Source organism: Rosa chinensis, chromosome 3 (genome assembly GCF_002994745.2).
Source record: "Rosa chinensis cultivar Old Blush chromosome 3, RchiOBHm-V2, whole genome shotgun sequence".
NCBI classification, from domain to species: domain Eukaryota; kingdom Viridiplantae; phylum Streptophyta; class Magnoliopsida; order Rosales; family Rosaceae; genus Rosa; species Rosa chinensis.
The window spans coordinates 21737676-21809764 of NC_037090.1; the positions used below are offsets into that span (position 1 = coordinate 21737676).

Consider the following 72089-nt stretch of genomic DNA (forward strand, 5'->3'; position numbering starts at 1 on the left):
TTTCAATTCTGGCCACATTCCCAAAACTTTTTTCTTTCCCTGCATTCCCATCAATCAACTTATACAATAATCTAATCTTCATCCCGCAACAATTTCTTCGGGTTGACAAGGGTCATCTCTCTTTTGGTCTCTTTAACAGTCTCTGTTACGTTGTTTATTCACAAGAAATACTAATTAATTTTGAGGGAAAATGAGGAAGATGATGATTCGGAGAGAAAATTGGCAAGATTGGTGATTTTGAAGGGACAATAGAAGGGAAAGGGGGAAAGTGTTTTAGAAATAGTACGGATCTCACAACATAGCGACGACAGAGTATGGATCACAATCTCCCTAGTATGGCTCGTTAGTTATCTTACCAAGGGAGGATCATAGTTGCGACATTGCATTAGATTGATCAATTTGTCAAATTCAATTATCGGTTTGGTTCTGATCTTGAGCATGTATTCGATGTTGAAGATGACGACATGGATTGCTACAAGAAGAATGGTGGTGGTAGTGATATTGTGGTAGCTTTGACAGTGATAGCGACTGCTGGTTGATGGCTATGGTCACTATGATTTCTTCTTGTGCCCTAAGGTTTAGTTCAGATACAGGACTTGGGCCTGAGAGCCCACTAGTTTATTTTATGTTAGTTTTTTTTTTTTACTTTATAATAAGAAGCAACTCCAACAACTTCTTCATATTTGATTTTTCTCTACTTTAGGAAAAAAATGAGATTCTTTAGCTCCAACAGATTCTTTATAACTATCTCCATTTTAGGGATAATGAGGAAAAAGAAAATAAAATTTCCTAAATTTACAGCAATCTCTAAAATTTTAAGGAATAATTATGGATATTTTAAAGATTGCTATAAAATAGAGAATTTGTTGGAGTTTGAAAAGAAAAATATGCTAAAATTTTGACTTTTGCTTCCTTATAATACAGAAATTTTAGAGAAGCTGTTGGAGTTGTATATGGCTCTCTAAAGGCCAGATCCCTATCACTTAACTTGAGGAGTTAAGATGACCACATAGTTAAATTTGTGTACAAGGTTGATTTAATTTTAGTATTGCTTTCTACTATTTATAAGTTTTCTACATTATAACTTTTCAAGCGGTTATAAAGTTAGCATTCACGTCAATGCTCTTTCAACTTTTTGTTGGGATTAGTTTAGTTTCGGCTGCCCTAGAGACTTCTCGTTGTAATTTCTTTTCTTCATAAAAAAAAATTATAAAAAAAAGGACTTTATAAAAGGGGTTAGGTGTATGCATGTCTAATATTATTTTATACAACAGAATTATTTTTGTTGAGGTCGTTACTGACAAGTCTGTGCCCTTGTAATATTACCAAATTATAAATCAATCATCCGTTCTTGAAATTGAGATTGGTCCTGGAATGAGATAGAGATTCCAATAATTTCATTCCCCACACTCAATTTCCCTCAATTTCAACCAAACAAAAGCATATCCTCAATTCCATTCAGTCCCATTCCAAGTATCATTTTCATTCCTATCCATTTCACCAATCAAACAGGCAACTAAAAGAAGAACTAATTACAGATAGATATCTTGTACTTCTCTTGTTGGTGTGTTCAATGCTAGCTTCTCAAATTATTTAGCATCAACCGGCAACGATCTGATTGCACATAAAGGCAGTCTCAAGTTTCAGAATAAGACCAAAACAAAACAAGACACACTTGCCCATCCGTGAGTGCAGCAAAAATCATATCACATAATGCCTCCAGTCCTCCACAGACCTACATTGTCATATCTCTCCTATGCACTAATAATGCTCACCACCCTTTGGCTCAGTGGCCTGCACGTTAGAGTCGAGGGACCCTCAAACAGTCAAACAGGTCATCTTCCTCAAATGTTAGGGACTGATTAACCCCTAAGCTTTTAAAACTGATTGATCCAACAAAAACAGAGTGCAGCATAATTGCATATGCAAATGTCTTGAATGTACCATTGCCTCATAATACACCCGATATGAGCAATCTATAATTAGCACACACAGGTGCCCACAAACATGAAGAACAGCTTAAGGGGGTCCTTCTGTTCTGTCTATGCAAGGTAGAAAGAGTTAAAACTAAGATGGATGAGGCTGTTCCTGGGAAGAAGCTATTTGATCACACGGTAAATGAGTGACATACATGTAATGGAAAGTCAGACTCACGTTCACAACAGAACAGAGAGTGCAGTGGCCAAGACTGCATCCCCATATTTCAAGTAACCAGCACAATCCTCCAAAGCTGAGACCGTAGGATCTAGATTTATCATCTTCTCAATAATTCAAGTAAACGTTAACAATCCTCAACTCACACAAAAGAAGAAAAAGAAGATATTTACTTGCCAAATAATGTGATAGATAAATGGGGTTCAACAGTTAGGGGATAGGTTCAGATATAAACAGAATCGAAGACTACGATATCACTTATCATCTAGGTTGGTGCATGTGGTGATTAATTTGTTTGTGTACGTTATTATCATTAATCAAATAAGTAGCTGTTGAGTGTCCATTACTCTATTTAAAAGCAGATTCCACAAACCAAACTCAAAAGTTTAATTTTGTTTAAGCTAGGTACCTCTATATGTACGGATTATCTGACTACAGACCCTCAAATTCAATTGAATCTTGAAACCCAACTCAGCTAGGTGGACCTTAATTACTTGGTTTTACCTTCTAAACTTAATTAGCCAACTGGGTGTCCTTATTGCTTCGATCTACCTAACCTTTCCTACTGAAATCTGAATGAAATCAGCATTATATTCCATGGTTGCTTTTGTATGACTGAACTTATATCATAAGAATAGTAGAATACCTCCTGAACCAAGTAGATTTAGGTGAGTTAATTGGTCCAAGAATACCCTTTTTCATCAACCATAAATCAATTTTGTTTTAAAACTTAACGAGATAGCAGTTGGGTTTCTCTTGGTATTATTTATTTCATGTCCTAAACTAGACTTGAGGAGACTAATCAGACTATAGTGCCTCACTGCCTCGTTGATATTGTACTAGACTGCCTGGTTTATGTGTGCTTCCCCGGGTACTGCCGCCTTACGTCTTGATTCAAACTCATAATCTGGGATCCACATGTGCCATCATATATCATTTGAAATCACATGTGTCATCCTCAGCCAAGTGCCGGCACACGTCCAAATAAAATATTACCGGAAGTACTGACTAGCCTCAAGTAGGTGTATGGTTGAAGCTTCTGGTATAGTCAATGAATAAATTCCTCAAGCCTAAGAGTGTTTCTCTAGACCTTGATGATTTTGCTAATTCTGGGCATGTTCGGCAGAAACAGAAACACGGATGAATACTAGTCGACCCACGATTTACTTTATCATGACCAGAATAAAGAAAAAAATCTGATGAAATTCAGATATGGGACTTGAAAGCACAAATTAAGAAATAAGTAGGAACAAGTTCTCATTCATAATTCCTCTCTATCTACATCACTACTAGAACGTCTTAAAGCATAAATTTCATGGCTTGCACTTGAGATCTCTACTGAAATCTGCAACCCAACCACAACACACCAACACCAGAAAAAATATTGACATTTAATTCCCAGACAGAAAGAAAACACATACTATCTACACCTACCAGAAGTAGGAAATCAACCTCTGGGAAGGAAAGCAACAAAGTACCTCCTTTACCGACCATCAGCCGAAGTAAAAGAGTCTGCAAACCCAGTTGGCCGTGCTGGTATACTGCTCTTGCTGTCTTCTAGGTCCATGTAACTGGAATCCTTTCCTTCTGCTTCCTGCCAACCTTTCACCATCTGGTTAAGCGGGAGGCTGTAGTCTATGCCAGAATATTCATCATCCTCATCATTAAATGGTTTCCATTTTTCAACCAGTGGGGACAATACATTCACAGCATGACCCATATCTGGTCTTTGGCTGGGTTCCCTTGCAGTGCAGTGGCCAGCTAGTTCCGCAATTGTGGCGATGCTCTCAAATGTTTCTTCTTTCATGTCTTTTATATCAAGGGTTGGGTCAATGGCTGCCAACAGTTTCTCCTTATTTGATTTGATGTGCCAGAACCATGCAGCCAAGTACTGGCTTTCTTCAGGCCTATCATCATCCAGCGCCATCATTCCAGTTAATAGCTCCATTAGCACAACCCCAAAACTGAATACATCTACTTTGGTTGTAATTTTTCCTGTCACTGAATCACAGGTGAGAAACTTGAGAGTTAGTGGGACTATACACAACCTCCAAAGGAACATAACATAAATCAAAGATGTGTATATAGAAAACTATATTCATATTGCCATCTTTTTTATCAAGTAGGCAACTTCTTATCTTGGGGTTAAAACAAAACTAAAGACCTTTCAAAACCCTCCCTGAAATTATCAATTTATCAAATTGTTTTGCACTTGATAAAATGGACCGATATTAATCCACTAGTAGGTCACATTAATTCCTGTTGCATACTTATGTATGCTGCTAAACAAAAATTAATCACAACTTGGTTGGTAGTTCACGCTATCCTTATGCAAGAAGTTGGTAGTTCAACTTCAAACCCCATTAGCTACTACAGAGTATTTCTTCTTTTTTTCCTTAAAAAATGCAGGTTAACTGGATGCTGTGTGACCTTATATTTTCATTCTGAAAGATGGACATATACTATGTGCATGAAATTTTAATAATCAGTACTACGTTGCTAAAACAAAATGTCTTAGAAGGCTTACCAGCATACTCTGGTGCTAAGTAACCAAATGTTCCAGCAAGCCTGGTCACAACAGATTTTTCACCATCAGGAGCCAGTTTCACCAATCCAAAATCTGATATTTTTGCTTTAAAATCATCACCAAGTAAGATGTTTGATGACTTGAGGTCTCTGTGTATGAAGCTTTGGTGTGCAAGATTATGAAGATACTCCAGCCCCCTAGCAACGTCCAAGGCAATATTTAGCCTCCTCATCCAAGAGAGAGGTTCTAGTTTAAAGGTTTTCCAATGAAAAAGATGCCTGCTCAGAGCCCCTTGAGGCATATATTCATACACAAGCATTCTCTCATTCCCTGCAACAGAATAACCCAACAGTGATACCAAATGACGGTGTCGGACCTTTGAAAGAACTGCAATTTCGGACTGGAATTCATCCAAGGCTTTGTTGCTTATCACACCTGCCTCCATTCTTTTCACTGCTATTTTTGTCCCATCATCCAATTCTCCCTTATAAACAACCCCAAAACCACCACGACCAAGCTCATTTTCAGAAGCAAAATTCTTTGTCACATTCCGAAGAACTTGAACTGATATGACGAGATTTCCAGCTTCAATGACATGAGACTCACCTATCCCACTGCTGTTTCTGCTTGCAGAACCGCTCCCCGTGAGGGTAGAAGTGCTTCCAGCGGTATTAGCGGCAACGACAATCTTAACCGTGTTATCTGAATCAGATGGATCTCTTGGATGAATTACAAGGGAACTTGGAGCCTGGAAGCGAGTTCTTCTCTTCTTACAATAGTAGATGGATAAAGGAATTACAAGCAAAGCAACAACAGCAACACTTGTAACAGGAGCAACAATTGAAACTATGTTGGTTCCTTTTGATCCTTTTGATTGAGAAGTACCATTCCCATTAGAACTTGTGTCTGTTGGGGAAGATGGGTTGGTCGTTGATGAAGAATCATTCTCTGGTGCTGGGCCTTGCTCAGATGGATTACCGTGAAACAAAGGATTCCCATCAATGACCACTTTAACGGTGTTGGCAAATTTTGGCAATGGAGGGCTAATATCATTCCCAGTTAGATCCAGCATTATCAGGGCTTTCAAGCGAGTCCAGTTGGGAGGAATCTTACCCGTCAAATGGTTATTCTGAAGCTTAATCTGAACAAGAGAACCTAACTTAGCAACTGAAGGACTCAACGTACCATTGAGATTATACTTGGGCAAATTTATAACAGACACCTTCCCATTGTTGCCACAACTCACTCCCAACCATGACTCTTTGCAAGGATCATTACCAGACCACTTAGAAGCAAGTGTTGTAGGGAAATCCAACCCCTCAAGGAACCCTATAAGCGCCATAACCTCCGGCGCACAAGGACGCCCCGGAGTTTGTGAACAGAATGCATTTGAATCATAACTCACATTCTTTGCCTTAAACTCTGGTACTGGACCCATGAAATGGTTATTGTTCAAATTCAATGTATCAAGTTCCAGATTAGCCAAACTATCAGGAATCACACCACCAAGTTGGTTTTGATTCAGATTAAGATCCTTCAAAGAAACCAAATTACCAATGCTGTCCGGGATAGTACCTGTGAACTGATTCCCATGAAGCCAAGCCAAGTTGAGCTGCGCCATTGTTGTGATCACATCAATAGGACCACTCATTCCCCCGCCTTTCGGATTGTTCAACTGCAGCCTCTGCAAGTTAAGGCCAGTAAATCTCTTCGGAATTTCGCCGGTCAAACCATTCCCTGAAAGCTCTAACACAGTTAGCGACGAAAGGTTGCCGAGAAAATCCGGCAACGGACCAGCCAGATTGCAACTCCCACAGGTCAGATTCTGCAGCTGCGCCGAATTCAGCAACTGTGGAGGGAATGTCCACCCTGTAGTGGCATTCAAATCCAAGCCATCCAATGCCAGAACCTCCAGAGCATCAAGGCCTTCGAAAAAGTCACCGGGAATAGAACTGAAATCGTTGTAATCAAGAAAAGCATACTTCAATTTAGACAAGCCTTTGAGAGTAGGCAAAGGCCCACTGAACTGGTTCCTCTGGAGGCCTATGTTGGAGAGCTCAGAGAGCTGGTTGAGGTTCTGGGGCAGAGGACCCTTCAAGCCCAGCTTCTGAACCTGAATCTGGGAAACCCTATCACCAGAACAGAACACATGGTCCCACATTGGAGGGCCACAAGGGTCGTCGCCATTATCAGGCCAGTTCAAGAGCTCGGAATTCTCCATGTTCTTCTTGAACTGGTTGAGAATGGCCAGGTCATTGGGGTCTGTGGCGCTGAACGCCACTGAAAGGAGGGAAAGGAGAAGAAGGAAGGGTATAACAAGGTTAGGGTGTTCCATGGCGGATCTGTGAAGCATTGAAAAGCCAAAAACGGTGGCAGAGAAGCTTCATGCGGCCATCAATGGCGGTTTCTTGGAGTACCCTTTTTGAAAATCTTGGGAGAGAAGTGGAGAATTTAGGGGGGTGGTGAAATGAAGGGAGGAGGGTGAAGAGAGTGTGTTGCAGTGTGACGAGTAGTTATGAGGATCGAGTAGTGATAAAAAGGCATTGAAAATTTTTCAGCTTTTTTTCCTTTTTCTTTTCTTTTCTGATCTCGAACGAAAACAAAACTAGCTTTAAGACCAAGTTTCAAGCCAGGCTGGCCTGCGAGGCATCTTTATTATGAGAATTTTTCAACACGCAGCAAGAAAATATGGAAATGAAAATGTGGAATACACATTGTCTTCGTGCAAATTAATTAGTGTAAGACCCTAATACAATTGCTTGAAAACTCGTTTGACATGGGACACTTTTGTTTTCTGAACGTTCAAAGAGATGTTGATGTGTAAGGATTTTGGTTCTGAATTCATATTTGAAGTAATTAATGACTCGAATCTGATGTTCTCGTAACTCAGAAGAAGCAAGTGGTCATGCTGATATAGCATTGAGCCTATGACCACTTTCGTTTTCTTAACGTTTAAAGTGCTGTTGATATGTGAATTTATTGGTTCTGAATTCAAATTCAAAGTAATTGATGACTCGAATCTGATGTTCTGTTAATTTGACAAAACGAGCATATAACTTATTTCATTTAATAACAAACTATTATGGTATACTCGCAAATAAAATGTTTTTCTTTTCAAAATAAACCTCATAGGGTTGTGGCATTACACTCGTAACCTAGAAGAAGCAAGTGGTCGTAATGACAAAGCCTTGAGCCTATGACCACTTTCTCTGTGTCAGTTTTTCGCATACTAATATCCGAGGCTTCCGAGCTTTGAGTTTTCTGAAGTTTTAGTTCGAGTTTGTAGTTGATTTTTCTGAAGAAACTTAATGAGCAAGAAATGGATGAAATTACTAAAGTAACGGCTCTGTTGTCGTGCCCTAAAGTTGGATCATTATATGTAACTTGTCTAAGTATTAATGGAATTTGAATCTTCCTATATAATAAAAAAAATGATATATTAATTTACGTCTATCCAGTGCAATCAACTAGTTTTCAGCTCTTCATTGACGTACAAACCACTAATAAAAAGACAAATGTCTAACGTTATTTTGAAACTTAGAGGGCTCGAGACACACCAAAAAATGGCCAACCCATCTCCATTCTATACTTCTTCTTTCGCAAATAGCCTGACAAAGATTCTTAAAAGAATAATTTTGGAAAAAAATATATATATATACAAAATAATAATATAGTACTCTTTTCTTCTAAGAAACAGACAAATTTCATCCAGAAAAGAAGCACTAATTACATAGACCAATCGACAACTGTATCACACGAAAAAACTTAACTTTGTTGTGATACGTAAAATAATTGCATCTAAAATAGCTTGTAATACAACCATCAAAAAACTAAAGCTCACTTATTTAAACACAACATAAATGACACAAGAAATCATACTAACGAACACATTAAATAGAAATAATATGCGCAATTGTGTGACAAGAAAAGAAACAATATTTTGTAAACCTATTATAACGAAACCAGAAATGTGGAACAACCGAATTAACACATCAATTCTTTTCCAAATCCTCTAATTAGAAATGTTTTTTGCACGAGATTTGCTTCTAATCGATCTAATTGGAGAGTGCATGACGACAACGTCCAGATGCTCATCTCAACATAACAACTCCTAGTTTGACATGATACAACACAAATGCTGAAATTAGAAACTCAATCAATTAATCTCGAATTGAGAACTTAATAACATAATATGTCAAATCATCTAACAATATATATTTTTCTACCATAAATAGGGAGAAAGTCGCAATTAATTGTTTTTTATTTTTATAATTCTAAGATTTTGGTGCCAGTAGATTCTGGGTGGGAGTTAGTGTTCTTGGCTAACAAGAGGTGAAATGTTATGGTTTCTCTGCTCAAACACGTTTTGTTGTTTTTGCCATTTTAGTTTTTTCTCTAGTGCGTTTTGGAGTCGGGGCCTAGTTTGGCTTCAACAGTGTGTCAGTATAGACGTTCACCGTGACGTCTCAAGTGGGAAAAGTTTTCAGCTGAAGTTTTTATTTCCCATTCTCATTGTAATCTTCGTTTTATTAATGAAGTTCTTATTTGATAAAAAAATAATAATAATAATTGGTGCCGGTGGATATGGTGACTAATAAATAGTAACCAACACTAGGGGAATTGCAGGGGATGGTTGAGACCGTCGGAGCATCATGACACTTTAATATATGAATTAATAATCTACCCTATCAAACTAAATACTCATAAATATTGTTGTTGTTATTTATTGGTCAATTAATTTTTTTTAATCGAATTTTTTGGTGCACCGGATCCATCCTTGGTTGCTTATGAATTCTGTGACCTGGATTTTTGTCTGATAGGATGCTTGAAATCGATCAAAAGCTACGTACTCTTTAAATTTCTGTCCGATAGAAGCTACCTTTTTGGTTTTCAATTTTGGTCTTCTTTCATAATTTCCATATTATTATAATTTCATTTTTGTGGATGCTGTTACTGTTATTGTTATTGTCATTGTAGTGTGACGGTCAAATTTAGAAGTAAGGAGCATGAAAATGGTAAATGGATAAGAACTTACCTGCGTGTTGTCCGCAAATGTTGCAAGAAAATTTTAGTGATTGAGTAGCCATCTTAACCGTAATCTTAGTTTATTTCGCAAGGCTAAGTTTTGCTATTGGAACCTCTAAATTTACTCACTTAACCTCTATGCTTTTTGCACCTTTTATTAAATTTTCAAATACTAAATTTACTCACTAAACCTCGGTAAAGTTCCTCAAATAACATCACTCATATAATTTGCAAACAAATTATTATCTTTAAAATAAAATATTTAGTCTTTTCAATTATTTAAGTACTCTATAAATCTTAATTACATATACATTTCTTAATCAAACAACATGCATAAATCTCTTTTCCAATAAAATAAAAAAAACCAAACACAAGATATTGAGTTTCAAGAATTAATTTCTAATCAATAAGAAAATAATATGAACTATTTTTTTTTTTTAAATTTCTATTTAAGCTGTGCAAAAAAGATATATGAAGAAATCATTTTTTAATGTTTATTTTTTTCTCTATTTTTTGTACCTCATGATTAATTATTTAAATATTTTTTTAGTTTTTTTTTATTGCTAGCTAGCCCTCTTTTTTTTCCCTTTTATTTTGCAAATATAATAGATATACTTAGATTTAGGTCGTAAATCATAATAGGATTTATTTTGTTTTTCCTCACCAATATGCGTTTAACATATATATCATACATTTTTATGTCACATGATCTTACTCATATTTTTTATTCTTATTGAATATATATATATATATATATATATATATGAAAGCTTTAATGAGTATCTAGTGAAATTGGAAAATGAAAATAGATAAGGAAAATAATAAAGAATACAATCTAATATTATTAAATTGGAAAGTTTACATAAAATAAATATAATATTTGTTTGGTATCATTATTGTCCTTAATAGTCATTTTATAGTAGGTTATATATGTCATTTAATAATTAATAATAGAGTGAGGTCAAGTGAGTAAATCTAGAGGTCTCAATAGAAACACTCCTAGCTTTAATCCATCATGGATTATCATTATTATGGCTACAACTTCCTCTAAATTGACAAGTGTAATACTGTGTGTATTTAAAAATATGTACTAATCGTGTACAATACTGTATCTTTATTATTTTTATAGTAACTGTTCTATAAAGCCTCACATAATCTGAAGGAAAAAAAAATACATAAACATACACAACTCTACAAAAGAAAGAAATATGTACAATTTTTAGATTATCTCGTGTGAAATTAAAAATAAAATGTGTGTAAACCACAGAAGTAAAGGCAAAAAATCAGAGGTGCTCAAGTAAAGGCAAAAAATTAGAGGTGCTCTTTGATTCTTGGTCTGTATACCCATACAGTTGCTTTTACTATTTCTGTGTGATTTCCACAAAACAAGACCTAGAGCCACCACCATCAAAACTAGATTCATGTCTCCATGAAACCAGAAAAAGCCAAACCTAGCTAGAAGTTTGGGCAAAGCTTGTTATTTCAAGGAAAATGTTGACCCAGAAAAGAAAAGAAAAAGAAACAAACTATTGAGTCACTAACCACGCGTCCGTACCAGAAACGAAGAACAGCAGAGGAGAATTGGAAAACAAGGAATATTAAGAAAAGAAAAGAAATATTTAAAAAAGCCAATAATTGTGGCGGCAAAATGCCGACTAATAAGAGAGATGGGGCCACGTGGTAGCGACAATTACGGAGAGATCTCGATCGTCGATTGGGGCTAGGGTGGCACGTTGCGATCATTCCTTACTGTTATGCACGTTTTGTCCCCTCTTTGGCTGCCGCCGGCGAAACCGTGTTGTTCAACTGTTCGCCCACCGCTCCACTTTACCTTACAACCTCAATCTTTGACTTTTCACTTTGACTTTGCCGTGCGTAACCGTGATCGAGCTGATGAATCAAAGCTTCTGATTCTATTTTTGCATCAGGTGAAGCTTCTACAAGGCAAAAGAAGCAATGGTTACTGTAATACCCGAGTAACTGAGACTGAATTAATTTTGAGAAACGAGAGCGACTCTACGTATAAAAAAGCCAAAGCATTTGTAACGGTTTTGCCTGATTTGGTTTAGCTTCTGCAATAATGTATGCATGTGCATGCACGTACTCTTTTCTCGCCTGCCTTTCGTTTTACCAAGCCCTACTACAGGCAGCTCTCTCTCTTCCTCTCCCTCTCTCAACTTAATTTACTACATTTAGTTCTAATTTAGGTCATCAATAATAGTTTTGTAGTATCAATTTGGAGAATAATTTTAGGTTGGATTACTATTAATTCTTTATTTTATGAACCACTTTTTATAGGTTTCTTCGATCATGTCATTTTGGGTGATTTAAGTAATTGTTAGTTTGATATAGTGTGATTAACTCATTATACACTTGCAAAAGGAAATATTTAACAAAATTGTTCTTTAAAGCAGATAACATCAGTAAATTACAAGGTACGTACTATTGCTAAAATTAAAACTATATTGATGACCAAGTTGAAACCCTAGCAAATTACAAGGACCAGTTTGTCACTTGGCCTATATTAAACTTGCTTAATCCAAAAGTGGGAACGGAAAAAGTTGTCAATATAATTAAGAAAGGCTTAAACGTCGGTGTTAAATTTCTGGGCAATTGCTTGACAAATGGGTTCCAGCAACACAAAACACAAGCCTAATCGTAATCAGCGTAGAGAGTCACATCGCGCATTCAAGCCTAACTATATTTAACATAGAAATCGAGTCACATCATAAAAGAGTCTGCACTGAAGATACCCATCCAATGACAAAGAATTCCTATATATGCCAAAGATATATATATGAGAATGACATTTCTCAAAAGAAATTGCATTCCAGTTGTATGATGTTGAAGTGTAGAATCCAGAAATGTTTTGCACTGAAAGATCGATGAATCTGCTTAGTTTCAAATGGTACTTAATTAGAGAAGGGACCAATTGCACCAAACAATTTTGAGAGCGATAAACTTCCCAATAATTTAAGTGTTTTGCGTCGGTTGATCAAATTAGTTGCTTTCAATTTACAATTCGGATTTGACTAATGGAGATTGAAATATAGTACGTAGTCAAAGACAAATCAATGTGAATGTCAGCATTGAAATAAAATTCACCACCTCCGGACATCGAACTTATTATACAACCGTGTAACAAGGAAATGCATGAAAGGATAGCTGAAGAATTGACTACAGTAAAAACCACAATAAGAGAATAAGAGAGATCATTCCCGAATTATGCGATACTCTTCTAATCGATAACTTAACATCTTATGTTATCAAGATATTAGTCGAAATTACGTTATTATAAATACAACTCATTCAATGACGGTTCTTATATTTTTTTTTGTTCTTTTTTCATTTTTTTTTTCATTTGTAACAAGGAATCATTATCTTTAGATCATGTTATTGTATAATGGTGGTTGATCCAACAACTTTAGCAGACACATATTGGAAGCCTTGTGTATAAAATACTATGCATCTAACCTGATAGGACTAATGATTATCCTTCCATAAACATACCAACAAACCTTTGGTCACAAAATGTAGGACCTATCACCCCCTCGTCTCTATTCGATCGAGCCACCCTTTTCCTTTTTCGAATTTTCTAATGCAGTTTTTAAATATTTTTTGTGTTGAAATATTCTTGCTCAATGATTCTGTAAATTTACATGTGTGGCCAGGAGTGATTCTGTAAATTGGTGAGGCTCGACGGTGCAAAGATAACTTTTGATTGTGTACAGACCACAGACCAAGATACAGTGAGAGGAGGGACTTTTTGTCCAAAGAGTCAAAAAGAGAAAGGCCGTCACTTTCAGTATCCCCAATTCTTCAAAGTTTATTGATTAATTAGCATCATCATGAGATATGTTTGCTCTTATATCTCTGATGATAATTTGGTTGGCTCACCCATGTTCTAATAGAGCCCAAATGGATTATGCAAATAATCATCATAATCCATTAATCCTACACACACACACTTTTTATTTTATTTTATTTATTTTTTAACTCAAAAGGCATTAAATAGTAGATCCTAGTGAGGGAAATTTCTATAATATGTTAACGTATGACATGCATACAATTGTCTTAAAAGTGGTAAAATGAGTCCAAAAAATAGTAATATTAGTCCTCAAAGTAGTAACATGAGTCCTTAAAGTGGTAAATTTTCTTAGTTACCACATGAGTCCTCAAAATAATAATATTAGTCCTCAAAGTGGTAACATGAGTCCTTAAAGTGATAAATTTTCTTAGTTTACCATATGAGTTCTGAAAATAGTAATATTAGTCCTCAAAGTGATAACATGAGTCCATAGAGGGGTAAAAATAGTTGATGTATGAGAAATGTTAACATACCATAGTTTTACCCCCTAGTGAGATCTGAAACAGCACTTGAAAAGTTACAAAACCAAATGCAACATGGAACATATTGATACCATAAGCTTGCAAATTTATTGGCTCACATATTCTATTTGCTAAAGGCATGATGAAAAGAAATACTATTGATATAGGAGGACAGCTGATTAATAACTGGAATTAAAGTCGAGATTCTCCAAGGAACTTGACACTTCTTTAAAATGTTGATTAAAACTCTAGAGTCACCCTCAACATTTTATCCAAATTAATTAACCCCATTTTCTCGTTTCAAAAAAAAAAAAAAAAAAAAAAAAAACCATTTTCACGCTTGTGATTCTGCCTCGAGAACTGAAGCATAATATATATATATATATATATATATATATTATCCAGAACGAAACTTCGCTTTAACATTAAAGTGTGCATTTTCGGTCGCATATACATATCTCGACCGTTCAGTTTTTAGGTACTAATGTATAGATCATCTCTACAAATTTTCAGCCAAATTGATGATTGTTAAGGTATCTAACTCCCTTAAACCAATGAACGAACTGAATCTGTCTAACCTGAACCGTACTAGCTTTAAGGCAGTTATCAATGCCTTAACAATCATCAATTTTGTTGAAAATTTGCAGAGATGATCTGTATATTAATTAGTATCTAAAAACTGAACGGTCGAGATATGGATATGCGACCGAAAAATGACCATAAACTCTAAATGCACACTTTAATTTCAAAGTGAACCTTCGCTTTGGATTATATATATGTACACACACACACACACACACACACATATATATATATATATATATATGTATGTATCAAAACCGGAACAAAATTGTCATGAGTGAGTTAGTCTGCTAGAATTTTGCCCTAATCCAAATCCAATCTTGTAAGTAATTACGAGAGGATTCTCTTTCGATCACTGACGTGAATGTTAACCTTCGGGTTTCACACGTCGGGCACTTCGGGCTACGGTGGAGGCATGTGCATTGCCTGGTTAGGGTCTTGCGAGAAGTCAACAATATTTTTGATATCCAAGTTATATCAATTCTTTTTTCAGAGGTGACCTTGTTAGTTTTGTGAGTTAAGAGCGGTTAATTTGGTTCCAATGCCCAATGGTCTGGACGCTTATTCAAGATATTATTTTTTGATTATTGGGGGGCGGGCTAGGGTGACTTTTGGTCGGGTTTCTCTTGGTCTAGAGACCAGAGGTGTTACTTTCGGTTGGTATCGTTTAGGTCGTGGGATTACGATTGTGTTTCTAAAGGACTCTACTTTGTGGGAAGACTAATTTCTCTGCTGATAGGGTTTTGATTTTTCGCGAAGACTAGAGTTTAGTTAGACCCAAGTATGTTCTGATTTATTATTATTTTTTTTTTGAAATGAGTATGTTATGATTTTGGAATCTAGGATGAGTATAACTCCGGAGATGAAATCAGCTGTCCCCAATACACTATCCTTATTATGTCCCCATGCATTATTATTTTTTTAATTGGGTGAGGTTAGCGTTAGATAGTTAGCAACACACACACTCTTCGGGGTATCCCAGCAGAGCTGGACTAATTCCTTCCAAACGCCACGGGGCATTAAGCACTCATTAGCTGGCCACCAAGGCCTCATGGGGATTCGAAAGCCAGACCTGGGGGTTCTAGACTAGAACATTCTACGACCCCACTATCCTTAGTGGTCCACAAAGATTAAGAAAATATTTTCTTAATTTTTTGTTCCATTTTTTATTCTTTGTTGACCAATGAATGCATGAAGATAGTGTAATTGGGGACAACTGATTTCATCTCATAACTCCGAATTTGGAAGCCAAGTTGCTTCTAGAATCCAGATCCGGAACGAATCAATTTTCAAATCCGGACTATATGCCCACATTTTTTTTCCAGCCTAGATGCAAGAGTTTTGTTGGTCTCTCATTTGGATCATGAACGGGGGTTTTTATAGCGCTTGTATCTCAACTTTAGTAAATGAAATTTTTTTAGGTGGAAGCATTACTTCTCTCCTGTGTGGATGATTTTGTATGGTTTTAACTGCTCCGCATAATCACATATTGTCACCTTATCTGTTTTCTTTATATTATTTTTTATGTTGGTCATGCATCATACTGCATTTACACTCTTGTAATTAATTTTTATTAACTAAATTTTGTTGTTTCACTAACGTAAACTAAATCTAAAATTGTTTAAACTTTAATAACTGTCTACCATACTATTTAGAGCAAGTTCACCCGTAGTCAAGAAATGTCAAGGTCGAAAAGTCAAGAATTCGACTAGTCAAGTAACTGTTCACTGTCTGGGTTTCCACCCGTTTTGTTTTCTTGACCTGTCAAGACTGTTAATTTTTCACTGTTCATCTTCCTTATTTTTTCTTGGCTTACAACTTTCTAAGACTTGCACAATTGAACATTTTCCTCATCCGTCCATCTCCTTTTGTCTTGGATATTATCATCTTCACTTTGATCTCCCTCTTGTTCAGCCACTAGACGTGTGTTTCCCATTTGTTCAGCCATATTGGATATAAATAAATTTGGAAGATGAGAGCTATATGAAGAAGAGGAAGCACAAAATTGGGTTACTATGAAAGATAATTTTTTGGGTGCGAGATGTAAAATAAATGGTAGGTATTTATAGAGAAATGTTTAGAATTTTTTAAAATTTTTTTTGTTACCGTTTATTAACGTTACAAACATATATATACATGTTAATTGTAAGCCGTAGGATTGCCCATTTAATTGAAATGAAGGGCTGGGATTAATTGACTGTTAGGCCCAGATTTCAAATAGGACCAACGGCTATCTTCCACGTGGCTGGTAGGCCCCCTCTCTCTGTCGCTACGCGACAAGCGACTGGCTTCACGCCTAGTCTCTTTGTGGCGCCACGCGTCGTCACGCTGTCGTCCAGTTCCCTCCCTCGGCGCGTCGTCGTCTGCTGAGAACCAGCTCACGTCAGCCACGATCAGGGCTGGGCCGAGCTGGCATGTGGGCTTGGTCGGTCATGGACTTGACTATTTTCTTGGCTGTAGTCAAGAGGGGGTGGGTTTTGCCCCGTCAAGCATCCACCGTTGGAGCTGGTTTTCTCCCACAGTCGATCACCACATCAGCTTTGTCTTGCTGGTGACTAGTCAAGACTACACCGGTGGACTTGCTCTTAGAAACAAGATTTCTTCAACCTTGCATATGAGATTTGCAAATATTGTGACCACATGTCTTATCGCTCCAAATGTAAGGCAAAGTTGAAAATCATTGGTGAAAATTAAGAAGGGCGAAATTGGCACATTTTGTTTTACATAACACCCCTGTACATGTCTATATGTAAATTACTAATGAAGAAGAGAGTAACATATTGTATCCAACATAATTAATTAATTATAGTTGTAGGAGAAAAGATAGGAAGCTCCAACAAGTTAGGACTGGACCATATTTCCATTCCCAAATCCCACTTGAACCTTTAGGTTCCCAATGGATCGGATAAACCAGAGGTTTTGGAATATTGGAAAGTGTGGAATTAGAACAGACCTAGAGAATAATTACCATACCATCTTATCACTGTGCAGCAAGTAGTTTATACAGCCAAAACTAAAATGATCTCCTCACTACAGCTAGATTCTTTTACTTTTTTCCTCAGTTCATGCCAAGCTGATTCTTGGGAGAACCGATAGAGACCACCATACTGGGTTATAATTTAAGTGATTAGTCTCATCCAGATAAGAGATAACATCGTTCTGAAGAAGATACCCCGATATATGGTCATCAAAGATTGCCTGTATTGCTGTCAAGGAATATTTTCATATAATTTATTTTTTGGTACTTTCCTAGGGTTTGAACATGGGAACCTTCAAATTGTAATATGCTATATCCACTTGAATTGATAGTTTGACTCTCAGAATGGTTCTCTCAGTCACATGCCTGAACATAAGCTCTGGGTAATCTCTAGTCATCTGTCTCTAGCTCGAAGATCACATATATCCTATCCCCTAATCTTGGAGACTATTCTAGATGCCCAATACCAAATATTCTGGAGCAACGTATAGTCGTATAGATATGAGACATATCTCAAGCTAATACAGCAACTTTCTCATACGAATATGTAGAGTTGGTATATCATACTCATACTCATCTTTCCCTTTAACTTTCCAAGAAGTCTCGGTTAAAGAAGATCAGCCCAGGACCAGACTAAGAATTCGACTCCTAATTCAATTAACGTATAATCGAGTGATCCATATTGTTATTATCAACCAGTTTCAAAAGCATTCAATATACTCGTTAACAACTTAATATCGATACCATCATCTTGGTTGAAATCCATGACCAACTAAATGTGGTTAACAGCAAAAGTCAGACAACTACATGCATAGCCATCCTAGCTTATTGGCAACCATTACTAGACGTCACCAACACCACCGCAAATATCCAGTACCACCATTTTTCTAGGACCACCACAGCACAATACTAGCTACCATCACAATTGTCTAATGCTGGCACCATTATTTATTGGAAACAAATATTGCTACTGCGTACCCGCTACGCAACCTTCAGTAGAAGTCGACCACCATTTTCTCAGCAGAGGATAGTTCCCGAGTCGCTGTGCAATGTCAAAGCTTTAAAGATTATATCATCCTGGCATACTACAAGCTACAATAAGTGATTTCCAAGTTTATCTGTTCATCAGATAATTGATTTGATTACTTGGAAAGAAAAAATTCTGAGTTTGCCCTGCACCCAGCAAGTGCCCCTGCACCCAGCAAATGCCCGTAGAGCAAGTTCACATGTTGGGTCACCAGGTCACTCACTATTCACTGCTTTTTAGTGTTATTTTCACCCTCTGGGTCACGAGTACAGTGTATTTCGTGCTCTGAGTCACCCTGGATCACTTTCTGGGTCACCATGGTAACCTGCACAGTGCATTTCGTGATCCAGAAAATAAAAAAATACACTAAAAAGCAGTGAATAGTAGGTGACCCAGTGACCTAACGGGTGATCTTGCTCTTAACTCCTTGAGACAATTACTGCTTAAACATACATATACAGATGAATGAGAATGCTCATAAGATGAATCAACAAATTCTTTTAGCTTTCAGAGTCTATCACTGTCTCACACACATAGATAGCAAATTAGTAAATCAGATCATATTACAAGTAACACACAACAAACAAGTCCATTAAGTAGATGACATTGCAAAGAAAGTACTCAATCCAACACCATAAATAAACACTTGAATAAACCAACTACCGAGTGACAAGGTTGGAAGGACTTCTTGACCAGAAGAAAAGGTTGGAAGAACCTCTTGTAGGGGGCGCAGAGATTTGGGACTCGGGCGCCTGGAGCAAGGGAGCTGAGATTTGGGACTCGGATGCGTGGAGCAAGGGAGCTGAGATTTCGGCCTCCACCACCTGGAGCGAGCCAGCTGCAAGTCTCCTTGTCAAATCCTCCACAGACACCTTCACAACATCAATCCTCTTGCCAATGTCAGCACCGTACCTACTAGCACAGTATACTCCAATGCCTACAGCTACCATCCCATAAATGTTGGTGGTGACAAGACGCAGCGGTGTTGCTAAAACGGCTGCAAGAGGTCCCCCTATTATAGATGCTGCTTGACCACTTTGCCCTAATGTTCTTTGATCCATAACAAGCAGCCCAGTTTTGCAATAAATAGCGAAGTCTTCACAATTGCTCTTAAATATGCAATAGCAACCAAAGCCATTTTCAAGCAGGTATTTTGCTCGATGGACCACAATATCATCTGAGTCCGACACTGCAAGGGTGCACGTTCCTCCCCGGGCTTTTGCCAGAAATAGGGCAGGGTTGACAGAATATTCAAAACGGTACAAGACACCCCCTGCAAGAAAGCAGTTCAAGCACGAGCAGAGAACCCCACTGTTCTCTTCCCGTGGAGTGCACACTTCGCAGGGCTGTTGAGGTTGGACTGGTCCTGAGCTAACCAAAAGAACATCCAACACTGTCCCAGTTCCTACTTCTTGGCCACGTCTGGTGAAATGAATGACTTTGTCATCCCCAATATAGATGCCTGTAGCACAGGAAGTATATTAATCAACAAATAGATATGAAGAACCAAGTAATTAAGAAATTTTTTAACCCAATTCTAAGTGCAAAATGCAGCTGAGATAGAGGTGATAATAAACTAGAGCCATCTAGCTCCAAGAGAGAGTTTTGGCTACCATAAAAAAAGAATAGATCCATCTATAAGACTTTACTATCTCTATAGCAAGCACAAAGAAGACGAGCAACAAGTATATCATTGTTGAGAACAGAAAACATGGGTGAGTACCCGTCAGCGTACAAATCAATCAATGACAGTTTTAATGATGAAGTGCTGACTTTCAGTCCCACCAAGTCAATGTTATGTGGAATCACTGATGTCATATAGAGTCCGACCAGGAGAAATTGGGGTTAGTCACCACACAAATTGCTGCATCCCTGGTAGTGTTGTAACCGGCTGTCATCTCCACGGGAGCTTAGGTGCTGCCTTTAATTGGGGCAATGACATGGCAATGCTACCGACAACATCTATTGATGGGTGGGTGGAATAAAATGGGTCGAACTTCTTTTGGACAAACAAGCGGATCAGGTGAGCAGTTTTACGATTGGTAATAACACAAGGATGACAGACGGTCAATTAAATATTTGCAAATACAGACATACATATGTAATGAATATATAATTTCAAATGCATTCAGTTGTTCATCAGGAAAAGATCTGGAAGTCACACTGTGCCCTTCTTGTTAAGTGTAGAGAGGTGCCATTAGGGCCACACCACATAATGGCTTTGATAGTACCCAACTCACCTTCAACTTGGACACTAACAAATCCAAAGCTCCCTTGCAAATAATTCTCAATAACTAAATTACTAAATGAGGCATTGCTGAATTGCCCCATTATCTGGCTGTTGAGCAATCAATTACAAGATATGACAGAGCTCTTAGGGACCTTCAATCTAAAGAAGAAGGTGACTACTCCAGGGTGGTCAAAACTGAAAATACTATATTAACACCCCATCCCCCATTCCAGGATTTAACCTATAGCTCATGTACTTCCTCGGATATATCAATACCATTAGTTATACAAGTGCCTAAGATCATCTTAATCACAAAACCACAGAAAATGCTTGAGAAGTTATGACATCCAAACCATTTAATCATTTTTATTTTTTACTAAATAACGGTAAATTGAAACATAAAATAAATGACGATTAATGGGATCAACACTTGTCGTTGCAAGTAACTCAATTACTCAAGTGTGTGCTTCGACCGTAACTCTGATATATAAATATACAACGTGGGATTAATAAATTTCATGGGTTCTTGTTTACACGAAGGACTCTTGTACCCGAAACTTTGCTGTACAACTTCAACCTTAGAAGCCCCATTTATGGTAGTCAAAGCATGCTTGGGAATGGCTACTGTACTATCAATGTCTGGCGTTTGGGTTCTACCTGTCTAAAGTAGATGAATTCCTTCTAATTTTCTAACCCGAGAGGAAGACTGCTTTCCCATATACACCATTTCTTCTTGTTCTTATTTAACCCCATATCTGAATGATAAACAAATCATCAACAACGATCCTTTGAAACAATGATTTCTATCAACCACATTAATTCTACAAAAGCTTCTTCTAATATATACTAAGAGGTCCATATGCATAACCATCATGCATACAAACTACTAAAGCACCAGTCAAAGCACACACTTACAGGAAACTTATTGAGTCACCAGTGGGGATCAGTGTTCATCTCTTTATGCACCTAAGGAGTACTTCCTAAAACTCCAGTGAGGATGGCATTCAGACATGGCAAATGCCACACTTGTGTGATTGACGAGTGTATGAGTAGTATAAGCATCACTCAGAATGTAACACAGTTGCAGTATCATTCTTGTTAGATCAGGTGAAAGTCCTAGTCATCTCCTCTTCATTTTATTATTTCTTTTAATGCTCATATTATCTATATACTATATAGACAAAATAAACGAAGAGCAGTCCTTGTATAAGACGTGGAGATAACATGACTAGTAATGAGATCTGAGGGTGGTAGCTTACTAGGACATCTGTAAGGTGCTGCAGCACTAACCTCTAGCAAGATCTTTTATTCATAATTGTTTTTCAAAGTTTACGATACATTGTAGGTAATATTACTAGCAATCAGGTCAGCTCTAAACTTTAGAGAAGATGTGTTTTCCCCGGGGAAAACAACACAAGAACTGGGTCACCTCACCCTCAAAAGAACCCCAAGCCTCAATCTCCACCCATCTTCTACACCATTGGGCATGACTTACCTTCTGAGTCAATAATCTCTCCTTGTAGAGCAATTGTTAACCAAATAAACTACTACATCAGGCATTCCCCATACCCTTTAGCAGAAAAACCACTAAAAGAAACATATAGCATGGCTCAAAATCATAGAAGCAGGAGATTGCTTGGGCAAAATAAACAATGACGATGCCATTTAAACGTCACATTATCATTCAAAATTTACGTGGATCTTGGCAAATGTCGTAAATAGAGCTGAAAGTTCCAATCTTTCCCATGCTCAACTTAATCCAGTGCTTCAATTCCAACACATAAATCATTGCCTACATCCCATCCCTATCTACTTCCTTAGATCTAAATTAAATTACAGAGAAGCCTCAGATCATCTAGCACACATACAAAGATTGCATTAAAAGCTAAAACATCAAAACCATATAATCATTTCCCCAAACTGAAAAATGGGAAGGTAAGGAAAGAGAGCAAACCATGATGGGCATAGATGTAAGCAGTCCTCCAAGAGTAGATGTGATCCCCTGGTTTGAGGCTTCCCTTAGCCACTCTGCAATACCCATTTCCATTTTTATCAATTTACTTTACCGATCACAACAATATCACCCTCATTCAATCAAACCCAGAATCAAAATATAACCAATCTTTGATTGAAAAGGAAAAAGAAGGATTGATGATGATACCTGTTGGAGAGCAGCCCCATATTGGTGTTGTTTCTTCCCCTTTCTCAGAAAAGCAAGATAGATATGAATTAATTCCTCTGGGAAAGGAGAATTGATTCCTGGAAAGCAGCAAGGAGCGGTTAAGGGTTAAACGGAATAAAGGTGACGAGTTTTGAAACGCGGGACACCGACGCGGACCTTACTCGTTAAGGTAAGATTGGGACACCTGTTGCTGGAGTTCCACGTGTCCGGCAGTCTTCCATGGTGACGAACTTCATTTGGTAAGTTATTGTCTTTTGGCTTTTTTTGGCGGACCATGAAGGAATTCGTAGCACCAACGTGCATTTGCACTAATAGAAATGAATGGTTGGATAATATATCAAGTGTATTTCTTTGTTATTAAAAAAATATTGATAACAAATATCAATAATTGAGATCACCTCTTATATTGCCGGTGCATAGAAGATTTTTCAACAATCATATTGAATATTTCATTATACGCATGCAAAGACTGCCATTACAGATATATGTTTCTGCGGTTTTCGAACTAGACAGATCAAGAAGTTGGAGTAAGAGAACTGCTTTAATACATAGAGATATCTATTCGAACTAATCGCTCACTTAATTCTAGTAAACCTAATAACCTATGAAACATAAACATACGACATAGATTCACTATAGACATAAAGAATATAAGTGTGAATGGCTGGATCAATCCTCCTATATCTCAAATACGAAACTTTAAGAGAGCTTGACCCCATCAGCCTGGTCCACCCTTGGATCAAAATCCAATTCCGTACTTGGGCATCCAAAACAGCCTAGGCGGTCCAACAAAATTGTGCCCTAAACTGATTTTGGCACCCAACAAGCTTTGGGCCTACAAAATGATCTGGGCACGACTTTGGCTCCTTCCCCAGCGTCCGTCCCGGCCGCATCCGACACCACCGCCGCCCACAGTCCACGGCAAGCAGACCCTGACGTTGAACGTCCAGACCGGATCGGCTCTCCCTCAGATCGCTGCTATATCTTCGATTTCAGCGGCAGCAAAATCTCAAACAAGAATTAACATCAAAGCAACTTGGAGAGAAGACAAGAGAACCGTAAATTTTTTTTAACTAGCTCTCTAATGTAAGCAAGGCCCTATTTATACAGAAACACTCAACACCACCATCAGAGATGTGTGTCACCTGTTCATCTTCTAACAACATTATAGATAGTTGACTATCTAGTGACGACCTTTGACTTAACTTCCCCCTCAAACTCAACTACTCAACTAGGGTTTCCTAGTTTTATTTTGACAAAATAATGTTTGAGATCCACGAAGAGGTGAATACTGAATACCAATAGTAGTCGTTTTAGCCAGAGCATACCAACGGCTAACGGCTTCAATCACCATAGCTCGATAGGTTTCTAGGGTGACAGATGAGACACCTTCTTACAATCCAACAATTTGACAGCCGAAGGTATATAAACTAGCTTCAACGTGTCTTTTGCTAGCCATGCGATGAATTCCTGATCAGCATAACTTGTTGTCATTCTAACTCAGAGCAATGTATTTAAGATTGAACTGATTTTGGAGGAAAAGTTATCAGGGAAGTGGAAGCTGCCTCTGACTTAGGTTGAGAAAGATGTTGAAATGAGGTATTAACTAAGTGAACAACAGAAAGAGCAGAGTGAAGTTTCTCTTCTACGTTGACAACTGTTCCCAAGCAGAGACAGTCTTATGCAAATCTGTCATTCAACTTCACTTGAGGATGTCTGAGGACTTCGTTGATTCCTTTGAATGCAATTAGGTGCAATATATCCCGTACTACCTACATTACAGATTGACCTCTATTAGGATAATAATTTTTTCCTCAACCATTATAAGCGTCATATCCTTTGTACTGTCTGCAACTAGTGTTGCCAGCATGGACCTTAGAATGATCATTTCTGACCACAGCAGAGAGCCAGAGATATGAGAAATTTGTGATTTGTATGTAGCTTTGATCAATAAGGACTTCGTTGATTCCTTCCAGTACTACCTACATTACAGATTGACCTCTATTAGGATAATAATTTTTTCCTCAACCATTATAAGCGTCATATCCTTTGTACTGTCTGGCAACTAAAGTTGCCACTTGCCAGCATGGACCTTAGAATGATCATTTCTGACCACAGCAGAGAGCCGGAGATATGCTTCTTCTAATTTAGCACAAACGATTTTATGTCTTAAGAAACGATTGTATGTCTTAAATTCTTAATATTGCTGTATTCAGTGATAAAGTAATCTGGAGTTCACATTTAATATAAACTCATAGGCAATGTCCTATTTTTCTCATGTGGGATGTATATATTCTCAACAATGAAATTTGGAATGAAGAAGATGAAGAAAGAAACAACCATTGAGAAGAGAGGAAAAACGATTTGGTGTACTGAACTACATACATTTGATAAAAAAATTACAGAGTTGCAATACTATTTATATGACTTAATATCTAATACTGGTGAAATTTTCAATCTACCCTTAACATCCCCCCACAACCACTTGGGTATGAAATCATAATGGCTGCAAAAAATAGAAAATTTTGCCCAAAACGCAGTTCACGAAAATGCTAACATCCCTAGCTCTCAAGGTCAAAAATTGCAGTATCAATCAAATGCGCGAGCAGAGAGTCATATCAATTAAAGCTAGAATTAAGCATCACTAAAGAAGACGAAATCGTATCATTTGATACAATAAGTTGCGAAAAAAATCCTTCACATGAAACTTGGAGAGATGATAACTATATATCCATACAAAATCACTCAATACAGATCTAGCTCCTCTAAAGTTACATTGTCTAAAGTTACGTAAATTTCATAAAATCACAATCTTTCATTTAATCTAACAGACAAAAATGCGACCATGTCAACTAATATAGATCCCTATGGGTTTTTATAATCTTCTCTACTAACTGACGTTAACTTAAGCTGTTTATCTCGACTCTTAGCCTCTTAGTTATGTTCTTCAATGGAAGATCTTCCATTGATACGAGAATTAAATTATTCAGAATGTTATAATTGCCTTTTTAATAAGTTTATACTCTATTAATTGAAGATGAAACTAAGACTCCTTCAATTTTATGGGCACTAGGTACTAATTTCCACTACAGATGAATTTTCATCTTTCTTATCAAGAAGAACTTCATTAATAATGAACTGCTTACAACGAGTTTGAGGCAACATCTCTTACACAGAAATGGTCACTAGACTTCACACTAGAACTCTATAATGACTAACACTAAAACCAAATGGCAAAAACAACAAGCGCCAGAGCATTAACATCTCACCTCTCATCTAGCCAAGAAGAACACTGAAACTAGACAACTCACTTGTGTCGACACTAACTCGCCACCCAGAGTCCACCTGACTAGCTTTGATCGACCAAGCCAACACTCGTTGTGACCTAAACCCGACCAAAAGGATTGCCGGACATTTAGACCTGGGACTAAAGTAAACCAACATAGTCACCACCCTATTGTCAACACCGTCAACCCATAACTGCTCCAAACCGCCATCGCCTCCGACCTAAAACCAGATAGGAACGACCCACTAGAAGGCCAATAATACTCGTATGTGCACAACCAGACATTTTCGCTGACCTAAAACCAGATAGGAACGTCCCATTAGAAGGCGGAAGAGAAGATTGTCTTTGCCACAACCTGTAGTGTCTTATTACCAACAAAATAAAAACATTAAAATAAAACCAAACCCTAAAGCACTAGTAACAGCCAAGACCGCCACCATGGCAAACCAGATCCAGTCGCACCGCTGCCCTTGACAAACAATCTCTGTCACCGCACCAGCGGCGCTCCACCCACCACGATCTCCACCTATCAACCCCTCTGTTGCCATCCAAGTAAAACCTGGATCGCGTGCTCAACCATCCACCAAACAAAAGAAACCAGGAATATGACCCTTTCGTCGCTGCACCACCACCCTACGCCTCCCAATCCAACCAGACCCAACCATCATCCATTACCACTCCGATCAGATCAGAATCAGCAACCCCAACAAGATCAACCCGACCCCTCCACCAAACTGACCACCGCCGCTTACCGCTAGTCGCCGTCAACACCCATGCCACCAGAATTCTAACAGCAAACATACTCGCACGACGAAGAGGGACGGCGAGACAAGACCACCCATTCGACGACAACGCTGCAAAGACGTGCCGGCGGACGAGCACGAGACAAAATGGAGAAAACCCTGGCGCGTCTTTTTTAAATGAGATCAAACATGAGTTAAAGATGGTTGGGAGAAAGAAAAGAAAAAAAACCTAAAAGTTGACATGGCCACATTTTTGTCCGTTAGATTATATGAAAAGTTGTGATTTTATGAAATTCACGTAACTTTAGACAATGTAAATTTAGAGGAGCTGGATCCACTTAATACCACCATTAGATGTGTGCCACATGTCCATCTTCTAACAACACCATTGATAGTTGACTTTTCAGTGACGACCGCTGACTCAACATAGCCATGGAAACCATGGATCGTAGAATTTCCCAAACCGTTAAACCTAGTTGAGGCTGTTGAGCTATCAATCTCTAGTCTCACGAAGTAGAAACAGCAGCCAAGCACAGTCGACATAAGGGGACAACTAATACACGACTGCTATGTTGCCTAGTTATTCATGCAGCTATTCAAGGATCATCAAGAGCCATAATGAGCCCACAGTCTGGCACTCTGGCATCACATATGAGGTAACCAAATTCTCAGGTCCACTAGTGATTTGATGGAATATGTATACATATGTATCCCCCCTGTATATTCTCATAAGGAGGGAGTATATTAACATACTCAGATGATGACATGCACGGTGAAAAACACAGGGGGACAAACAATGGTGGGTTCACATTCACAGCAGCCCACAAGTCATAGGAAGACCAGCAAAACCACTCATTCATCATGTGATTTTCAGAGGAGCCTATGTTTGAGAGGAGTCTTCTTCTTGTAGTAGATGATTCGAAACTTTTCTACGTAGAAATTTGCATATAGCCATATCTGGAAGCAGGGTCAATTCAAGCACATGCAGCAAAAGGACGAAGCTGAATTGATGTTGCGTTACTTTCGTTTTCCTTTTGAAATTTCAAGCTAGCCAGATTAGATGATTTCACACGTTAATTATTTGGTATTGAGGGAGCAGTTTTTCTCATTCCTTGCACACTGAAATGCTTCTCATGTACTTTTTAGAGCGCATTCTCGAGTCGTGCAAACTACAACTTAGAAACATATTATGTTCATGATCAAATGTTTGAGCAAGTACATTATCCTACACTTCGATCAATAGATGAAGGTATATTTGTTACGTAACTTCTTTAGAGAGACAAGTTACTAGCTAGCTAGTCTTATAAGGTCCTGCCGGATAAATTATTTTTGAAACAATAAGTATTCTAAAACAAGTTATATTTATTAAATTAGAACACAAAACATTGCACTTATAAAATGTATTTGATTATTGTTTCTTTCAATAAATTAATAGCTTACAAAAGTTTAGAGTTAAGAGAGGAAAGACATTGATCTACTTAAAAATTTTATCTACTCCGACGTACAACCACAACCTCTCTAATGCTATAAAACTGTTAAGAACTAAATTTGTTTGAATTAATAATGATGTCTTCTATCGAACCGTAAGGGGGAGTTGATTTGAGATCAATTTAGAATTACTAATCACACAACATTTAATGTGTTAATTAAAACACAAAAAAGTGTGTAATTTTGTATTTTTTTTTTTTTAAAGAAAAACAAGTGTGAATATCTTTATTCAAGACAATGCATGCACTAATCTCGTCCAATACTCCTCTAATATTTAAATTAATAATTAAAAGTTATTAATGATAAGTTTTTAAAAACCAAAATTATATTTCACTCCATATTTTATAATTTAAGCTATGTATTTTACTTTTCAATATTTTAACGTCGTATTTTTATGATGACACTGTCAGACTAAAATTTAATATATTTATAAATAAAACATAAATCTCATATATATGTTACCAAATTTCCGCGAGAAGCGTGTTCCCGTACCGAGTCCAGGTTAGAAATTTCCACACAACTTTATCGGCGTCCGGCACCACTCATGGGTTCAAAGCACCCAAGACAAAAAATTTAGGCCCCCGAAGCCAATTCCCGCCAACCAATACTCGCCACGTGCACCTCGAAATCCCAAACCTCAGCCCTCCCTCCCTCCCCCCCCCCCCTCCAGCATCATATTCCTTCCTCCAGAATATTCCCCACCCAATATCCGAAATTGCCACGTGGAAGACACGTGTGCGGGCTTTTTTCCGAAAACAGAAAATCCAGCATTTCCAACCGTTAATTTCTGAGCGCCCCGCCTGTTATGTGTGTTTTCTTTCTTCTTTTATGGCTTTGGGGCTTCGCTAATAAGCTTTGAGGTTAGAGGAGAAGATTCACGAATCCCAATCCATATAAGGCTCCCTCTTACCCGCGAAAAAAAACCAAAAGCTTTCTCTCTCTCTCTCTCTCAGAGTCAAAACCCTAGCGCCGAACTCGGCCATGGCCGGAGACGGACAAGCGTCGACGTCGAACGCGTTCTCGTTCATATCGAAGGGGTGGAGGGAAGTGAAGGACTCGGCGGACGCGGATCTCCAATTGATGAAGGACCGAGCCAACTCGTTCAAGAACTTGGCGACTTCCTTCGACCGCGAGCTCGAGAACTTGTTCAACTCGGCGACCGCAATCCGGTCGTCTTCGTCGCTGTCGCGGCCGACGGAGATTGACTTCGTGAAGAAGCTGCAGCCGAAGCTGGTGGAGATTCGGAGGGCGTACTCGTCGCCGGATTTCAGCAAGAAGGTGCTGGAGAAATGGACCCCGAGGTCGACGATTCGGATTGATTTGTCGGCGATAAAGAATGCTATAGTGTCGGAGGTGGAGGGCAGGGAAGGGATGGCGGAGTTTGATAGGATTAGGAGGAGGAGGAGTTTGAAGTTTAGTGAGTTTTGGGGAGAGTGGAAAAGAGACGGTGATGACGAGGAGAAACAGTCCGGTAGGGATTGGGAGCCAATTCGAGTGTTGAAGACGAGATTGAAAGAGTTTGAGAAGCGTGAATTTCTCGGTGGGTTTAAGAACAGTGAGTTTGTGGAGAAGGTCAAGTCCAGCTTGGTATGTTCGAATCTTTGTAGCAATTGAATTTGTGAGCTGTGCAATTTTGGTTTCAATTGCTTTATTCTGGCCTTTGTGTGTTCATCTTGTCTTGGCTGAAATGTTCGTGCTTATAAGTTGGTAGGAAAATTGAATTAAAAAAATAAAAAAATTCTTATCTGCAAATGCATGTGAATCAGTTTGCTATCTCATATAGGTGATGCTGTTGTGTTTGGGCAGCGAAACAAAAGTCAAAACATTGTAAAGCAAACTGAGATGTAGCTGTGTCCTTGTGCATATCTTGGGGAGTTTATTGGGTTGCCTACTACAGAGCTGGGTAGGTAGCAAACTGAGAGACTGAGGGAACGAATGTTCTTAGACCCTGAGGTATAAGATAGAACTTTTGGCAAACTAATCACTGAAGTCTGTACCGAATAGGAATAAAATAAAATCATTTGTGTATAATTCTGAATGTTTGAAAAAAAAAAAAAACTTTACATTCATTTTGGAAGATTTCTATGTGGATTCCAACTTCGCTTGGCTGGAACAAGGATGTCAATAGCCTTGGGCTAATTCTTGTTATGCATATAAGCTTGCACTCCAATATCATTCTGAAGTGCAACCTGTGCACCAATTGACAACATGACATAGTTACCCTCAACTTCAATTATATTGTGTTTCTCATCCGAAAGGTGTATACTGTCTTTGGTAAATGAACTGTTGAGTATGCGACTGTTTTGAGTATGTGTTTCTTTCAGTAGATATCTTACTTCTTTCAGTTACTTTGTGCGTGTTTCCGTGATCAATGTGTATTTATTGTTATGTGGTCATATGAGAGCAGCACATATTCTTATCACTTCAGTATTTTCTTTTTCTGTTTTCAGAAATCAGTTTACAAGGATTCTCAGGAGTCACAGGTTTGTATCTACGCACCATAATTTCTTTTTTGTCATTTGGGTATCTTTTTTTTTGTTTTTTATTAGCTTGTATTTTTTACTTTGTATTTCATATCTGGCTGCTTTGGCATATTAGTGTTTTCTGAGTTATAATTCAGTGGAGTAATGAAGATGCAAAAGTTTCTCGGAGTGATTGTTTCTTGCAGTTTGTGCTGGAAATCAGAACCCACCTAAGTCTTATTTAGAGGCTCTTTTTAGTGTAGGTTATTTAGAGGCTCTTTTAGTGTAGGTGTTGGCTAGGATAAGGATTGGTGCTTGTATTTGACATTTCACCCAAAAAGATGATTACATGGGTACAGCTATGGTGCTTTTAATATTTCTCATACATGTCATGTTTCATGTAATATTTACCACTTTGAGGACTCATGTGTTAACTAGAAAAAGTCCTCTTTAAGGTAAACTTGGTCATCTTTAGAGTAAAGTAGGTTCTCATTTGAGTAATTAAATCCTAAAACTTGTAATTGTATGCATGTCATATGTTAATATATTGTAGAATTCGCCATGATTACACACGCATCTCGGTGTGATATGACACTTAATACTAGTGTTCCAAAACACTAAGAACTCAACTAGTTTTCCGTGTCTGAATTTCATTGCACTCAATGTGCCCTTTTGTTTTATAAAAATTAAGATGTCTCGTTGTTGCTAACTGTGGTGCTCATATTCTGTAAAATTGTACCATACTGGGGATGTCAATCTTATCATATGAACAAGTGAATACTAAAACTTGGTGATTTTGTTGGCCTTCATATTTGTGTCCACATAATACTAAGAATGTGTGTGTGGGAGTTTAGAATATGCTCTTTATGGTAGTGGGATTTCTGTTATTTTATTTTGTTTATTATTTTAAAGATTGGAATTGCTAATAGACATAGTATAATGAGATTTCTGTGGCTGGTTCTTTTCTGAAAAAATTGGTAAGTAGGTAATTTGCTGTACTAAGTTCATCTCCTATGCATGATACAGGCTGTACCTCCACTGGATGCGGCGGAACTTTTGGCTAGTTTGGTTAGGCAATCTGAGCCATTTCTGGATCAACTTGGCATTAGAAAAGGTGCTTATTTTAAAGTTCCGTTTAAAGCTGTTACTGCAAAAATGCTTTGACATTTTTCTGATTTGTTTATATTATGTAGTTATATAAATAGTAGAGCTTCATGGCGTGTTAATGTATTTGTTGATAAGTAATTGACTGCATAAGTTCAAACTTTGGTTGGACTGTTGAAACGATATAACATGCAGCAAACCCAGTTCTGAACACATCTTGGTTGACAAAGTTATCATGAACATGAATCTTACTCGGAAGAAGTATAATTAACGATAAATCCCCTCAAGAATAAATAAGAGCAAAGTAGAAAAGTTTAAATTGCTTGGCAGGTCACACAGATATTTCCTGTTGGCAAGAAAAGACTGTCACAGTTTTCTTTTTAGATTTCTTATCGACTTGATTTGTATTCTATATTTTTATGAACTTATGCATATGACAATACAGCTGAAGTTTTGTGGTTTTCTGAAAATGAATGCAGATGTATGTGAGAAATTAGTGGAAAGCTTGTATAGTAAACGCAAGAATTACTTTCTGTTGAACTCCCCTTCTTCCGGAGAGTCATCTGTTCTAGAGGGTGAAAACGTTAATGATGAATTAGATTTAAGGATAGCTTCTGTCCTGCAAAGTACAGGGCATTCTTACGATGGTGGATTTTGGACAGACCATGCAAAGCATGACCCATCAGACCAGAAACGGCATGTTGCTATAGTCACAACTGCTAGTCTTCCTTGGATGACAGGAACAGCAGTGAATCCACTTTTTCGAGCTGCGTATCTTGCTCAGACTGCAAAACAAAATGTTACCCTGTTAGTTCCATGGCTTTGCGCATCAGATCAAGAACTTGTGTATCCTAGCAATATCACTTTTACTTCACCAGAAGAGCAGGAAATTTATATCCGTAACTGGCTTGAGGAAAGGATTGGCTTTAAGGCTGACTTTAAGATCTCCTTTTATCCAGGGAAGGTAATTACATTTATGGCTCTGTTCATGCCACTTCATATTTGATCATATCAATTATGGTTGTTATTCTTAAATTCTTATCTGATTCATTATCTTGCTATATTATTAGTTTTCCAAAGAAAGGCGAAGCATTTTACCTGCTGGAGACACTTCTCAGTTCATTCCGTCCAAAGAGGCTGACATTGCTATCCTGGAAGAACCAGAACACCTGAATTGGTACCATCATGGCAGGCGATGGACCGATAAGTTTAACCATGTTGTTGGTGTTGTTCATACAAATTACTTGGAATATATCAAGAGAGAGAAGAATGGTGCTCTTCAAGCATTCTTTGTGAAGCACATAAACAATTGGGTTACAAGAGCATATTGCGACAAGGTAGGAGCCCATTCATTGGCTATCTGATGAACATGTGCAATTTAAATTTGAATATGTTGTACCTGGTTTCTGCTAAGTTCATTAGAATGCTTTTTGTCATTCACTAACTAAATTGCTCATGATTTTTATCTAGGTTCTTCGCCTTTCAGCTGCCACACAGGATTTACCTAAGTCTGTGATCTGCAATGTTCATGGCGTGAATCCTAAGTTCTTAAAAATTGGAGAGAAGGTGGCTGCAGAAAAGGAAACTGGAGAGAGAACATTCTCAAAAGGAGCATATTTCTTGGGAAAGATGGTCTGGGCGAAGGGATACCGCGAATTGATAGATTTGTTGGCAAAGCACAAGAGTGACCTTGATGGCTTCAAAGTGGATGTGTATGGGAATGGAGAGGATGCCAATGAAGTCCAGAGTACAGCTAAGAGTTTGGATTTGAATCTGAACTTTCTAAAAGGGAGGGACCATGCTGATGATTCTCTTCACGGGTAAGGATCTATGAATTTCAGCTTCCCAACTTTTTTCTTTTTTCTTTTGCCGAGGATCCATTGAATCTCAACTTCTCAATTTCCTGACTTTCTTAGTTCTGCATGTAAAGAGGGTTGATTGGAAAAGACATTCCAAGAATACTAGTTCAATGACTAAGCTGCCCAAGTTTGTGTTTAGACTAAATTTCAGGGAACAAAGAACAGACTAATACATGTTTTTCCATTCACCATCTCAACCCCACTCACCTTTCTTCATCTGTCATGTTAATAATATTCCTTATTTTCTTGAAGGTACAAAGTCTTCATAAATCCCAGTGTTAGTGATGTGCTGTGCACGGCTACTGCTGAGGCGCTTGCCATGGGAAAATTTGTTGTTTGTGCGGACCATCCATCAAATCAGTTTTTCAGATCATTTCCTAATTGCTTGACTTATGAAACATCTGAGGACTTTGTTGCCAAAGTAAAGGAAGCAATGGAAAATGACCCTCAGCCCCTTACTCCAGAGCAAAGATTTAATCTTTCATGGGAAGCAGCTACACAGAGATTCATGGAGTATTCTGAGATGGATAAAGTCTTGGATACGGAAAAGAATGGTGCAAGATCAAGCAGAGGTAAGGGAAAGGGGGTCTCAAAGTCTGCATCTATGCCTAGCTTATCAGGTATGGTTGATGGAGGATTGGCATTTGCCCATTATTGTCTCACCGGGAATGAATTCCTTAGATTATGCACTGGGGCAACCCCTGGAACCCGTGACTACGACAAGCAACATTGTAAAGATCTCCGTCTCTTGCCTCCTCAGGTTGAAAACCCTATTTATGGCTGGTAATAAGTAGATTAGCACTCCATCAGTAATCCCTGTGTATAATACTAATACATGGTATCTTAGGAGCGTGCTATGCTTAGGTAGAAGGCTGGTTTCTTTTCTACATCAGTATGCATTAAGCGCACATTTTTGTAGATAGCCAGATCCAAGTTTTGCGGTCTCATATTAATCTATAGGAAATAATTGCCAGTATATAGTTATTCATTATGAAGTTGCACGGCTAAGCTCTGCTGAACTGATGAAGATGTCGGCTAAAAGCTGGAATAACTTCTTGAATCCATTGAATCCCATTTACTGTTTATGGATTGGTTCAATTTGGCATTTGACTTGTGGTTTTGCACAATATTGTCATATTTACATTTTCACAGCCTAGTGTAATTGGACTTGACACTTCATGTGATGTATATAAACCCTAATGATGCAAAAAAATCTTTTATATGGTAATCAGGTACTGTCTTCTTATTCAGATACAGACTGGGTGACTGGTTAGGCACTCCCATTATCTAGGCTCGCTGAAAACCAACTAGTAATTGGATTTAAATTCAAGTACCCAGTTCAATAGTTCCATTTTCTGAAGGACAAGTTACCTTAGATTTGCTTATCAAGCATTTGAACCCGCTTAGATTACATCTAGACAAATAGAAGCTAGCCAGCGAGCAATGGCACGTAATGCACGCTGCGGTGAGAGTATGAGTACGTATGTTTCCGGACAAACCAGTTTTACAGTAACATCTAATAACAAGCATGGGATTCGGAAAGGCAACAAGAAAGATTGAATCACCTCTATGAAGAAACCCAGGATTGAGTGTATGGCCTGCTACACACACAGTGTTCTACGTGTGGTGCACATGCCCCCATTAACTAATAAATCTACACTGAAGTGAGTTCATAATGACCAAACTCAAAAGTAAAATAGAATTAAAAAGTAACCATGTAAGTGACTATTAAAAGGTACTACTCATTCTTCATGTGATTCCCATTTCCTTAGTGAACAGTGACTCTTGGGCATGTAGAAAAGCTAAAGTACTGGAATTTTCTGGGACAGTTTCAGTTGATATTGGAACCGACTCGCCAAGTTTGTCAAGAACAAATATACAAATAGTTAAATACAAATCCAATCGTTTATAATGCTTTGTAAGAATGGTCATTGGATGAAATGATCGTAGAAAGTCTTGAAGAGGATCGACCTATGCTCAGTATCTGGGTTTTAAAAGAGTTGCTTTCCGTGTCAGCCACAAGATCATATGATCATCATCAAACGATGTTTTCATTTAAAATTTTAAATAGTGGAAAAAGCCTCCACATCACCACCACGTTAATTTTTTTGGTACAAATCACCACCACGTTATTGGTTCGGTGGTTCCTATGCATCTGACCTATATTCATGGGTGTATAATGAAATGATATTAAAATAAATTCCTTTTTTAGGTTCCTTTCAGGAAAAAAAAAAAAATCATCTCTGGGTTTACAATATTGCATAAAGCTCATTAGTGACACTGGCATGTTTTTAACTCCATTGTGGTTTGTCAGTTTAAGCTATGGGATTGCAGTCGGTCAGTGAGTGCTACAATGTGGGACAAAGAAGAAGACCAGTTGATCATCGATCTCTGAGCACTGAACAGATTATTCTCTTCTGCAACGCCATTAGAAAGTTCAGCTTTCTATATTATGTGACTTTTAGCTGTGGGATTGCAGCCACTGCTTCCTCTGCTACCTATGCAAAGTAAATAATATAATAACATAAGTCAATCACATGCTGAACCCTAAACCCTAGCTGATTGTTCACCTCTCTCTTTCCCCTTTTAGTTGTTTATAAGACTTTGTTTCCCTTTTGTTGGGTAGCTATTTTCAATTCGGTAATGGGTAGTATTCTATCTGACGTATATTCGTTCTGTACGTCGGGGTATCTTCAGCAATATATATATTTATCTTTAGGCCTTTTCCTAATGAGGAATGAAGCACGGAGTTCATAAGTGGAGAAGGTCTGTTTTTATCCAACTACCCAGTTTTTTCAATATTCGTTATAAAAAGTTAAGCAAGTTGCAGAGAGGCAAATGGAATTGAACCAGCTAGTTAGGGCAGATTCATATGTAATACTGAAAGAAAACTTAATAATCTTTTTAGTGATCACTGACCACATATAAATCCTGCTTAAGGAATCTTTTGTAGCTAGTGAGTGAAGCACTTCACATATAATTAAGGATGGAAATTAGAGTTCACGTGCATGTTGATGTATTCATTATCAACACGTACTTTAATGATGTTCATTGGAGTATGGCAATTAAAGAGATCGAAATTGATATGATTTTGTATACCATTAACAAAGATTTAGTTTCTTGTATATATTAATTCATCCTTCTTATATTGAATTGAAAGGATTAGTTTGCCTGACTATATCATTGTTGACTGATTTAGTGTCTTGTTGTATCTAGAACATGCATCAAGGAGATAGATATAGTGGATTCTCCAACCCAAAATGATAAGTTAATTAACCTGAAAAAAAAAACTGCATGTTGAAGTTAAAGGATCAATTCTAAAAGAAATAGGATGAAGCCTTGATGAACAATACCTAAATTAATACCCTCTACTATCTTAAGGAGAGAGGTACAATACCAACTTGCATGAAAGTGGGAAACAACTAATGCTCCCAACATTATGAAATTCTCTTAGTACATGTTTTAATGAAACTAAAGAGATTTGATAGTGTGAATAATCTATAATCACTTCAATTCATTCAGAATGATTTACAACGTTTTATACAACAAAGATGCTAATTCTATCCATAATAATCACTTCAATTCATTCAGAATGATTTACAACGTTTTATACAACAAAGATGCTAATTCTATCCATAATTATAGGACTAACTATAGTAATACAAATCTCTTAATTAACTTGTGATGGTACAGAGATTCCAATAATGAAGACTCCAGATCATATGAGATTCCTTTCCTCAATACTCCCCCTCAAGTTGGAGTGTATGTTAATTACACCCAACTTGCTCAATAGTGCTGAAAATTGCTTCGAACCCAGCGGCTTGGTGAACAAGTCAGCTGGTTGTTCCTTTGTTCGAATATGCATGGTTTTGACTAGCCCCCTCTGTACTTTTTCCCGCACAACATGGCAATCTATCTCAATATGCTTTGTGCGTTCATGAAAGACGGGATTTGATGCTATATGAATGGCAGCCTGATTATCACAGAACAATTTAACTGCATGTGCATGTTTAACATTCAAATCTCTTAATAAACTTTGAAGCCATGTAATCTCACAGCATGTTGTTGCCATAGATCTGTACTCCGCTTCTGCACTAGAACGAGACACTGTTCCTTGCTTTTTTGTTTTCCATGAGATGGGTGCGTTGCCTAAGAAAATACAGTAGCCAGTAGTTGATCTTCTTGTGTCCTTGCAACGTGCCCAATCTGCATCACAATACGCCTTGATCTCCAATTGTCCGGTGGAAGGCAAAAGTATTCCTTGTCCTGGTGTCTGCTTAACATATCTCAACACCTTGTAAGCTGCATCTAGATGAGGTTGTCTAGGGTTATCCATAAATTGACTTAGGATATGTACAACATACACGAGGTCTGGTCTCGTGACTGTGAGGTATATGAGCCTTCCAACTAATCTGCGATACTGAGAGGCATCCTTTAAAACGACCCCTTCACCTTGTGTTAGCACCAAGTTCTGATCAATTGGGAATCGAGATGGTTTAGCGCCTAGGAAGCCTGCATCTTCAAGGACCTCTAATGCATACTTTCGTTGGCATAAAACAATGCCTTGCTTGGACCTTGCCACCTCTATTCCAAGGAAGTACCTTAACTGACCCATATCTTTGAGCTTGAAATGACTCGCAAGGAAGTGCTTTGTCTCCATGATGTCTTGTAAGTTGCTTCCTGCTAGTATAACATCGTCAACATAGACTAGCAAGGCTGTGAATCTACCTTGAGTGTGTCGGACGAAGAGTGAGTAATCAGACCAAGACTGATTGAATCCGGCAGCCTTGAGAGCGCCAGAAAGTTTCAAAAACCACTGCCTCGATGCTTGCTTGAGGCCATACAATGATTTGTGTAACTTGCAAACTCTATTCTCCCCCTTTCGTCCGAAACCAGGTGGCAACTTCATGTACACATCTTCATAGAGGTCACCGTTAAGGAAAGCATTATTGACATCTAGTTGATGAAGATGCCAACCTTGAAGAGCTGCAAGGCTGAGTAACACTCGAACTGTTGTTAGTTTGGCCACCGGAGCAAAAGTCTCGCGGTAATCAATCCCTGCAACTTGACTATAACCTTTTGCAACCAAACGAGCTTTATACCTCTCTATTGTGCCATCTGGGTTGTGTTTGATCTTGTAAACCCACTTGCAACCGATTGGTTTCTTGTCAGGGGGGAGAGGCACCAAACTCCATGTCTTGTTTTCTTGAAGAGCTTGAATCTCTTTGTCCATAGCTTCTCTCCATCGTGGTTCAAGGACAGCCTGAGAGAAAGATCTAGGTTCCTTTTCGAGTGTAATGTTAACAGTGAAAGCTTTATGTGTAGGAGAGAGTCTATCATAGGATAAAACATGAGCAATAGAATGAGGGGTACCTGGATGAGTAACCTCGCTCGTGGAAGATGATGGTGCAGTACGTGAAGGAAGGGCTGCCTCAATATGAAAGCCTTGCAATGTGGTTGGAGTTCTAGTTGGCCGTGATGATCTTCGTGGTGGTGGCAATGAAGAATGAGGTATTGCATCTTGGGATACGGATAAGTCTGGTAGTGACGTATTTGGAAAATGAGATGGTGGAATATTTGAATCCGAGTGATTTGTGGGATTGATATCAGCGGAAGTTGTGGGATTAGATTCTGAGTGATTTGTGGGATTAATATCAGCGGAAGTTGTGGGATTAGAATCAAGATTTGATTCCGAGTGATTTGTGGGATTGATATCAGCGGAAGTTGTGAGATTAGAATCAAGATTTGATTCTGAGGGATTTGAGAAGATTTGATCGTCATCAATGTGAGGTGAGGTAGATAAAGAAGGAAAGAGTTGAGGAGGTGTTGGAAAACTGACAGAAGGCGAAGATGTGGAATGTTTGGATTGATAAGGAAACTCGGTTTCAAAGAAGATGACATCTCGTGAGACTAACATTTTCTTATCTTTTAGGCTATAGACTTTATATCCCTTTTGACCATGAGGGTAACCAAGGAAGATACACTCAGTAGAGCGTGGATCAAACTTGCTGGGCCGGAGTGGATGAGTAGACACAAAGCAACGACAACCAAAAACACGCAAATGAGAGTAGTTTGGTGATTTGTGAAATAACGTTTCAAAAGGTGTTTTACCTTGCAAAATTGGTGTCGGTGTCCTATTTATTAGATAGGCAGCGGTGAGTATGGTATCCCCCCAAAATGGTTTAGGCAAGTTTGATTGAAAGAGAAGTGCACGAGCAACGTTTAACAAGTGCCTGTGTTTGCGCTCAGCGACGCCATTCTGTTGGGGCGTGTTGATGCAACTGGTCTGATGTAAAATACCCTTGGAAGAGTAAAATTGTGTGCATTTAAATTCTGGACCATTGTCACTCCTAACAATTTTTACTCTTTTGCCAAATTGATTCTCAACTAAATTGACAAAGTGAATGAGTAGGGCTCGTGTTTCTGACTTGTGATGCATGAGATAAACCCAAGTGCTTCTAGAGTGATCATCAACTATGGTTAAGAAATATTGTGCCCCAGAAAGAGATGGGACGTGGTAGCCACCCCATATGTCCACATGAATCAGATCAAAACAAGAATTACTAGAAGAAACACTCAATGGAAAAGGTCTTCTAGTTTGTTTAGCTAAAGGGCAAATGGAACAAGGACTTGCATTGCAAGATTTATTTTGCAAAAAGGGAAATAATAAAGACACTTTGCTAGATGGATGTCCGAGCCTTTGATGCCATAGGTCATGTGTTTTGGTGTTCACCACATTGCACGTTCCTTTCTTTGGCAGATTGAGACAGTAGAGTCCCTCACTTTCAGTTCCCGTCCCAATCACCCTCCCCGATTGAAGGTCCTGTATGAAACAAACTTGTTTAAGAAATATGGTGATATAAAAGGAAACAAATGCAAGTTTGCTGATGGAGATGAGATTTAGGTAAAACAATGGGACACATAGAACATTGTGAAGGACAAAGTGTGAAGAAAATGACACTGTCCCAATGTGAGAAACATGTAATGTGGTACCATCGGGCAACTTCACTGTACGATTGTGCACAGGTTGAAAAGATGTGAGGAAAGCCGAATTACAAACTATGTGGTCACTAGCCCCACTGTCTAGGATCCATGTTACATCTTTATTATCTTGTGAGAGGGCAAATGCTTTACCCGAGAGCTCCTCATAGTTAGGAATGTTACCAACAAGATTGGCTGAAGGCTGTTTGATCGAATTCAACTTCTCTAGTAGCAGGTGGCAATCATTGGAATTCTCCCATGGTTTTGAGGTCTTGGAAGAGCTTTGGTCTTTCTTGTGTTTAATGACCTGTTGTTCTTCGTCACCAGCCATGAGGTATTTTGTTTGTGTAGATTTCTAGGTTCTCAAGAGCGATTGCTCTGATACCATAAAGAGATTTGATAGTGTGAATAATCTATAATCACTTCAATTCATTCAGAATGATTTACAACGTTTTATACAACAAAGATGCTAATTCTATCCATAATTATAGGACTAACTATAGTAATACAAATCTCTTAATTAACTTGTGATGGTACAGAGATTCCAATAATGAAGACTCCAGATCATATGAGATTCCTTTCCTCAATAGAAACTAATGAGCACGTTTCCTAATCCACAAAGTACAAATATGTATTCTTAAAACTACTCGATTTTACTTGGATAATCGATAACATATGCCTCAGGCCCTTAGTACTAGGCTCCTAGAACCTTGTTTACTGCCAAGTGCTTTTCGTGTTCAAATAAATTCAGGATTGCCAAGTTTCGTCGTAAATGGCTAAGTTAAGAGCCAATTATTCCCTTGCCAAAGAGAAAAAAAAGAGCCAATTAATCAGAGGTCATTCAACCACAGTATATATATGCTGTGGTCTTTGGGAATTGGGATTGCCTTTTCTTTTCTTCGTCCTCGGTTCCTCCTGCCTAGTTAGCACTTATTCACCAGTTAGCACCCACCCTAGCCATTTTTGTTTTGCACCCTGCTGTTTCTTCCTCGATCGGCCAGGGTGTTAAAGACCCAAAGATAAATCAACGCACACATTTTAACTTTAGCCGCAGTTTGTTTGTTTTCACTATTTCCAAAGTTATTGCAATCTATAGAAATTGAGTGGAGGTTTAACAATCTATATATTTCTAGTCCAACCACACCATACTCGTACATGTATAGGAGAGCACTGCTAACTCATTAAAGCACTAGTCATTCTTTTGAATATGTTCATAACTCGATGAATTTATCATAATTCTGCATGTGGATGTACTGGTTCACTTTCCTTCTTTCTTTTATATATATATATATATATATATATATATATATATATATATATTTGTTGTAAGAGTTAGTGCGGCTGTCTTCAAGTGTTGATTAATGAATTGAAACTGCCGAATATAAATGGAGGACAAGTCTAAACTCTTGCTTACAATAAGCATTTAGGGAACATCCCAAAATAATATCATGAGTATCTACAAAATGCATGTATTCTAACTAGCACCAATTAGCAAAAAGTGATCGACAATGTATTATAATAGTTTTGACATAGCGGTGATATACTGGAAAGATAACAACATTACAACGAAGTATTATTACCAAACTCACAACTTTCTTACTATATTGCTTCCAGAGAACAAATCCGACCACACTTAGTTTCATCCTGCCACTAAGAGGTAGTGACCATTTGGATTATCGACTCGCTAGGCCAAACTAGACACTTAGAGTGCACACACAGATGTTAAGCCTGGCTAGCCCTACAAGAAACATGCAGGGACTTATCTCTTGATAAGGTTTTAGGAGAGAATATCACCATGATTTTCATGATCAATGTGTAAGAGGTGAACATCAGGATGATTATGATTACAACCCTTAATCTCTAGTTGGAGCTTTTCTGATACAAGGCACTTGGCGGCTCTTATCTACTCTTTCATATCAAACTAAACTACATTATAGACATGCCTCTTATCCTCTAAAGCTATGCCTATCACTGCTGCTCATTGATCTCGGATGAAACCAATATTACAGGTTACTGTACTGCTGAAGTCTTTAGCCCTTTTCTAATGCAATTTGATGGTAGCTTCATCCCCATCAGCTTGAGGGAGGGTGTTAAGGGTAAAACTGTAATTTTTTTATTCAAGTATATATATATATATATATATATATATATATATATGGTATAAATATGTGTACTTGCATGACAATCAATCAACACAATTGAAGCCTCTGTATTCTATTTCATTTTCCAGCTTCGTCTTTATTGTTATGCTTTTCTTCATTTTTCATAGAACTCTTTCACTCTAAACATCAACACATTGATGTTAGTGGTTACACAGATGAAGATTTGGCTGGCTGTATCACTGACAGGAAGTCTACCTCTAGTTACTTCACCTTTCTGGGAGTTAACCTTGTCACTTAGAGAAACAAGAAGCAGAAGGTTGTTGCAAGAACAAGTGCTGAAGCTGAATACAGAGGTATGGCACATGGAGTGTGTGAGCTCTTGTGGCTTCGTAATTTGCTACGAGATTTAGGCTTTAAATTCATGTTTGCTATGCAACTATTTTGTGACGATCAAGCTGCAATTGAAATCTCTCAAAATACTCTGCAACATGATCGAACAAAGTATGTGGAAGTTGATCGACACTTCATTAAGGAGAAGTTGGATGCAAAGTTGATCACCTTTCATTTTGTTCCAACTGAAAAACAATTAGCAAATATACTTACCAAAAATATACTTACCAATGGAAGTTGTTCTATGACTCACTGGACACGTTGGGTTTTCGAGATGTTTATGCCTTAACTTGATGGTGAGTGTCGACTTGTGAGTCATTTTTAGAATCATTAGTATAATATATGTATTGAGTAGCTACGTTATAGGATTAGGTTTCCTATATTCGGTTGTATTAACTTGTAGTATAACTGGTTGTTTAGTAATTTATGGTTGTTATATATACCCCCAACATAATTGTGAATAACATGTCAGAAAATTCTCTCACAAATATTTTTCTTCTCCATCTTGTTGAAGGATCTCGACATAATGTGTGGCTCTTCAAATTAGGGTTTAGTTTTAGAGTTGTAATATAAGAGAAGGTCCTAGATTTCCTAATTATATTTGGATTCTATTTCCTTGTATGACAAGATTATGTACTTCGTAAATCCTTATATAAAGGGCTCCTATTATCAATAATAGAACACACACAATTCTCCCATCTATTCTCTCTGCAATTCCATTCTCCTACAACATGTTATCAGCACGAGCCCTAACCCTAACCCTAAAAACCAAAAAGCTGCCGCAAACCCTAACACCCGTAATTTCTTTCACCAAAAGCTGCCGTAAGCTCCTAACCCTTGCTAGCCATACCGTGCACTGCTCCTGCAGCCCTTGTGCACCCGCGTGCCGCCTACTGCCCCTGCAACATAGTCGCACGCCTGCTACCCCTGCAGCATAGCAGCACGCTCGTTCCTGTGCAGATCAGCCTGTTTGCACGCCTCGAAACTTCTTGATTGGGACCTCAGATAAAAATTCTTTCTTCATGAAAATTTTTCGTCTCTGTCTCTTCTATCTGACCTCCAACTTTCAGCCCCATTGGAGTCTTTTTGAGACCTGTACACCATTCGACGTGGGAGCTGTTCAGAAGCGAATCTGCTCCGAATTTCAATAAGTAAGTTTTAAAGATTAAAGTTCCTGCTTTCTTATCTTTTAAATTTCTTTATTTACTGCAGGATTTGCCATATACGAACATGGGTTCGATTATTTAATAAGCGGAATTGTGGGGATTTACGCTAAACGAACTAAGAGTGTTCATAATATTCGAACTAAGAGCGTTCGTAATCAATGAACCAAGAGTGTTCATAATTTTCGGATTAAAAGCGTCCGTAAGCATCTATTTTTGACCATATTAAACATCATTGTTTCGGTCTAATCCCAATTTTCTTGGAAATCAATTTCTTGGTAGCATTAAGGCTCGGAAATCTTAATATTAGTTTTCGTGGAAGCATTGACTCCGAAACTAATCTATTCTTGTTTCTCCTTTTTGGATATCAAACTTGAACGAGTTCGATTTTACTCCATTGGATTCTATGGGCACGAGATATTTATTGCCTACAATCCAAGAGCCTTGTTCTAAAGGAACCACTCAAGACTCACAAACTGAGATAGATAATTCCAGGGCACTTACCCTGATGAAGCGCCACATGGAGATGACACTCCAGTTTGAGTACATGAATGAGGATAGCACTAGAAACCTTTGGGTAGCTCTTCGTGAATGTTTTAACAACATTCACAATTTTCCGAACTTAGAAGCATGATGGAATTATCTCTGCTTCCCTAACTTTGACAAAGTTATGGAATATTGTTCGGAAGCTCTCCGCATCAGACATTGATGCATGCCTGTGAAAAACTATCATAGAAGAACAATTGATTGAGAAAACCCTCAATACCTTCCCTGTCTATGCTATGAGGTCCTCTGATTTATTCCAGACTCATGTAAATGCAAGACGGATCACAAATTTCCATCAGCTAATTGGAGCTATAGCATGTGTTGAAAGGCACAGCCACGAACTTTGTGAATGGAAAATATGGTAGGCCTCAAGATGGCTACCATGAGCACCGTTCAATGGCTAGAAGATGTTGCCATGGATGATATGATCAACATGCTCATGAAGGTCATCGCCAAAGTTGGCAAATACATGACCAAAGGAGTCATGACGTTGAGGGTTGGGGGTTGGACACCATGGCGCCACTTTTGGCCATGGTAACACTATTCCAACGCCAATGGTCCTAGGGACCATTTATATTGCGTCAATACGCCTCAATCAAGAGAGCATCCTCTACATTATGTTTTATGGAGTACTTGATCAATGGTGATCAAGACATAGAGTTCAAAAAGACTTTAAATCTGGCGATGAAGACAAAATGCCGCAGATTTTTATTTCGAATAGTCTTTTATTTTTCCAAGAATTATGTAATGGCAATTATGCCTTAATCAATAAATGACAATTTTGTCTTAACTCTTTCTCAAGTGGCGCATCCAATGAAGTATGATGTCTAGGAAAGTGATTGAGATTAGTGGTACTTAAGAGAGCCTTGGTCCACTGACATCTCTCTCTACTTCCCTGGTCATATTTGATTGGAGTTACAAAACGGATTGAGTGACTACGATTTGTCTAAGTTTGATTTTGGATTAGACTTTGGTTAAAGAAACTTTGATGTAATCATTGGCTATTAATAAAGTGTCGATTCTTTAATGTCTTGGACATACCTTAATTCGAACTTTATTATTTTAAAGATATAAGAGCCAATAGTTTTCATGTGGAAACACATTGTGAGAATTGACAAGAGTTCCTTTGCATCACCTCTAATGACTACGGACATAAACGAGTATTAGAGAAATTTATGTGTCGCTCTAGTGGGTTGTATGCAACCACTATTCAAATCATTGAATCAAACCATGTCATGAGAGATGATTTATGGGATTCTGACACATATAGGCTTTGACATGACCATTTGGGACACCCAGATCGTGATATGATGATCCGTATATTAAAGACTTCACACAGACATCCATTCTTCAAAACAAAGAGAAGTAAGAACCAAAAATCGATTCGAGGAGAAGCACATACGCCTTATGGCGCCAAGACTGTGCCTGACAGGCCACTTAGGGCAGGTGCCGTCTACCCCTTACGGCAACAACATGGCTTTGATGCCATGGACTCCTCTTTGACTCATTTTTCTACTTCTAAAGTCAATTGTGACTTCGTGGCTCAACCAAATTCTTCTTTGGTTACTTCTAAAGCCCATCTTTCGTTTTGCAAAGCATGCTCTTTAGCAAAGTTAGGATCAAGACCATCCTATGCAAAGGACACTATGGAAATAATTTCATTCTTACAAAGAAGGGGATTCTGTGGATCGACTCAACTAACTTGCAGACTTTTTAGATGTTTTATGCTGTTGGTTGATATGCAGACACGCTGGTCTCATGTCACACTATCATCCACTCGTAATGCTGCTTAAGATGAACTCCTAGCCCAAATCATAAGGCTACGGGCTCACTACCCAGATCATCCCGTTCAGTCAATTCGACTTGAAAATGCTAGAGAGTTTACATCGAAAATTTTCGATAACTATTGCATATCATTGGGTATTGATATCAAGTATCATATTTCCATGTACACACCCAATTGGTCTCGCGGAAAAGCCACCATTAAAAGACTACGATGATAGCTCGGACTTTGGTAATGCGCACCAATATTTCCGCTTGGGTTATGCAATATCGCATGCAGCTATGCTAATTCGTCTACTACTCATAGCAGCCACTCAACGTTTATTTGCGTTACAGCTAGTGACTGGGTTCAAGTCTAATATCTCCTAATTATGCATATTTGAGTGTGCGGTTTATGTGCCAATTGAGCCGCCACAGCGCATCAACATGAGTCATTGCAACGAATGCATATATATATATATATATATATATATATATTTGTGTTGGACATAAGTCTCCAACCATAAGTCCACTATGTAAAACCCTTGACAGGTGATCTCTTTTTCGCTGGATTTGCGAATTGTCACGTTGATGAGACAGTCTTCCTATCGTTAAAGGGAGATTAGAAAGTCAATGTTCAACAGGAACGACAGGAATTGTCGTGGTCTGTCCCCACTATGTCTCATCTTGATCCCCTAAAAGTGATGAGATCACATATACCTGCTGCAAACATGTCTGCAAGGATTGATGTCCCCACAAGAGGACATGGTGCCACCCAGAAGAGATGGGTACGACACCACTACCATGGATGGTGGTATGGTGATGCCACAAAGGTGGCATAATGGCGTCATAGGCCATGGGTTCCGCTAGAGAGCGTAGGAGACCCATAGGTTTGATGGATTCTCGCCCTAGGAAGAGAGCGAGTTTGGCACAACTTGATCCAATGATCATTGATACTCAAAATCCCTCTCATGAGAATATTCTGGATTGTGGTTATGTCCAAGAGACATCGTTGCGGGACGCCTCAATGTTAGAACCAATTCCTGAGGATATAGATATCTGTACATATTACACTAGTGTACATGAAGACGTGGAATGATTGAGACCAATGACATCGAACCTTACTCCGTTGAAGAATGCCAACATAGAGAAAATTGGCCTAAATGGAAAGATGCGATCCAGATTAAATTGGATTCACTAACGAAGATGAAGGATTTCGGGCCTGAGATGCCAACACCTCCTAACATAAGACCTGTTGACATCAATAGGTCTTCGTTAGATAGCATGATGAGAAAAAGAGATGATAATCTCGCCTTATGGCGCAAGGCTTCTCACAAAACTCCCTGGAATCGACTACGAGAAGACATATTCTCTCGTAATGGATGTCATTGCACTCCACTACCTTGTCAGTTTAGTAGTTTCCGAATAACTGAACATGCAGCTTATGAATGTGATCACTACGTATCTCTATGGGGATCTAGATATGAAATATAATGATGGTTCTTGTAGACTTCATTTACCCAAATCAAGTGGCTCTTGACCACGGAGCGCGTTTGCAATGAAGGTGAAACGCTCACTAAAGTGACTACTTGATTGGAAAGGGATATGATGAACTATGCCCTTATGTTTTCATGACAAGTTTTGGATTTGCAATTGTCACGGTTTATGTTGATAAACATAATTGGAACCTTTGAGAGCTAAGGGAAACCGCTGAACACCTGAAATCTTAGTTTGAGATGAAGGACCTTGGGATAACTCGATTTTGTCTAGATTTAGAACTTGTAACAGTGTCAATAAATGCTTTGCATTTTGATAAAGTCAAAGATGCACTCCCATGGTCGTCCGTAGTCTTGGCCCTAAGAGGGATCCGTTTCGTCCCAGGGATGATGACGAAAATGTGTTAATAGCAAAAGTGCTTACCTGAGTACAATAGGCGCATTATTGTACTTATCATAATACAAGACTGGACACCTCAATTGTTATGAACTTGTTGGCTAGATGTAGCCCTGCGCCAACGCGACACCATTGGACTGGTATAAAGACAATCTTTCGTTACTTAAAATGTACGATAGATATGGGCTTGTTCTATCCCTGTAGAGAGAAGAATGACAGAAGAATGAGAACGGATCTCATTAGCCCAAGTGGCACTGTCCAAGACGCTGTGATCGGAAAAAACCGCAGGCCACCCATCTTCCTCCCTTACATCAAAACAACGATGATGTTTTGATGGATTTTGCTGATGTAGGGTATCTCTCTGACCCTCACAAAGGTCGCTCCCAAATGGGTTATGTCTTTACCATGGGAAATATTGCGATATCTTGGAGGTCTACAAAGCAGACCCTTGTTGCTACTTCCTCAAATCATGCAGAGATTATAGACAGATTCGAGGAACTTGTGGTTTGAAGTCTACCATAGATGAACCTACATGCATTTATGAAGATACTGCAGCTTGTATTGAGCAAATGAAATTAGGTTTCATCAAGGGCGACAACACCAAGCATATATCGCCTAAGTTCTTTTACAATCAGCAACAACAAGCACCTCTAAATATTAAAGTGAATCAAATCCGATCTGAGGATAATGTAGATGACTTATTTACTAAGTCGTTACCTAAATCTACCTTCGAGAAACATGTGAAGAGCATCGGATTGAGAAAGTTATCCGAACTCCCATGATTGTAGCAATTAGGGGGAGATATTGACATTAGGGGGAGGTATGATGTCTACATGTTCGATCTCGAAGAGTGAAAGACGTGTTGTGCTCTTTTTGTCCTTCGACCAGGGTTATTTTTGTCCCACAGGGTTTTTGTTACCTGGTAAGTTTTGTAGTGAGGCAACAATCAAAGTGTCATCACCAAGTTTGAGCGGCACAAGGGGGAGTGTTGAAAGATGTCGACATCATGTGTGCATCTTCAAACTAGGGTTTAGTTCTAGAGTTGTAATAAGAGAGAAGATCCTAGATTTCCTAATTATATTCGGATTCTATTTCCTTGTATGACAAAATTATGTACTTCGTAAATCCTTATATAAAGGGTTCCTATTATCAATAATAGAACACACACAATTCTCCCATCTATTCTCTCTGCAATTCCATTCTCCTACAACACATCTCAATTTTTGACTAGCTTCTCTCTTTTCTCAATTGAACTGGTGAGACAATCTGTCTTCCATTCAGCTGCTTCGTGGAAGACCCATTATAATTAGTAGTTATTGAATCTTTCTAGATTCGATTTTTTTTTTCTTCTAGGAATAATCCGACTGCTAAACAGAAGAGCAAGACTGTATTGAATGGAAGGAGAGATCCAGGCCTCCTAATTTAAGTCTTACATATGGTCCAGCAATCTACTTCGGTTTTTAATGTTTCACAGACATAGGAAGACAATGAATCAAGACAAATTCAACTTTGTTTTATCCTCTCTGGCTTGACTAATCAGAATAAGATGAGCACCTTTCTACAAGTAGGAAACACAACATAGTCCACCTGAGGGAAAAGCAATAGTGCTTTGTTCTCTTCTTCAGCCTAATTCTACTGAATGAGTAGCGGCACAATTTGTTACAAATCATGGAATATAAAAAATTGAGGAAGGATTTTTTAATATGTCTCCTCCCCAACAAATCCCACATTAATTGTGAAATGAGAGCAGAGTTGATCATTATACTCAACCAGATAAAAGTATACAAGTTGAGTATTCAATTAATCTCCAAATCAGTGAAATCACTTGTTAGAGTGACAAATATTTACACTTCTTCACTTGGTTTTGGGACTTTTGGCGCCCGATGAGAATTTTTGAGAACCCATTTCATCTACTGTGATCACAACATGGGCACTATCATCACCATCATCCAAGAGTAGAGGGTTTATGCTTCCTCTGTGAAGTAATTGCGGCTTATTCTCTGGTGAAACAGTTGGCTCCGCCACTTTGAAATGTGCTTGTTGGGAAAGCTCATGAACTGACGTGGAAATTTTCTCCACACATTTGACGATCTCAACTAATATTGAAGCAACTGTGGCAGCTGGTATAATTGCAAGGACGTCTGCATTTTCCAGTGAAGCAGCTTTCAGTGCAATGTGAAGGTCTTCTACTGCATTTTTGGAGGTCTCCAAATGTTGACAGGCAGATTTCGGGTCCTTCATGGTTTTGATTGCTGTGCCTAAAGCTTTTAGGGCTTTGCCAGACTCAGTACTCATTGTTATGCACGAGGCTTGAACTATTTGTAGAAATTCTTGTGGCACCTGAAAGGGTTATGATATAAATTAATTAATCAGTCACTTCACCATAGAGGTAGATCTATTGCACAATAGATTAGATGCGGATAATGCTGTTACAGTCTCAGATTAGCTTCTCGTGTTCCAAATTGAATATTTTATATTCATTACTAGTGTGTATGGTAAGAATAGTGCCAAAAAACAGAATAATGATTTGATATATTACATGTACATCTGAGTTGATGTGGCCATTTAGAGTATCAATCTGATAAGCACATTGCCTGACAAGGGCTCCAATCTTCAAATATTGCTTCCATGGATGACAAAATTTGAAGCGTCCATGTCCTGGTTCCCACCTTGCAAAATTTGCCTGCACATGTATATATATTCAATATAACATGAAATATATGAGCATATTCATATAGGTTTTGGCATATTCAAAAGTTGTTTCTATATAAGATAATGGCTAGCTGGCTAGCTAGAGATGTTAGTGGCTTTCATTTCAAGGTGACATTTAGTGGAAGGAGAGAAAGATGCTTAATTAGTACTCACCCAGGAGTCTTCAGTGGTTTTTGAGTTTAGGACACTTTTATATCCATCATTTTTTATGACCTTGGTAGACTTTCCATCCTTAGGCAATTGAAAATATTCACCTCCTCCAATTCCTATAATGAATATTAATTCCCAGGCCATATTATTAATATAATAATATTTAATCTTTAAACATGTTAGTTACAGATCTTTGCAATGTGTGATGTTTAGGTAGCATTTACCTTCTAGGTAGTTTGCAAGCTTGTCCGTGTTGGATGCTATAAGATTGTGCAAATCTTCACCAGCCCATACTGGACATAAAAAAATTGCTATGATTATGCAGGTTCCTCCACCAATTAAAACTGTAACTAGTCTTTGATCGGCCATCTCCAAAAGCCCCTCAACCCGATATCCCGATACAGTTACCATACTAAACGTCAGTATGAATATCAACACCCCATAATCATATCTCGCCTTGATCCTTGGGAAAAACCTCGAAAATGTAGATGCTGCAGCTGCAACCATGTAAAACAACTCGCACATATTAGCCTAGTGCTTTCTTCTATTAGTTTGTTTGTTTTTTTATTGTATTCTGAGAATGAGAATCATGATGTTTCTTAACCAAAGTGATTCTTAAACTTTGAACATGAGTTATCATTATTGTTTTTTTTTTTTTGGGTATGTATTATAGAATTTTCCGTAAATATGTATGTACCTAGTAGGAAGACAAGGACGCCTAGGATAATGGGCTCTCCTTGCTCCCCGAACAGACCAGCCAAGTGATTTGCTCCAATTCCTAGAGCACCGGCAAGTAATGTGGCAAAGCTTCTGTTTAAACCCTTGCTGAGTGTTGCACCTGCACAAAAGAAAACAAAATAAGTATTGTTCATTAATTAAACAAAACAATTTCATATCTTAAACATTTGTTCATTAATTTATTTATTATTTTTGAAATTACTTACCTACAGTGAATTCAAACACTACTACCACTGTTAGAACCGCCCACATTCCTGCAACCCCAAGACCATCATAAAGGGCTCTCCAATAGTACAATAAGGATACCAATGTGAGAGCCATAGCCACTTTCAGAGAGTGAATGACTCTTCTCGGATCATCTTTTCCTAGCTTGATAGTGTTCTTTGCAACTTTGGTAACTTTGTTTTTTAACTTTCCCGGCAAGGCCTGAACCCAAGACCAAGCACGTTCAAAAACCCTGGCCTTCCGATGTTCACCTCCGGCTAACTGATCATTGATGATCTCCATGGCTTTAGCAACTGGAAATGGCTAAAGCTTTTGCCACAAGGTTTTCCTTTTCTGGGCTCTGAGTACTTTAAAAAGATGGGAGAATGGAAGAGAAAATGAAGGAGCTAGCAAGCTTGATGAGTTGGTTGGCTCATTCGGGCTTCAATTTATAAAGAGAGAGTTTGGTGCAAGTGAAGAATAGTTTACTGGATACACGTCTTTGTGTCTCTTGTAGGACGAGAGACAAAGATTTTCCATGAGAAAGTAAGAGAGAGAGTATGCTTCAAAGAATGGTGGCGTGGCTGACTAGGCTTTTTCTTGGCTCTGACATAATATTATTATAGTAAGAAGCATAAACTCCTACTGCAGCGCATAACTGGTATATTGTTTTATTAATGTTTATAGCTATTCCACTAAGTCGGAACATAAAGGAATCCAGAATTTCAGCCGGCACTAGTCGCACAAGTAATTCACCACCCATGGTTACAAATCCTACAGCTTTTGGTCAAGTTGTAAGTGTGGACTGTGGAGATCTTTAGTAGTTTCCATGCGAATGAACCTAGCTAACTTATAGGTCTCTCTCTCTCTCTCTCTCTCTCTCTCTCTCTCTCTCCACCTTGCAAAAACGAATTTCCGTACGTAATATCATGATGGCTATCACTGCAAAGCCTGTGACGTGCACTGTATCCCACTGTTCAAATCGATCAGCTTCCTTGAGCTAATTGTTCAGAGTTAAACTCAGGTAGCCGACTCATATTCAAGGTAGTTAGCAGAATTAGGCTGGTGCATATTTAATTATTAAATTCCCGTACATAAATGGTTGAGAATCGCTAGTAGGTCATATTTCCTAACGAGTGTAAGGGTTTATGAAATAAATATTCTTAATATTCAAATTATATTATGAAATGGCAAATTGTTTGATGAAATGTGACAAATAAAGAAGTTTAAAATTAACAACATACTAACCAATACAAAGAGCTCTAAAAGGTGTCCTAAACATTTCACTTAGTGAAATTTGTAGGCGCTTAAATTAGATTCTCACTAATATTTGTATTAGTCCAGCCAGCATTCTCGCTTCTGTTACGTATTGCTTTTATTTTATTTTTAATTAGAATGTGCTTTCATCATATATGCCACTACAGCTTTGTTTAATAAGATGTTGAAATTCAATTCTAGGTCTTTTGTTAACTTAGAAAGTGGAAGAATGATGAGGCTATATTGAGGCCTATAGATGCTATTTTTTAAACTGTCTTATGTGGTTAAAGCTAGGGTTTGCAGCTCACAAAGAAGCGAACAATGATAGAAACAAAAGTGAAACGGGGATCTATTTATCGTTCAGTGACCTTACCGATTACACTTCTTTGATAGAACAGATCAGTTAAAGCAAGAGCTTTAGGCATTTGGGTGTAAAAAAAATTAAAACAAATAGAAGGAATGTAGTGATCATTAAATATTAATTCTAATCCAACAAAAGTTAGTGTCTTCATTGAGTTCATCACAGCAGGATAGATTTATTAGGTCATGACCACTACACTAACTTCTGCAATGAGATTTTAAGGTACATGTAGGATCATTACATTGGGTCATGGTGACAACAGGATGACAAAGAAAAAAGCGATAAAGCTGAACAACTGAAGAGAAGAGAGAACTCGAAGGTTTACATGTTTTTACAAATTAATTTCCATGCCTGGAAACCGGCCATACCATATTTGTGATCTGTGAAATATAAAATGAATATTTAAAACACAATATTGATCTTTACATTGACATTTCTAATACATGTAATACACGTTATATGGTGTACGTATACTCACATGATTATCTTAGAATTAACTGATAAGAAATTATAAACTTACTCATTCATCGACCTAGTGATGTCAACAACCACTAGTCTAGTAGAATCTGACTCAATCATCTGGCTCCTTTCATATTATTAGCTACGTACCTTAATAGAAAGCAGCATATCATATTTAAGATTTCGAAATTTGGATGCTAACCATAAAATGCATGGCCACAGATGCTTACAGTCAATTATTCTCATGTTAGCATCTTTTTCCTTAATTTGTTTAAGGGCCAATTTCAATGGTTTAATTTTAGTGGATTAGGGTTAGCTATTGTTTGAGCTATGGTTCAAGGATGTTATCATCATGAGAATATATTATTTCCATGTTAAATAATTATATATTTTAAGATATCAAAATGTGGATGGCAACGATAAAATCCATAAAACTTTAATGTCCGGCTCATGATTATCTTGACCGACTTGACACTCATTAACTAACAGAAAACAAGGGTTACATACGTGAGTTATAAGTCCTTCTATTCCCTAAATTCCTTAATACCTCTTGTCATTATTGTCATCCGAGATTTCTTTCTTAAAATAGGATAAATTAATTAGTATACTTCACCAACAACAAAAAATATACGCTTGATCAAATCATGTACATCAACATGGTTGCTAATACGTAATCTGTGTGAAGGTACTTAGACTCAAATATAGGGTTCTATGCATGCCTTTAAAACATGTCTTGAATTTTGAAGTGTACGTGTGGTGTGTCTGCAACCCTTTTTCATTTCTTCATCACATTTTATCAGTCATGTCTGTTGAGGAGGAAAGATCCCACATTGGAAAAGTGACAAATAAAATATAACTTATAAGTGGGTGGATCTCACCCAATTATACCGAGACCTTTTGTGATTAAAACCCAACACCTAACGGGTGGTTAAGTTAGGACAATATCGGTACAATGGTGGGCCACGGGCCACACTTGTCGCTATGTAACATGGTATCAGAGCGGGTCTCTCTCCAATTGCGTCTCCAATCGTTAATTTGGATTCCTTATATTGCCATCAGAATATTCCGATTGGATTGTTACCAAGTGTCTGATGTGGGCCTTGGATTGTTATATGGGCCAAGTCTCCGACCTAAAGCTAGGTTGCGCGTGAGGGGGCGTGTGTTAAGTTGGGACAGTATTGGTACAATGGTGGACCACGGGCCACACTTATCGCTGTGTAACAATGTCGCTGTGTTGTGATTTTCCCCTCGCTATTTTAAAGAAAAGGGGAATTATGTTATCAAAAACGGAAACATTCTTTTCACTTTACTTCCACCCATACTCAAAAATTTGCCTAAGTTTCGAGCAACTTGCAATAACGATATACAGAGGCATCGACAAATAGATATTTTGTAGAGGGAACCAGCAAAGCAAAGGCAATGCTTGAGTACTCCCATATCAGTTCTATGTATGCCTTATCCACTAACTAAATGCTTCTGGTTCTACATACAGTGGTGTGTATAGCTATGAAAATCATTGAATGGTTGGAAATTGACTATGAAGTGGTTGCCAAAAATTTTGGTTATTTTACGTGGCTTCAATTTTAGCTGATAACGATTGCTGGAATGTTGAGGGCTTCACATTCGAATACTGCGGGACAGTTAGAATATATTGTTTTCGATTAAAAATTATATTCTCTGATCTATTTTTGAGCTTTCTTCATGGAACCCTATTCGATCAGAGCAGCATTTCCACCATTGTCTTTAATTCAGGTTTAGAAATTTGGATTACTAGATATGTGGTCGTACATTTCTTAGTTCTATTAAAATGGAAAATACTTTTCCAGCATATAGCTTTGCTCAAATACGGAAATCCAAGATATCCACCTTTCCTTTTTTGCTTTTTTTTTTTTTTTTTTTTGAACGGAGGATAATTAATTGGTAGATTCACCAACAGTTGAGTACATTGGTAGCCTCGTATTTGTTCACATAAAATGTTTTTAAATATTATATTAATTCTCACAAAAACTGATTTGCAAAACCTAGGGTTAGGTTTCTTTTGGTTAAAGAGAGACTTAATCTATAACGTTTAAGTATACAAAATATATAACAACATTGATATATAGTCAAATTAGAATCATCCTCAATTCATGCATGCATACATGAAAAAAACAGGTATAAGCATGTGACGTGCAATTACAATATATATAATTAGGATGCTGATGGACACATGCACTCACAAATAATCACAAAACGAATTGGAGAAAATATAAACAAATTTCAAAACACTGATACGCACTCTAACATAACTGTATCGTTCATGAACAATTTTCTTTTTTTCTTAAGCTACCCTACTGTAAAATATTTCTTTGATATGTGTATACATATTGGTCTACAACAGATTATCAAACAAATGGACAATTTGATTGATTGTTATCAAATTGTCAATTTCTTGATACAAGTAGATGATTAGACAATCTTCAGTATGATTTTTGTAGTGTTGATATTTAATAGATAATTTATAAAATGAACAATTTTGATTACGAAAGGGTGAGGTGAGAATTCATTATCCCAACTTAGTGACTGACCACGTAAATAGACTATGAGAGCAAGTGAACATAAGGATCCACTTATAGTTTGAATATGAAATACGCAAACTGTACGTACTTCTACCTTTGGGCTTAGCAGCAGAATATATCTATCAAACACTAATACCTAAAAGTTACTGCTTATTGTACGTTCACAAAAACATGCTCCTTGCTATAGCAGACGTCTCACTCCATAGCATAATTAAAATTCTGTGGAAATCATAGATTTTGAAACTGTTGCATTGCAGCTGGCATGCTCTCAAATCCCAGAATAGATATAATTAATATAATTCATGTAAAGCCCTCCACCACTATTGAACTCCGATGACCCAACATTTTGAGCATATATGTTGTAAATCTATGGGCACCATTCTAAGAACAGCTTCATTGAGCTTTTAACACTTTTTTAGAACTAATTACCATATATGCCCTACATGGTTTGTATTAAATCCTAATATTTATTCAAAAGCGCGAGTGTCCTGACAAATTTCGTATCAAGTTTCATGATATAATGAGTGATGAGAAAAGCCCTATTTAGCTAAGATTTAATTTTGCGGCTACGTCTATAATCTCTGGCTAGTAGTGGTATTTTTGAGCGGAAGAAAAACTGTGGTTCTTACACTTTTCCCATTACTATTCAACCACTAATCTTCTTGATTAAGACAAAGCATTAAACCTCCTTGTCCAAGCTAGCCTTTGTTTAGTATTGCACTTTCCGTATACGTTGTTTTGTACTTTTTTTTTCTTCCTTTTTTTATAAAGAGGAAACGTTGTCTTGTACTTGTTTTAATGTGAAAAGGGAAAGATCACTCTAATCTTCCGGGACTTTTAATGAACTTTCACTAAACATTCATGATTATATATCAAGCTTAATTAAAAATAAATATCACTAAGGAACTCAAGCTGCGGCTGCTGAGCATCATCTATCTTGCCATTAGTTAGGCCTAAAAGTGTGTCATTAAATAAGCGTTTAATAGAAACTCACCGACTCTCTTCACTAGACAGATTTTTTTTTTTTTTTTGGAGAAGAAATGAAAACACTTTTATTAGACAAATTTAGGTAGAACAGTAATAAAATGTTACAAGAAGCCAACCACAGTCTAGAAATAAGCTTCTAAGTAGTAATAAAGACTATAGCTCCTAGAGTCCACATATACAGAACAATAAGTGGGTACGTCTAAGCCGACCACAGTCATACTAAAAAGACACGCCCCACTATTGTCCAGCATACAACAAGCTAAGGAAAAAGAAAAACATACACCCAGTGTGCGAGGCTCGACCTATCTTGGGACAAAGGGGAAATGCAGAAAATAAAAAATTAAAAATAAAAAACAGAGTAACTGATGGACCCGAACTCCCACTACCAAGTCAACAAGTCCCAAGCGAAACCTTAGGGCACAGGAGGAACCCTAGCCGATGCAAAAACGCAAGCCAGGCTTTAGCGTTGGGAAGAACTACACCAGCACCATACCACTGCCAATGAACGTTCCATCGCTAGTTACCCTGTGATCAGGAGCAAAGCCACACATGGGATCAAGAAGCCAAGACATAGAGCATAGACCATCTAATCTGTCTTGGCTTGGCAGAATCCAATTGCACAACAACACCATGACTAGCACCGAGTGCTCAACGTACGTCGTCCAGGAGCGCCAGCATCTTCACGAACAGAGCAAGAACCCCTTAACTCCCACCATAATCAGGATGTGAGGGAGCCAAAGAGAGAAGGAGATGAAAAGGGATTGGACCAAAGTAGAAGGCGAAGATGGAGAGGATCAAATAGAGGGAGGTACGAGATTGATCAAAGAGACCGATCTGAAAAACTCGACTTATGGCCTTGCGGCTACCGATAAAACAACGAGAGAGAGAGAGGTCGCTCTCGTACCTTTTAGCTGTAATTTATAATTACATTTAATAAATTTTTTCTTCATTAAATAAATAATATTATAAATTTAAATATAATTAAAGTAGAGAAAACTGATGCAGACGTATTTCTAAAGTGGCTAGCCAAAATGACTTTTTAGTTATTTTGACTAAAATTTAACTAAATAATGGCCATCATTGGTAAAGATGCTCTCATAAAGGAGAACAACATATGTAAGAACAGAGACTCACAAAGAAAGGCGTAGCTAGCTAGAAGGGTCAATTGGCCCTCTTTAGGCCAGGACTTGAGGAGAAAAATAAAAAAGGGCTTACAATTTTTTTTATAGAAAAAAAAAATCTCCAAAAAATATTTTAAAAATTAAAAAGAAAAAAAATACATAACAAAAAGGGGATTCGAACATAGGCTTTAAGTAACATAAAAGAATAAATATTTGCAACCAATTTCATTGTTTAGTAAAAAACTTATATTTTATTTACTTAATAATTCGTTTAAATATCCCAAAAAAAAAAAATTAAGCTCTGATGAGACACTGGGCCTAAGACGGTCGACTCACGGGCCTCATGTTAGGTCTGGCTTTAGCCCTCTTAAGTCTTAATTAATGCTTTTACATTACATGTACCATTGTTTCCAAAGTTACATGTATAGTCTTCATAAACCTCCTTGTCTCCTTCCCTTTTCCACGATTTCTTCCACTCAAAATACTACTACTAGCTAGCATTGTAAGCAATTGGAAATAGTAAGAGAAAATGTTTGGTAACAATTATCAAGATTATCAACAAGGATATACGAAGAACATTCCTAAACAACTATAGATTCCTAGCAGAAGGTCATAATATATGAAGAATATAGGGTCGGTTTTTTTTTTTTGAAAGGGAAGAATATAGGGTCGGTTGTCTCTTGTTCAAGAATGTGCTAAGGAACTTTCCTCTGTTTATAGTGTTGGTAGGAGTGTAACGCACAAATTCTGATTTGAAATCAAATTAAAGACTCACAATAACTACGTCCATGCCATCATTTGATTTGGCGAAATTTTTTGAAAACCAGTTCCTTATTCAACCTAGCTACCTCAATAAATTACTTGAACATTGGACTCACCCCGTAAATTTCATCCTCTACACATAACAATTAAAAGCGACTCACGATATGTTGGATCTGATGATCAAGTGCTACATTACTTCCTAGACCAGGAAAAATGGGGAAGACCAATAATGGAACCGTACGTTTAGATATTTAGACTAGTACAGCCGCAATAGTATTACCAACCCAATTAGTTTGCTCTGATTTAAGAACCATCAACAGAATGTTTTTTTTTTTTTGGACGATAGAACATAACAAGAATCATCGATAGGGATTGATCGCAAAGAATACATACAGCACAGTTTTTCAACACACAGGAAGTTTGGTGAATTATAAAAAGTACACTAATTATTTGGAGCTTTGGAGTTCAGTACAGGCCAGTCAAAAGACCATTTATGGATAACGTCATTAAGGAAAGTTTGGAAGCTAAGGACCCTTAACACGACTTCTTACTTGATTAAGGGGGAAAAAACACCTGGTCTTCAATTGATCGAGTTTGGTACGCAGAGTTGCCAACAAAATATGTTGTGTTTGCACTTCACTAACTTCTTGTTTGACCATAGCAAAAGTGCTAAAGCCAAATTTCGAAGTGAGAAGAAAAAGACAGAGAAAAAAGGAAAAATTGTTCATACGGTACTCAATGTTTTGCTCATTATAAATTTTAGTACCTCACGTTTTAAAAATATCAAAACAGTACATGAGGTTCTGACCCCGACCGAACATTGATACCTAGAGTCGTTACCTCCATTACTAAGGTTGCCAATTGGCAATTTTTGAAGGGCACTTTCGTCATTTCATGTCTTAATCCTCACTAATCCCAGCCATGTCCCCACTCCATCGATTAACACCACCAACAAGCTCTCTATTGGCTTTGAAGCCACCCTCAAGTATAAGAGTCAAGTTATATATAGTGTAGTAGGGATTTAGAGTAAGCGATATCGTACACAAGGGATTGGTAAATCCCACTCTAGCTAAGGAAAACTAGAAAGAATATGCAAATGTACAATCACAAACAAAAGCTCACAGGTGAACCAAGGTTCATGGTGAGTATGTGCAAGATGGTGTGTAGAGATTTGATTTTGATTTTGAGAATGGTTTCAATTTAAATTGAAACAACGAAATCAAGTAATGTAAACTAAGCTAAGCTAAACAAGTTGTTATCAAATGGATGGGAGTTAGGGCATTGGGTTTCACCTCTTGCCTCCCAAGTAAGCTTTAAAGTAATTGAATATGAATGATGCAAAGCTAATTGTCCAACTACCCTCTTAGCATCTGGATAGAACTACTAAGGCTTAAACCCCTTTCATTATATTAACTCTAACCGGATAAGTTTAGAGCTGACTACCAAGAGACAAATTCAATTACCGGATACATCTCAATCCTTTGCCCCTAAATGCATAAAGCTTAGAGTTTAGGTAACCAAGCAAGCAAACCAATCTTATCTCTAGGTGATTTTAGCTCACTACCCTCACATGCACATATAGTGTGCTTTCATGCTCCCTTTTGCCTAAAGGTAATCAATCTCTAAGCAAAACTTTATGTCATGGCAAACACATAACTCAAATTGATTAGGTCTAAATAATGCATTCAACTATTGAATTGACATGTGAGAATGACAACATGAATTTGCATCAATTTATAAACAAAACAATCAATACAAACAAGTTTGGCTAGGGCTGAACCCAACTAGTTCACTACTCACACATAGCTAGATACACAAACTTCAACCTTCTATTAAACATCAAATACATAAAGAGATAGGGAGTAAAGAGTGACTATTGATGATGCCAGAAGAGGTGGTGGAGATGGGTCTCCAAGAACATGATGTGGTGGTAGTCAACTCCTTCTCCTTTCTCTAAGCTCTTGATATTGGTGAGAATGGTGAAATTTGGAATCTCTAAGGTGAGTTGTGGTGTTAGTAGTGGTAGAAATGGTGGTATGTTCTCTAGAGAGAAAATGGGTCTTGGATAGGATGAAGATGATGGAAAAAATGGAGTCAATTAAGAATGATGAATATTGAGGCTTTGGCCTCTCTTTGATCAGCTATGTATATCCCCTTGGTCCCAAGATGTGCAAGAGATGCTCTTACACCATTGTCCCCCAAATGGTCCCAAATTTGCAAGGTGACAAAAGGACAGAGTGTAGGGAGATATTTGAATTTCAAGTTATGGGAGATTCTCATAACCATGGTCCTCTTTTACTAGAGAAAAGATCATCCATGAATGGCGGCGGCTCACCGGAAAAGTCGATTTGCAATTTTCTTCCAATCTCCTTGCCTTCTTCTCCTAGCTTCAAATCTCCGCATTTCACGCTTCAAATGGTCATTTTATTCTCAATGCATGGTTTCCTACAAATAAAAGGAAATGGATTAAAAAGAGTAAAATATCATGGAAGACAAATCAATTTTCATAATTATGGGGCACAATTGCATAAGTAATTTGTGACTCAACATTCTCTCCTCCTTCTCCACCACGTACCACTACCAAACATAGAAGACGACGATGAGGAAGAAGCAGTCAAGTACAATGAACCGAAAAAGAAATCGGAGCTGCCCATCTTCTCATCTTCTTCCTCCTCAAACCCATCCATGCCTCGCCTTCAATCCCAGCCACCACTACAAATAAGCCTCCACTGCCGCCACAATAATGGCAATCCCCAATTTTTGTTTCGCTTTGGCTTTTATTTTATAATTTTGTGCAATTATTTAGGGTTTCTAAATTCCAATTCATATTTCAATTAAAAGGTTCCCCATTTAGATTTGTTCTAGTTCCACATTTCTATGAATTTGGATTTCAATTGTGTACAAATGCTTTTTGTTTCTCACTGTTGCAAAGCCGTTCAAACATGGATTGGTTTCATGTTGTTAGGGAGCTTTGGGTAACCCAGTGAGTGATTTGCTTTGCTGTGAATTGGTTTTCTATGCATGACAGACACGATTCAGAGGATTCGAAGCAGAGCACTGCTAATATGTCTGCTTTTGTGATTGTCATTTACCCAGAAACTACCGAGAGAGTTATTAACGTTAGAACTGAAGGCTTTAGTTAGCTTTAGAGAGAGAGAGAGGGAGAGATTAAGTGAGACACGAGAAATATAGTAGTCCACCTCCCGCCTTAGTAGGAGACTATGTCCACCTAAAAGTTTTAACTAGTGTTTTGCGCCTTACGACCCAATAGGATTACAAGTGAATCAGGTGGGAGTAATTCATGAATTACTCCTAAGGATTTAACAAAATAATTGAATTCAGAAGAATTATATTATCTCCCTCTATCACTTCGGAGCCTTTTAATTTTGGGGAGTGAAATTTACACTCCCTAAATTGTAAACCACACTCCATTTGATTTTATAATATTACTACAATTAATGATATTGTTGTATTCCAGAAATACCCTCATCCGTCTCTTCCTCTCTTATCTATAGTCAAACTCTCTCTCTCTTTTCTGAAGAGAAATAGGTCAGAATTCAAACTCTCTCTCTTGAAAAACAATGATCTTTACCAATCAAACCAGAGGAAACTTCACCTCACACCTTGTTAAATAGTTAGTCCACCGTCCTTGGCTACTGGTTCACATTCTTCCTCACCAACCGAATCAGCCAGTTCCCGATCCAACTCGGCGGCTTCCTCTTCATGTCAATCTTCATAGCCATTCTCGGATTCCAATACGAGAATCTCAGGTCCAGGTTCTCGCTTGACCCGACCGTCTATCCAGCGCCCTTTACCAGGAAAAGACCCAGTCTGAGTTGTCCAGCAAGGCTTCGTCGATGAATGCTTAGCCAGGGTGGTCTTTTTGGCGGGTCTTGGGCGATGCCAAAGCTATTATGGCCGAGAACACTCAGATATCCAGAATTGGACCAATTTCATATAACCACAAGTCAAATTTTGATTCTAGATATCTGATTTTGTGTTAAAGCTGGAGCCTTCGAATAGAGAGCATCTGAAAAAATTGAATATTTGGGGTAGTGTTACAGTGAATGTGTGATGTAAAGATTTAATGGTGGAGCGTGGTGTAGAAGAGACACCTAATGATGAAGGAATTGGGCTGGGGTGCTTTAAGTTGATCATAATCTTGAGAACGAAAAAGGAGGAGCAGACATATATGAAATCCATTTTCAGAAAAGAGCTCAAGCTTTCTCTTTGAATATCATCTATGAGAGAAGGCAATGACATTTTTGGAACAGAAAGCATATCATGATTAAAATAATATTATATATGGGAGTGTGGTTTACAATTTGAGGAGTGCAAATTTCACTCCCCTTAATTTTTCTACCAAATTGATTTTCATCTCAAGGAGGAACTCTTTGAATTTAATGTATCACTTTTATTTTTCATCGAATAAACACAAGTATATATAGAACGATCATCAATAAAAGTGATCAAATAAATGTTTTCTCCATGAGTTGAAATTCCCCTAAATTCACACTATATGAATTAACTCCAATAGCTCGGTAATCATGTCAACATTTTTGTGAGGCCCTCTAGTAATTTTGCTTTATTGCAGATCTAACATTTTAACATCTTTTTGCACTAAAGGAATTAAACTCAAGCTTCATGATTCCACATATCTACTATTGAAATGACAACGTGCGTGCCAAAAATTCAAAGAAGAGAGGATATAAATTGAAGTAAATGTTTTGTTATTATTTTCAACATTAAATTTGAACATGCCATCACAGACATGACATTTTCGTACAAATGCACCTTTATATATATATATATATATATATATATATATATATATATATATATATATATTGGTCAAATTCCATAGTCTGTTAAAAACCAGTCTTCTTATGAAGAAAAGTAGATTGTCGTTGTAGACATTCCTATTAGCACCAGAATCTGCCCACCATCCTTTAATACTTTGAACCATGTTTATATTAGTTATCATTGCCACATATAATTCTTCAGTAACATGATCTTGATCAAGGAATTGCCTCACGTTTTCAAAAATTGCAATTTCGAGTTTACCACAAACATAACAACATGTATATTGTTGCTTATTTTCTGAAGGAGAATATTGGTTCTTATTTACATAGCATGGTTTGCCTTTATTTTGTTAGTGAGATTTACCTAATTCTTTCATATTTTTCTTCTTAGGCTGCATGTGATAATTATTAGAAAATTCCCATTAAGGAAATTATTATTGCAAAATACAAAATTTATTTTGGAGGTGTTATTATTGCTATCTTTGAGATTATCATTTCTAATTGAGAAACTTGTTTACAAATATGTTGATGCTTGGGTATCTCGCACTGTTTGAGGAAATTCAAGCCCTATACGGAATAATAATGGTGCATCAGAAATCTCTTGACTTATATCTAGCAGGATACACGGCCTAACAACAAGTTGCGAAGCTCACACCGATCTGTATAAATTGGAGGAACGACCTAAACCTCACCAAATGACACCTTTTTTTGGCCACAAAAATACAAACGACACTATAGAGGGTATTTGAAAGAAAGTTGATAGGTGAATATTGTTGTTTGAGTAGTTATACGTAAAGTTGTTATATAAAGGTTAGATTTTTTTTTTTTTTTTTTTTTGTGAAATATAGGATTGGTGCAACTGTCCTCAAACGTTCATTAATGAAAGTGTTGAATACATGGGGCATTGAGCATAGACCCCTTTTTACAATAAGGCCTCGTTTGGTTCACGGAAGGGAAATCAATTCCCTTGTCTTTCCTATGGAGATGGGAAATCAAAATTCCTGTCAGTTTTCCTTTCTTGTGTTTGGTAAAGTATGGAAAGTATTCAGAAAAGACCATTTGATTTCCTTTCCTGTATTTGGTTGGTGAAGGAAAGGAAAGTAAAAATATGTCTAAGTTTCAGTAATACCCTTGTATTTTGAAATAAAAACAACATTTGGATGTTGCATATCAGTAGGCTTCCTGATGGCTCATTTGGATGTGATTTGGTGCAAATATGTAAGGAACCCCTGTGTATAAAAGGAAACAGAGCTTAAGGGCCGCCGCACCAGCCCTTTATTCAAAAAAAAGAAAACAAAGCTGAATGTCTTTTACACTATTCATGGTAGCATAAATGTTTGGAAAGAGCAAGAATTATACATTAAGAAAACAATCAACACTAGGCAATTTGATATAAATATCACAAAGCAAACATGATAGAAGAATCAAGACTGGATCAACTCATAGGCCTTTCGTACAGCAATTAACACAGTAGATGAACAAAAATATCACTTTTGTTAAGAACCCAAATAACATTGATTGATCAGCACAACTAATAACATTTTAGTACATCTCAGAAACATAATGTTGCTAGTTAAAAGCACCAGTAATCTACAAGACTCCTTCATATCACAAAGCAAACATGTTTCTATAAACAAGGATCATATATATAATGCAACATGCAGAAGAAATTAATATTAGTTCAGCTTTTTATCAGTATTCATAAAGAAACAAGAAGTTAATATACAAACTTAGATTCATAAGGCTTAACCAAAAGAGAGATCAGATTCATAATATTGCTTATAGTCTGGAAGTTTATTATTTTTAATTCCACTATTATAGGAGAATATTATGCAGAAAATAGTACAATATTAAGTTCAAAAAGTGGGATTATATTCACTTACAGCAAGTAAGGCACTTAAAAACTTAACTCTTTTACAAATCTTTCCATAGCACAGCAAGTTAGGCAATCAATATTAGAATTAGGGTTATTATTGTCCAAAATTGCAGTCATAAATGCTGGGAAAGAAGAGGGGAAAATCAATCTCATGGGTCTTGAGTGGAAAGACCTTCCCCCCTATTTTCCCCTCTGTCAGGAAAGTGCTTACAGATTTTGTGGTTACCAAACAAAGGAAAGGAAAGACTTTCCTTTCCTGATGCCTCAAATCTATGAACCAAACATGGCCTAAAGGTTAGATGTTCATGCATGCAACAAATTGTAGTATTTATAGGCTTATAGTACTTCTTAATTAATAGGGTAGTAACCAAAAGTCATAAGTTACAAGAAATAAATACAAAATAAAATCACTATGAGTTACACTAATAAAAACTTAAGGGCCCGTTCGGTAGAGAAAATATCATCCCATTTTTGTTTTTAAAAATGAAAATAATAAGAAAATCTGTTCGTTAGCCTATTTTTAAAAATACTGAAAATAAAAATTGAAAATGTTTTCTAACTTTACTCTAAAAATCAGAAAACATTGACGTTTTCAACGCTTTCTCTCAATCTGCTTTCATTCCTCACCAGAAAACTTCTACTTCTTCATCCTTACACTTCCAATTACACTGGGTAACTCAAAGAGAAAAAACTACCCAGACCACTGTAGTCGCCGAATTCTAACCAAACTACGTCGTCAACGGTGCCATTGTTGGATTATGACTAAGAATCTGTGAAAGTTCTAGATCTGAATTCTTGTATTGAATCTATAGAAACGATGATTGAGAAACATATAAGATTTATATAAATATGGAACTCTTGTATGATTAATTATCGATCATCTGGGTATTGAGTTGATTATTTATAGTCTCTTGCATGATTGATAAGTGATTATGGACAGTAAACACTTGATTGTATTGGCTGTTACATAAACAATAGCTTGCCTTGTTTGCTCGTCAATTTGCTTATCTACTTTTAGGAAAATCAAATACATTCATGGGTATGCCAATCCATTGATAGTCTATTGTCTCTGAGTTATACTGAATCTCCATTGAGTCTCAGCTTCCATGACACCATGACTCATGAATTCTGATATTAAAAAGGAATATAAAAAAAGAGAATGAAATACCGAACTCGTTTTCAATATGGAAAATATAACTCTTTTTTTTCTTTTTCATTTTTTAAAAATGTTTTTGAAATTTTGTTTTTGAAAACTTTACCGAACGGGCCTAAATGTTCCAACATAAATTATTAATTAAATCACCCAAATAAATTCACTGAAAATAAATAAAATATTAAAAAATCATAAAACATAGAGGATAGATAAAGACTAAAGAACCGGCCACCATGTACTAATGTAGTCTATGACTCTAGGCTCTCATTGCAACTGTTTATAACTTTACAATGATTTGTTGTTTTCGTTATAGGCCAGGCCTGACTTTGTGATTGTTCCTTTTTAGTAAAAATCAACTTAAATGCTCCTAGCTACGTACTAAAATAATAGAGGCATAGGAAACCCACATTGATCTATAATAAACTTGTGTTCACAAAGTATATAGTATATAATATATATTACTGCAAAGCCAACCCGCACTTTAGACCTCATCACATTTTTAAGTCTTTTCACATTCAATGGCAACCTTCAGATTTGAACCAGTTCAAATTGAACTTTGATGGTTCTGTCCAGAATGGTACAGCCATTGGATTTGTTATTAGAAATTCTGATGGGGATCCATTGTTTGCGGCAAATAAGAAGCTAGGTCATACTGGAGTACTTGTAGCTGAAGCCATCGCCCTCAAAGAAGGTTTGCATACGGCTTTTCTACACCAGCATCAGTATATCTTAGTTGAAGGTGGTTCAAAGTTGTTAATTGAGTGCCTTTGTGGAAAATCTGAAGTGCCATGGCGAATCAAAACCCTAGTGGAGGATATTAAGCTGTTGGCTCAACCATTCCAGTCCATCATCTTTAGGCATATACATCGCGAAGCCAATTTTGTTGTTGATCGTCTCGCTGCGTTAGCTCATCAATCCTCCAATCTTACCGTTTGGTTTTTTGCTTGCCCCTCTCAGTGTCCCCAGCGTTCCATTTGGATCAGCTGGGAAGGGGCGTAGTTGTGGGTTTGTTTTGTAGTTGTTTGTTTTTTTCTAGTCATCGAAAAAAAAAGTATATAATATATAGAACAAGAGGTGTCGAGGAAAGTCAATGATACTGGGAAAAACAATTCAACCTTTTGTAAATATGCTAAAATTCACATACTAAGAAATTTAAGGCAGCAGAGAGGAACCCGCCAAATACGAACCCATTCAACATTGAAGTATTAAACCCAAGATAGCAGTAAGGAAACCCCCGATTGAGCATATCACAACTTTAATTCACAAGACAATGTTGTAGGATATAATAAGGCCTAATCATTGTTTAACTGGGACTAATCATATACTTTTAAGCTTCTTTTGGAGTCTAAATGATTTTTTTTATTTTTTATAACGATCTGTCAATTTTTTGATAATTCAGCGAAATTACATAACGACCTGCTCACGTGGAACTGACAAAAAAGCGCATCCAAAATAAAGTCATCACTACCCATGGGAAATTAAATAGGCACAGATAGCATGACCAGCCTTGACGACATCTCGTCCAAGCAAGTAGAGAGGTCGCAGATTCTCCATCCATCTTGACAAAATAAAAAAGGAAATTAAAAACAACAAAACAAAACCTAACAAAAGTGGAAAAGGCCCAGGCCCACCCAATGCTACTCAGGGCACCCAGAGAACACACCCCAAGCATGGCCTCGTCGCCGTCACTTGCGCCAATGCAGCCTCCTCCGGCGTAGTAGCTGCCAGCCTTCGAGCCGCCGCCGCCGCCGCCAAAAATCGGATCGCCAACATGAAAATCGTAGTCACACTTGATTCCGTCGCCATCACCTGTGCGCGCAATACCCCAGCCAAATCCATGCCACCAAGGTTTGCAGCAGCAGCAGCGCCAAACCTCGACGCGCCACCCGTGTAAACCACCACTGTCCTCATCGTTCCCACGACCCGAAACGAAAGGGAAGTCACCACCACCGCAAGACTCAAATCCGACCCCGATTATCATGACGTCTAACCCCCATTCTTTCCGGCTGCACGCACCCGTCATGACCAGATGTCCGCCTCTGCCGACCTCCCATAGTCGCACACCAAAAACCGTAGCTCGACCGCCAGCTAGTCCAACCAAAGTCCACTCATGATGCCGAAGGATTCCTCCCCCACCACCATCCTCATCAGATTGGTCAATAGAGATAGAAGAATTCAATCCCTCCGACCTAAATTGCCAGAGCGCCTCCTCTCAAGAGAGTTTTTCATGTTTTTGGTTAATTAAGATATGATTGGAGTGTTAATTAAGATATGATTGGAGTCTAAATGGTTGGTTAGCCCTAAAACGTAACATTGTTGGTTTAATAGCGCGCTTTATGAATTATATTTGGAACTACGTTTGGTTACAATAAAATTTCATATCTGAATAAAAAGCAAAGAATTAAAAAAAAGAAATAAGTGCTATGGGTCATAAAATTACACGAACCAATTGTTTCTCTATTAAGATCCCAACAAAAGCAGCATATCGAAAAACACAAGTCAAAAACTACAAATGATTAAAATTCCTAGATACTAAATCCTAAATAGTTCTTAGAAAGAACGTAAACTATAGAAACAGTACTTCTGCTCCCCATAAATGGCAGCAATCAAATCAGCTGTTAGCAGTAGTGGCGGCTGCAGCACCAGTATCGGCAACAACGGCAGCAGAACTAATAGCATTGGCATGTGATGAAGAACGAGCACCAAACTTTCTGTTCCTGAGAGAATACATGCATGTTGTAATCAGAACCATATACAAGAGCAGATGGATATAATGAAGACATAGAGAGAGAGAGAGAGAGAGAGAAATACCAGCAATCCTTTATTGGATCCTTGGCATTGAGAACAAGTATGGCAGTTATGCAGACAGCGGTATAGTGCTGAAGGGTGATCCGGGGGAACGCGATCGGCATTTTTGTTCAAGTATTATTGGACTATAGCTCAAGCGAAAACTACTGGTACACTCTACATCCCAAGAGACTGGCCTCTTAATATAGGGGAGGGCTTGACTTGGGATATAAGAAAATTTGCGAAACAAGTAAACTTGGAAAGAAAGAAAGAATGTAAAAATAAAATAAGTATATCATCGGATCATGTAATTTGAGCTGACCTACATGATCGACTGATTCTATCATTTGAGTTAATTCCTCCAGTTATTTCGGTTATGTTAGATGACCTAGCACATTTGAGTTAATTCCCACCTCCCCCCCCCCCCAAAAAAAAGGGTTTTTATCCATTTACCCCATTTTTAGATATTCTTTTCCCACTTACCCCATTAAGTTTTTTTAATTCTCTTTTACCCAAAACACTCTAAAGAGATCTTTCCTAATATCTCATTAAGATTTTTTTTTTTTAAAACCATTTTACCCTCACCCCTTTGAAACTTAGAGAGAGAGAGAGAGAGAGAGAGAGAGAGAGACTATAGGAGACTTCGCCGGATCCCGGTCACCAGCTACCACCTACCGAAATTTGCTGAAAATCTCACCGGAAAGGTTTTTTTGCCCCCAATAGACATCTATTGCCCCAATAGTCTATTGCTCCCCAATAGACGACTATCAGCCATGCCTCTATTGGGGGCAATAGAGGTTTATGAAACCTCGCCAAAAGTCTCCAAAGAGGTAGTTGTAGATCTCATATGGGGTTGGAGAGGTTTATTGCCCCCTGAATAACCTGTATTGCCCCCAATATACGTTTATTTCCCCCCAATAGATGTCTATTACCCCCTAATACCCATTTATTTCTTCAAATTAGACAAATAAAACTTTGATTAAAGAAAAAAAAAATGAAGAGATTACATCAATCAAAACGTCTATTAAGGGACGTCTACTGCCCCTTAATAGACGTCTATTGTCCCCAATAATTTTTTTTTCTTTGTTCTTTCCTTCTGGGCCTTCTACCCCCACTTTACCAAAATAAATTGATTAATTAATTAAATTTTTGCACTCATTTTACAAAAAATAAATAAATGATTTGGGCACCTAGAAAATGCTCTGGGCACCCAAGTCAAAAGCCGGATGCGTTTCTCACCGGTGTCCAGAGCTTCGACTCTAAAGTAGTTGCATCTGGTCGAGCTGGTCTAAAGTAGATCATTCAATCAATCACAGCCTTAGAGACAACGACGCCGGTGATGCCGAAGATG

General features: G+C 37.7%; 4 protein-coding genes and 1 long non-coding RNA gene across 6 annotated transcripts; 1 reads left to right on the top strand and 4 right to left on the bottom strand.

Annotated features, from left to right (window-relative positions):
* Positions 1-3369: 3369 nt before the first annotated feature.
* On the bottom strand, positions 3370-7285 carry LOC112192576 (receptor-like kinase TMK3). Its single transcript, XM_024332371.2, has 2 exons — positions 4682-7285; positions 3370-4155 (listed from the first exon to the last, which is right to left on the bottom strand). Exons 1-2 carry the CDS (start codon positions 7032-7034, stop codon positions 3638-3640), a joined length of 2871 nt encoding a protein of 956 aa, XP_024188139.1. The 5' UTR covers positions 7035-7285; the 3' UTR covers positions 3370-3637.
* Positions 7286-19099: 11814 nt separating this feature from the next.
* Positions 19100-23173, bottom strand: LOC112192510 (protein LEAD-SENSITIVE 1). Its single transcript, XM_024332267.2, has 3 exons — positions 23013-23173; positions 22806-22879; positions 19100-20083 (listed from the first exon to the last, which is right to left on the bottom strand). Exons 1-3 carry the CDS (start codon positions 23030-23032, stop codon positions 19281-19283), a joined length of 897 nt encoding a protein of 298 aa, XP_024188035.1. The 5' UTR covers positions 23033-23173; the 3' UTR covers positions 19100-19280.
* Positions 23174-29341: 6168 nt separating this feature from the next.
* Positions 29342-35080, top strand: LOC112192509 (digalactosyldiacylglycerol synthase 1, chloroplastic). Of its 2 annotated transcripts, XM_024332266.2 has the most exons (7): positions 29343-30137; positions 31001-31033; positions 32039-32126; positions 32596-33080; positions 33187-33453; positions 33587-33936; positions 34228-35080. In XM_024332266.2, exons 1-7 carry the CDS (start codon positions 29532-29534, stop codon positions 34760-34762), a joined length of 2364 nt encoding a protein of 787 aa, XP_024188034.1. In that variant the 5' UTR covers positions 29343-29531; the 3' UTR covers positions 34763-35080. The 2 variants fall into 2 exon arrangements, with proteins under 2 accessions (XP_040372202.1, XP_024188034.1); XM_040516268.1 differs by lacking the exon at positions 31001-31033 and having other exon boundaries at positions 29342-30137.
* A 15446-nt stretch (positions 35081-50526) lies between these two features.
* Positions 50527-53028, bottom strand: LOC112191286 (aluminum-activated malate transporter 8). The gene is made up of 6 exons (XM_024330614.2): positions 52618-53028; positions 52371-52511; positions 51898-52170; positions 51677-51789; positions 51351-51494; positions 50527-51151 (listed from the first exon to the last, which is right to left on the bottom strand). The coding sequence occupies exons 1-6, from the start codon at positions 52916-52918 to the stop codon at positions 50666-50668; spliced, it is 1458 nt and encodes a 485-aa protein (XP_024186382.1). The 5' UTR covers positions 52919-53028; the 3' UTR covers positions 50527-50665.
* A 17351-nt stretch (positions 53029-70379) lies between these two features.
* On the bottom strand, positions 70380-70901 carry LOC121052057. The gene is made up of 2 exons (XR_005807879.1): positions 70763-70901; positions 70380-70668 (listed from the first exon to the last, which is right to left on the bottom strand). It is a non-coding gene; the product is annotated as an uncharacterized LOC121052057 (long non-coding RNA).
* Between the last annotated feature and the right edge of the window lie 1188 nt (positions 70902-72089).

Excerpts from the sequence above, each read along its gene's own strand:
- LOC112192510 (XM_024332267.2), bottom strand. The coding sequence starts at position 23,032 with ATGGGGCTGCTCTCCAACAG. Across the intron at positions 22,880-23,012 it reads ATGGGGCTGCTCTCCAACAG|AGTGGCTAAGGGAAGCCTCA; the intron begins GTATCATCATCA and ends TGGGTATTGCAG. Across the intron at positions 20,084-22,805 it reads TTACATCTATGCCCATCATG|GCATCTATATTGGGGATGAC; the intron begins GTTTGCTCTCTT and ends CCTGTGCTACAG.
- LOC112192509 (XM_024332266.2), top strand. The coding sequence starts at position 29,532 with ATGGCCGGAGACGGACAAGCGTCGACGTCGAACGCGTTCTCGTTCATA. Across the intron at positions 33,081-33,186 it reads TCTCCTTTTATCCAGGGAAG|TTTTCCAAAGAAAGGCGAAG; the intron begins GTAATTACATTT and ends CTATATTATTAG. Across the intron at positions 33,454-33,586 it reads CAAGAGCATATTGCGACAAG|GTTCTTCGCCTTTCAGCTGC; the intron begins GTAGGAGCCCAT and ends ATTTTTATCTAG.
- LOC112191286 (XM_024330614.2), bottom strand. The coding sequence starts at position 52,918 with ATGGAGATCATCAATGATCAGTTAGCCGGAGGTGAACATCGGAAGGCC. Across the intron at positions 52,512-52,617 it reads AGTGTTTGAATTCACTGTAG|GTGCAACACTCAGCAAGGGT; the intron begins GTAAGTAATTTC and ends TCTTTTGTGCAG. Across the intron at positions 51,495-51,676 it reads AAACCACTGAAGACTCCTGG|GCAAATTTTGCAAGGTGGGA; the intron begins GTGAGTACTAAT and ends ATACATGTGCAG.
- LOC112192576 (XM_024332371.2), bottom strand. The coding sequence starts at position 7,034 with ATGCTTCACAGATCCGCCATGGAACACCCTAACCTTGTTATACCCTTC. Across the intron at positions 4,156-4,681 it reads CTTAGCACCAGAGTATGCTG|TGACAGGAAAAATTACAACC; the intron begins GTAAGCCTTCTA and ends CCTGTGATTCAG.